The 55,393-nt window shown below is 54.6% G+C and overlaps 1 protein-coding gene across 1 annotated transcript; it reads left to right on the forward strand.

Annotated features, from left to right (window-relative positions):
* Window positions 1–10,752: 10,752 nt before the first annotated feature.
* Window positions 10,753–49,476, forward strand: AGO2 (argonaute RISC catalytic component 2). The gene is made up of 18 exons (XM_068984015.1): window positions 10,753–10,846; window positions 18,494–18,614; window positions 23,554–23,735; window positions 25,309–25,445; window positions 25,941–26,075; window positions 26,684–26,771; window positions 28,877–29,024; window positions 29,703–29,822; window positions 29,966–30,088; window positions 32,587–32,720; window positions 34,383–34,567; window positions 35,628–35,787; window positions 37,889–37,979; window positions 38,495–38,689; window positions 42,926–43,060; window positions 46,289–46,390; window positions 48,115–48,314; window positions 48,584–49,476. Exons 1-18 carry the CDS (start codon window positions 10,770–10,772, stop codon window positions 48,690–48,692), a joined length of 2,442 nt encoding a protein of 813 aa, XP_068840116.1. The 5' UTR covers window positions 10,753–10,769; the 3' UTR covers window positions 48,693–49,476.
* Window positions 49,477–55,393: the final 5,917 nt, after the last annotated feature.

Here is a 55,393-nt window from a genome sequence, read left to right on the forward strand (position 1 = left end):
ATGTCTAAATTTTGTGAGTCTATCCAGTGATTCCCTCATAGCTCAGTCGGTAAAGAATCTGCCTGCAATGCAGGAGACCTGGGTTGGGAAGATCCCCTGGAGAAGGAAATGGCCACCTGCTCTAGTATTCTCGCCCGGAGAATCCCATGGACAGAGGAGCCTGGCAGGCTACAGTCCATGGGATCGCAAGAGTCTGACACGACTTAGCGAATAAACTACCTACCTACCTATCTAGTGATTAGAGAAATCTAAAAAATTTCATGTAGTCAAGCTTGCCTCTTGTGACCTCTGCCTCCCATCCTATAATTATAAAAGGTTATTCAATTTTAATATAGATCTTTGGATGTTTTCGTTTCACTTAAAGATGTCTGTTTACAGTTGGTGCCCATTTGGAACTTACTGTTAATAACGTGTAGAAGCTCGCCTATGTTTTTTAACATCCGGGAAGCTGTTCTTGTCCTCCTGTCCACCTCATGGACGTGCCTCCTCCGCCCGCCCTGACCTGTCCTGGTGGCCTGCTTACAGCCTCTCTGTGCGTCCCCACCTGCCCCCCTTCTGAGGAAGACCACCCGAGAACAGGGCCGTCAGGGTGCTCGGGAGACGCTCGAGAAGGGCCACGAGCACCGTGCATGGCCAGCTCACACGTCCGTCGTGTGGCTCACACACACCTGGGCTCTCGGGGCCCCAGGGCAGCACGTGGTGGCAGCAGCAAGACCCGTGTCTGAGTCCCGGCTTTGCCTTCCGGCACCCTCTGTCGCCTCGTTTCCCGTCTGTGCACCGGGATTCTCTCTCCTCCGCCCATGAACACTGGAAGGGCCCCAGTGTGGCCGTGGCTCCCAAGTAACTTCGGGGGCTCCGTGTGATGACACGCATGTTGCAGAGAAGTCTTGTGTTCCTTTCAGTGCTGAGAGGTGTTCTCAACTAGGACAGAGTAGTCAGTGCGGAAGGGCAGGAAGCCGAGTTTTCTGAGCTTTCCCAGCTGCTTTTGAGGGACAGTTGATTAGGGGATGAGAAGGATTTAGATTCTTCGGAGAGAAAGACTTTCCCGAAGCATGAGAGGGGCCATGTGGACTCCTCCGTGGGGGGCTCAGCGGGACCACTTGGGGTCAGCATGCCGCCTGTGACCTGGAGGCGCCTGGTATCAGAGCAGATGGCTGTGAGGATGACGTGCCGCGCTGCTTGGTCATCCCTGGCCTGTGGAGGTGAGATGGGCAGGCTTCTGGCCGGAAATGGAATGATAATCTTCACCCTCGTGAAGGCCTCGTGCTTTTGCTCCAAAACACTTGACATCGAGTTGTGCATCCATAAAGGCGTCTCTACTAAGAGTTAGTGAGACACTAGTATATTCACCTTTTCATCTGATCATTCGTTTGTTCATTTATTCATTGAACGGTTACACCAAGCCAGACGTAGTCTCTGCCCTGGTGATGCCACCACTGGTGGGAGAGGCAGTTACCAATCAGAGAGTCACGGAGTGAAGGTAAAATCAGAGCTAGTCAGTGCTGCAGAGAAGTGTGTGGGAGAAGGGCACAGATAGGCCAGCGTTCATATTTTCGCGGGTTTTTATGTAAAGAGTCTCTCAGTGTTCTGACAAGTGCTTGAAAGAGCCACTCGTCCACACTAGTGTCATAGCAGTGGTTTGGGGGTGCGTTTCCATGGGAGGTAATTTACATTTCACAGGTGCTTCTTTAACCCTTCCTTGTGTTTATTAGGGTATTTCTAATGTTGCTGAGTAGCGACAGATGGTGAATCAGAGGGGACAGTTTTAACTTAAGAGGGAAAGTTTATTAAAATACTTATTATGAGGGGAAAAACGTTTTCTTCTTACCGATCACAGAGGTGGTTTTGGGGACCATTCGTCAAAGAAGACTGTTTCAGATACTGGTTGGAGTTTCAGGCTAAACCACAGGAGACCACCTAAAACCCACTGCCTCCAGCATTCTCTGAGTCTGCCGCAGACACAGGCGGCGTTCGGCGTGGGCACGAGGCGGCTGGGTGCTCGTCCTGTGGGCGCCCCGAGTGTCCGTCTGGCTCGCGGCCCGCGGGGCCTGCCCTCACCTGGGCGCACCTGCCCGTCACCAGCTCTCTGCTTAGGCCGCCTGCGGGGCCCTTTCTTTGGGCTTCACCAGGAACCAGGCCGAGACAGGCGGGGATTCCCCCTGGCGGAGGAGGAAGTGAAGGGCTTACAGGAACTGTGGCCGTGCGAGGCTGACACGTTTCCAGAGAACTGCCCTGTGCCCACGCTGGCTGCCTTTCTCGGGGGCTGTCCCCAGCCCTCTCTGCTCTGGAGAGGCCGCCCAGGGGGTTGCCAGGCTCTGCCCAGCTGACCTTTCTCTTCATCTGGGCAGATGCTGACCAGACTTGCCCGAGGGCGGGAGGAGGAAGTGGAGGTCCTCTGGGGGTGGCCAGGGTTGGGTGGGGGCAGGACCCGTGGGCCTGGGAGTGTCGGGGGGAGGCCTGATGGTCAGCCTCTCCACCACGTGGTGTCCATGGAGCCTCCCCCACCCCCCAGGCTGCTGCTGGCCATCTTCTCAGAACCCTGGTGGCACCAGACGCTCCTGGTTTCCATGCTGCTGGGGGTGATTCCTCCCTCCAGCGACCGGGGCCAGGTTCTCTGCGCCCTGAGTGTCCCCCTTCCTTCATGCCCCCCAGCCCAGGGGGCACGAGCTGCCTCTGAGTCTGGAGGCGTCTGGGCTGCAGCCTAGATCCCACCCTGCAGGGCGCCCGCTGGGTTTCTGTGCTCCCGGTGGGTGCGGGCGCCTGGGTCTGGGCCTGCAGTCCTGTAGATGGTGCATGTTTGACTTGCCCTCCGGCCGACAGTGTCCTGTCTGTGTTCTCAGAGCTTCGTCCCGAGGCCACTTCCACTCCCTCCACCGAGAAGGCTGGTGCGATGGTGTGACGTGGCTCAGTCAGCTCAGGCGGCCGCAGGAGACCGGCCCGTGTGGGCAGCAGGCGGATTGCCCGGTGGCAGCCCCATGCCCTGGTTTTAGGGGAGAGTGCTGGTCTGACAGCCTCTGCTTTCTGGCCCATGCCCTCGATGAGGCCCGGTGCGGGGGACACACAGACTCCGGCAGTGGTCCTGCCCGGCCACTGCCTGATGAGGGACCCTACATGTCGCTCATCCCATGCGTCCGTGTCCTCTCAGTGATGTCCAGAAGCACAGAGGAGCTGATGCCACCCCAGCTTGGCCCCAGGCACGGCATGGAAGGACTCAGTAGCTCTGAGCTGCTTTTATCACTTTCTCTTGCCCTCATAGTTTCTGGCTGTGATGCCCAATATAATGAGTACAGAATTCTAAAAGGAAGGTAGAGGATACGTGCCTTTGAATACTAATGCTTACTTTGAGATTCTGGAAAGAGCTTTACGATGGCTTCCTGGTGTTTGGGTGGCAGCTCTTTAATCTTAGCCCCACTAAGACACGGGTGCCGGTGGGCTGGGCTCGCGTCCTGGAGGAGGGCCCTGCCTTCCAGCCTCCCCACAAGGCTGTGACCCAAGTGCAGGGAGCACAGAACAGACAATGAGTGCAGCCCGGAACCTCGGTCCCCTTGCCAGTAGCCCAAGCTGCTTAGTTTAAGACCCAGGATGTCCATTTGTTTATTAACTCTGTAATTTAGACCTTTCTTAAGGAACATTTCAGTCACCCAGGAGTGAACAGCCAGGCAGATCTTTTTGCTTTTGAAGGTCAGCTAACTCATAATGAGACGAGGCGGCAGGAATGCCATGTGTGGGGGTGGGGCGGTGCAGGCAGCGCTGAGCCCCTTCTGGGAAGCCCTCGTGCCCACTGCCTGGTTGGTACTTCCTGTTTCCAGCCCTTCCCTAGACCAGCCCCCAGACCCGTCTCAACGTCACGGCCCCAGCACTTGCCCAGAGCCCCTCGCAGTCCATGACTCAGAGCAGGGAGTGGGGAGGGAAGCTACTCTCTGTGACTCTAAGGTGACTCCTGGCTCCAAGTTCTGTGATTTATTTCAAGTCGTCTGTGGTCAGGGATGCTGTTCTCAGCCTGATGGTGTTGGCTGGCCCCTGTTTGTAGCAGCAGACACCCTGTGAAGGCTGGAGTGAGGCTGCTGCGGGCTGTCTTCTCCCCATCAGATTCCAGGTCCAGTGCCTGACCTAATGTAGTTTGCAGTTTTTGGAAAATTCCGTTCCATGGGCTTAAGTACGTGGAAAATGGCAGAAACGAAGAGCTTCTCTGAATGGTTGTGCTCGTCCCCCTGCTCACCAGGATGGCCTGATTCCACGCTTCTCACCAGGACACTTGCCTTGCTGTCGTGGCCCTGGGTGAGCTGCGGGCAGAGCCTCCAGGCCCTGGGGCACTGCTGCCAGGCCTTCTCAGAATGTCTGATTTCCAGTTCCCGACTCTGCCGTATGGTGGGCGGCCTGTGTGATGCGCAGAAGCCTGGAGAGCCTGTTGTCATGGCAGCAGGTACGTCGTGAGCTCACATCACATCAGGGATGGGTGATCACGGGGCAGCCATGGAGACAGCAGCCCCGTTGGCCCGAAGGGCTGTTCCCGGTGGAGGCACGTCAGACCTGCCCACCCTCCACGCTGCCGCAGAAACCGCAGAGGCTTTGTGATGTTAGCAGCCACCAAAACATCCTCTTCTCTGCTTAGAGATGAGGCCACCCTGTCCCCTTGGAGCAGGTGCTTCCCCAGAGTCTGTGGTCATGAGCCCCTCTGTCAGTCTGGTGATACGTGATGAGTCCCTTTCCAGAGTAATGGTTTTTTAAGGCAAGCAATGCACATAGGATGACAAAGGACACTGGTTGTATTGAATGGTTTATCAGAATACCAGAAGGGTGACACCGTAACACGTTACCACGTTTAATAACAAGCCCAGCAGCAGGTCGGTGCACACCCTGGCTTTGAAGTAGCACCTGTGACCGCTGCCATGTGACAGGCGAGCCCCGCATTTCCTGCTCGTCTGGGCACACAGACCTCAGCAGGTGGCTGCTGTGATCATGCTGCAAATGCTGCCCACGGGACCTCGGGCAGGCCAGAACGTGGTGCTCGGCTGCTCTCCCTAAAGGCTTGAGGCGGCGCGGCCTGGGGGCAGAGCGCCCATGCTCTTCTGGCAACAAGGCTGTGTCCGAGTCCCAGCTTGCCTGGGACAGTAGGTGATCGAAGTGTTCTTTGTATTTTTCTACACCTTCTGTAATAAGTGTGTGTCTTGATAATCAGAAGACTACAGTACGGGAAGGATTCACCCAGTCCGCCCACGTCTGCTATCACGGGCAGAGAAACGCGGCGGCTCCTTGAATGGAAACGATGCCGCACAGGGGCGTCCTGTGCTCTCGTCAGGAAAGGACCCCGCCGCCAGTCATCTGAGCGTTTGCAAGGAGGCGGACTTCCTTCTCCCAGGTCGGGGCAGGGGCGGATCTTAGCTGACTGTGAGGTTGCCCGGCTGTGACCCCCGCAGGGTCTCCCTGGGCGGTGGGAAGAGCTCTGCTCCAGCCCGTGCTGGTCCATGAAGTCAGTGGGCTCTGGGCACCTCTGTGGGCCTGTGACCCTGGCCCCCAGCTCTGGGTGGGAGAGGCCAGCAGTGACAGCGTGGCTTGCTGTCCACGTGCCTGCGTCCCTCACTTTGGGTGGGGATTGGGACCAGTGAAGCACTCCTGAGGGCTGGGTCCCTCGCCCTGCTCTTGGACCCTCCTCTAAACTCTGCGACAGCCCAGACCCTGGGGGCGGGTTTCTGTGGGAGGACCAGCGTGGTGACAGGCTCGCTCCCGCGGGATATGGGGAGAGCTCTCTGGTTTCTATGACCCGGTTACTCACACAGGAAGTCGATTACTCATTCACTACACGTTTCCCTTTCACTGATTGAGCTGTGGCTCTAAAAATGGAGACCTGACACACACGCGCTGGACCGTCAGCGGCCTTGCAGCGCACTCCGGGTGCCCGCTTTGTCCCTGATGCTTACCCCTGCCCACCACACCCTGGTCAGGAGCAGACGCTGGGGGCTGAGTCACCCACGTGGCGGGGCTATGTTGGCAGCTTGCCCGCTGTGACAGCTGGTGCTCCTGGACGAGAACAGAGGACTCGCCCTCCTGACCCCAAACGTAGCCTGTGTGGAGGCGAGCAGATCATTGCAGACCAAACTGTCCGACAGGTTGCCGGATGGGAGATGTGCTGTGAGCGTGGCCTGGGGTCGGCGAGGGGCGTGGGCTAGGGTGTCTGCTGGCAGCTTCGCAGGGGGGTCAGACGTGCATTTCTCCGTGAAGAGAGGAGGTGTGAGAGAGGCTGGGAGCCGGGACTTGCGTGCCCGGCTTGTGTGCACGGCAGGGCCTTCTTAGGTGGAGATTTGCAGCGGAGTGCCCTCTTGGGTGGCCGGAGTTCCGGCCACCTGGCCTAACGCCAGGTCGGTGACGTCTCCTCCGGGAAGTCTCCCCAGATGCCTGCTCCTCTTGGGCTGTTCCTTGGGCTTCTGTTTATTTGGCTGTTTGGTGGCGGCTGCTTCTGGAGCCCAGGCAAGGTCGACCAGGGAGCTTCTGCTCCGGGGGGTTGGGGGCCGTGTCCTCTCCTCATCCTTTCTCTCTGGTCGCAGCCCCCGTTCCTGCTGTGGCCGTGGAGGGCAGACGTCCGCAGAGCTCACCTGGGTGAGGCTGCGCTGGCTTCTCGGCTCCCCGGGTCGGACGCTGCCCATGCCCGTGCGTCCCTCCTTCGGGGAGGACAGCTGGCACCCCCTCCACCTCCTGAGCATTGCTAGTGGATCTTCCTGCCTGTTTGGCGGTTTATACGCGGGACTCTCTGCGCCCCAGAAAAATAGACCCGTGGTGTCCTCAAGGGCTGAGGCCGTGGTGCTTTCACATCCCTCGGCGCGAGGGTTTCCTTCCCGAAGGTACAAACACGGGTTCGCACTTGTTTCCTCCGCTCACAGGGCTTTACCCTGGAGTTTATATTCCATATGCCTCCTCACGAACTGTCCGTGTTCTCGTTACTGAAGGCTCGGGGTGGGGAAGAAATGCCTTGTGTATTTTATGTATTTGTTGCCACTGCATTGCCCCGTTGCTTTTATTAATACAGGTTAGCAACGCAAACTGGCAAACAGTTCTCCTTGCTTCACAGCTTCTTGCCTCCAGGTGGTGGGTGCTGGGGCTGTAGGAGCGCTAGCCTCAGCCTGAGAGGGGCCCCAGGCCAGCCCCGCGCCCGTGACTGAGCTGTGGGGTGAGGCGGGGGGCAGCCTGGGCGTGCGTGATGTGGGCACATCGGCTGTGTCACTGTCGGGGCCTCAGATGGCTTCAGGGTTCCGAGGCGACCCCTTTGCCACGTGGCTGAGAGGCAGAGTCAGGAACCGCAGATCTGCAGGGACCTACTGTGGAGCACAGGGGACTGTGCTCAGTGCTATACGGTGACCTGTGGGGAAAGGACTCTGTAAAAGGGTGGGTGTGTGTGTTTATATGGGCTTATGTGGACTTCCCTGATGGCTCAGGTAGTAAAGAATCTGCCCGCAATGCGGGAGACCTGGGCTTGATCCCTGGGTTGGGAAGGTCCCTGCAGGAGGGCATTGCAGCCCATTCCAGTATTCTTTTTTTTTTAAATCATAGGTGTCTGTTTAGTTTTATTTATCTGTGATTGTGCTGGGTCTTTACTGCTGTGTGGGCTTTCTCTAGTTGCAGCCAGTGGGGACTGCTTTCCGCTGCAGTGCTCAGGCTTCTCCTTGTGGTGGCCTCTCTGGTCATGGAGCGCAGGCTCTGGGCGGGCGGGCTCAGTGGCTGCAGCGCGGGCTTCGTTGCTCCGTGGCCTGTGGACTCTTCCCTGGCCAGGGATCAAGCCTGTGTCGTCAGCACTGGCCGGTGGAAACCCATCCACTGCGCCATTAGGGGAGTCCCCACTCCAGGGTTCTTGCCTGGAGAATGCCCATGGACAGAGGAGCCTGGTGGGCTACAGTCCATGGGGTTGCAAAGAGTTGGACAGGACTGAGCGACTAAGTGTATATACGTGTGTGTGTGTGTGTGTGTGTGTGTGTGTGTGTGTGTATAAAGGACTGAATCGCTGCACTGTGTACCTGAAACTTATATGATCTTGTAAATCAACTATACTTCAATTAAAAATTTTTTTTTCTAATTAAAAAAAACTGAGAGCGATTCGTAAGCTGGGACTCCCTCCCTGTGGGTTGTGCTCTGGTTCCTGAAGTGCCCCGGGGCCAGATTTCTATGGCTCTGTGTCTGGACCTTTCCTGGGACACAAAGGTTTAACCTTGACTCCACACTCACAAGGTTCCTCTCATTGGATACAAGTCCACCTGAGAACAGGGGTCTCGCACCCATGGGCACTCAGTGCGGAGGCCAGAGAGTCTGTATCTGTCCCCAGGGAGCAAGTGGGGGCCACTCCTCGGCATGGTGGGGACCCTCAGTGCGAGGGTCCTGGGGCCTGCTGACTGTGGAGAAGTAGGCGCAGTGATTCGCTGGGTGACCCGCATGCAGATCTGCTCCCGGGAGGTGGCATGCAGGCCCTGTTCACCCTGTGCCCTCCATCTCTGGGCCCTGGCATGGGGCAGCATGTGGGGCACACAGGCAGCTTGTTGCAGGGATGGGCTGTTGTGAAAGGCTGTGAGTGTGTCATTTGTGAAGTCACACTAGCCCAGTGCAGAGACCGGAAGGTCTCCAGGTGGTTTGACTCAGAGATTTAATAACCCTTAGAGCATGTTTGTTTTCTCATAGAAAGAAACCCAACTAGAAAACAAGTAATTCAAGGACTCTCTGAGTTTTTTTTTTAATGTCAGAAATACAGTAAGAACCACTTCTGTTATTTTTTGTAGAGTGCTTTTGTTTCCTGTGAATGTCAACTGGGACTGAAGTACATGGAATTTTTTTCCTTTTTTTAATGAGGACTTTTTTGAAGCAAAGATATTTGAGCAAAAATTAAAGGTATTCTGTTATTGGAAAATTTTTTCATTGGTTTTTCCCCCCCCTAAAACCACAGCTTGAATTTTATTAATGGACTTACTGAAAATTTGAGTTGAGATAAAGTTTCTTTTATTTATTTAAATTATTAACTGTCTGTGGCGAGTGGGAGCACTCCTAGTCTAAATTAATGGATTTAAGAGTCATGGAGGAGGGACACCACCGTGAAGATCTTGGCCCCTTTAACGACCCTCTGGCCTGGTCTCCTTTGCTAGTAATTCACATTGCTCCATCTTTAATCTCTCATCTGTAAAGAAAGAACCAAAATATACATAGCAAGTATGGTAACCAGAGAGGTTTATAATGTTGTTTTTTTTTTTTTTAATTTTGGTGTATATGCTGTGTTTTTAAGTCATGAGCTGGCTTACTGTTGAGATGCCCCCTTTGTGGGGAGGTGATTTTGGTCTGTGGTAGAGAAGGGGGTGATGAGCCTTGGCTTCCAGGCTGAGAGACGGCAGGCGTAGTCGTGTGCCGTGTTGACCCAAGCATAGCTGTCGGAAGCCCCTGGGAGAGGGGCTTCGTGGAGGAAGTGGTCTGTGGGACGTGGCATCACGGTGTCTGCATGAGTGTTGGTGTTGGGGAGGCTTGTCTTTGTTGACTCTTGGTGTTGCGAACCCCCTCCTGCGTGACTTTGGTGGTCCATCGCAGAGGACACTGGTGAGCCTTTTCCACCTGAGTTGGGCCTCCCCTGGTGTGAGTGCGGGGGGTGGATCCGGTGTGTCTGGGCTCCTGTGCGTCAGACGCTCTCAGACCAGATCCTCAAGCTGCTCGTGGTCCGACTGGGGAGGCCGAGGGCCCAGGACGTTGACAGCACGCGCAGCAGACTCGTCCTGGAAGTGGAGCTCGGTGAGCTGGACACCCGGGCGCTGTGGCACTGAGTGAACTGCTCAGGGCTCGTGGGCAGAGCCGGTGTGTGCAGGGCTCGGAGGTGTGAGCTGGCTCTTGGGGGCGGGGCGGGGGTCTCTTCGCGGCAGGAGATGAGGCCGAGGCATGAGTGCCTCAGTGCTGGGGCTGCGTGCTGGGGGCCGGAGAAGCGTTTGCACAGGGTGAGGGGGCTGCCTGGATGACATGTCCGCACCAGGATGACACGGGAACCGAAGCTGGGGCAGAGAGAGTGAAGTTGCTCAGTTGTGTCCGACTCTGCAACCCCATGGGCTATAGCCTACCAGGTTCCTCCGCCCATGGAATTCTCCAGGCAAGAATACCGGAGTGGGTTGCCATTTCCTTCTCCAGGAGATCTTCCCAACCCAGGGATTGAACCCGGGTCTCTCCTGCATTGTAGGCAGACACTTTACCGTCTGAGCCGAGGTGGATAGGAAAGGAGGCATTCAAGGGAAAAGCAGATGAGATTGATGAGCACTGTTGAGCAGTCGGCCGTGGAAAGTGTGTGGGGAGGGTCTTGACAGTGGAGCAGGCCGCAGCTCACTCCCTGATGGAGGCACAGGCCTGGGGAGGGTCTGAACTGCGAGGAGCCTGTCATCTTAAGAAGTGAGGAGAGCTGAGCGCGGCCTGCGGGAGGAAGGCGCGGTTCAGTGTCGAGGCCGCCAGGGACAAGGAGCAGCGCGGCTCGGGGGCCTCGAGCCTGGTGCTTGGGGGGCTCTGACCAGGCAGACCCAGGCGAGAGTGGGGAGAGCTCCAGGAGGAGGCGGCGCAGTGGAGAGGGCGGGAGGGCGGGCCCGCGGGCCAGTCCTGGGCGGGAGGCGGTGGGCAGCTGGGCCCTGGGTCACGGGCGTCCTCTTTGTGTTCCAGCGCTCGCGCCTCCTGCTCCGCCACCGCCACCCATCCAAGGATATGCCTTCAAGCCTCCACCCAGACCCGACTTCGGGACCTCCGGGAGAACAATCAAGTTACAGGCCAACTTCTTTGAAATGGACATTCCAAAAATTGACATCTATCACTATGAGTTGGATATCAAGCCAGAGAAATGCCCGAGGAGAGTTAACAGGTATTCTGTTTTGTCTGTCTTTTAAGACGAATCCACCCTTCAGTTCTCAGCAGATCCCTTGGGTCCTCTTTCCCTCAGGGAAGCTTCCATTGTGTTCTTTGCTTTTTAACGTGCTTGTGTTGAGATACAGTGAGTGCACACTGTCGGTGTGCAGCTCAGTGAGGGTTCACGCCAGAAAGCTGCCCCATGCCCCAGCCCTCCCAGCCCCCGGCCTGCGAGAGAGCCACCTTCACCTTGCCTCTCTCACTCGGCGTGCTGTGAGCCTGGCCTGCGGCTCTGTGCGAGTTGAGACCTTCCTGCTCTTGCTGCAGAGGGATGTGTGGTGAAGCGATCATTTCATCATTCACTCACTCGCCCTTCCATTCGGTGCCCTGGCGCTCTGCTGTGATGAATGGAGCTCCTGGGAACATGCTCGTTCAAGTCTTTCTTGTGGACGTGCTTTCGCTTCTCTTGGATGAATACCTGGGGTGGAGTAGGTGGGTCAGAGGGTAGTGCAGCTTTCGCTGCGTGGGACGCGATCGCACCATCTCCCGCTCCCAGCAGCCGTGAGGCTCTGCTGCTCCACCTGCCGCCGTCAGCGCTCAGCTCAGTTAGTCCCTGTGATTGTTGCTATTTCAGTGAGGGTGTAATGGTTTCTTCAGTTCAGTTTGGTTGCTCAGTCGTGTCTGACTCTTTGCGACCCCATGGACTGCAGCACGCCAGGCCTCCTTGTCTATCACCGACTTATTGTGGTTTAACTTCCATTTCTTGATAACCAATGAACTGAGCACCTTTTCATGTGTTACTTTTTAGTAAAATATCTGTTGAGGTCTTACCCCTATTTTATGGGTTGTGTTTGTCTTGTTACTGATTTGTAGGGCTTTTAACTAGTGTATTCTAGGTTTGAGTCTATACTGGAAATATTTTCACCCAGGCTGAGGCTTATTTTCCTTTCCACTTTTCGTTTCAGTTTCTTTTGTTGTTCAGTTGCTAAGTCGTGTCCAACCCTTTGCAATCCCATGAACTGCAGCACATCAGGCTCCCCTGTCCTTCACTGTCTCTTAAGAGTTTGCTCACACTCATGTCCATTGAGTCGGTGATGCCATCCAACCATCTCATCCTCTGCTGCTCCCTTCTCCTCCCGCCCTCAATCTTTCCCGGCATCAGGGTCTTTTCCGATAAATTGGCTCTTCTCATCGGGTGGCCAGAGTATCAGAGCTTCAGCATCGGTCCTTCCAATAAATATTCAGGGTTGATTTTCCTTAAGGGTTCACTGGTTTGGTCTCCTTGCAGTCCAAGGGACTCTCAAGAGTCTTCTACAGAAACAATTTGAGAGCATCAGTTCTTTGGCCCTCAGCCTTCTTTATTGTCCAACTCCCACATTCATCATGACTACTGGAAAAATCATTTCTTTGCCTGTACTAATCATTGTCAGCAAAGTGATGTCTCTGCTTTTTAATATACTGTCTGGGTTTGTTATAGCTTTCCTTCCGAGGAGCAAGCCTCTTAACTTCATGGCTGCTGTCACCATCCGCAGCGATTTTTGAAGCCCAAGAAAATAAAGTCTGTCACTGCTTCCACTTTCTCCCCCATCTTATTTGCCATGAAAGGAGGGGACCAGATGCCATGATCTTAAGTTGAGTTTTAAGCCAGCTTTTTCACTCTCCTCTTTCATCCTCAAGAGGCTCTTTAGTTCCTCTTCACTTTCTGCCATTAGAGTGGTATCATCTGCATATCTAAGGTTGTTGGTATTTCTCTCAGCAGTGTTGATTCCAGCTTGTGATTCATCTTTACCAGCATTTCACGTAATGTACTCTGCATATAAGTTAAGCAGTGGCAGTATACAGTCTTGTCATACCCCTTTCCCAGCTGGTTTCCATTTTGAACCAGCTCCACGTAAGTTCTAATTGTTACTTTTTGACTTGCATACACATCTCTCAGGAAGCAAATAAGGTGGTCTGGTATTCCCATCTCTTTAAACACTTTCCAGTTTGTTGTGATCCACACAGCCAGAGGCGTTAGAGTGCTCAGTGAAGCAGAAGCAGACGTGAGAGATGTGTAGTAAACAGGATTCAAACCTGCCCTGGGAGACCCCCAAGGATTTCCAGCCCGTTTATCCTTGTGCAGACCTGCCAGCGATGAATCCTCCCAGCATTTTTTAAAATCTGAAAATATGGTTACTTTCTGCTCATTTTTGAAAGATTTTTGCTGGATGTAGAAGTTTAAACTGGCAGTTCCCCCCAGTACCTTAAATTACATGTTATTACATTGACTTTGGGGCTTCCCCAGTGGCTCAGATGGTAAAGAATCTGCCTGCAGTGCAGGAAACCTGAGTCTGATCCCTGGGTGGGGAAGATCCCCTGGAGGAGGGCACGGCAACCCACTCCAGTACCCTTGCCTGGAGAAGCCCCATGGACAGAGGAGCCTGGTGGGCTACAGTCCATGGGGTCTCAAAGAGTCGGACACGACTGAGGGACTAAGCATTGTCTTTTAATCTTCATTGTTTCTGATGAAATCTCGGGGATTTGTTTCGTTCTGTTTTTTTTTAATTATAGTTCCCCAGTATGTATCTGCCTTCTTCCTCCAAATACTTTCTATTTAATTTTGCTTTTTAGCAGTTTGACTGTGATGTATGTAGGTGGAGTTTTCTTTGTATTTTTCCTTCTTGGGATCCTTTAGTTGTTTAGATTTGTATGTTTGTGTCTTTCATGTTATTTGGGTGAAATACTGGCCATCATTTCTTTAACTATTTTTCCTGTTCAGTTTCCTCTTCTCCTACCAGGATTGCAATTCTGTATGTGTTAGACCATGTGATACTGTCTTGTGACTGTAATTTAAAAAAAGAGTTCCCCTTCTTTTCTCGGTTTGGGTCGCCTTCGCCGGTCTCTCTTTAACGTCACTTTATTCCTCCCCTCCTCTCTTTTGGTAATATCTAGTCTTCGGTGGTAAACATCCAGTAAACTGTACTTTTTGGTCCTGGGATTCCCACTCGGTTCTTTTTCATAGTTTACATTCTCTGCCGTTTCTCGTCTGTTCATTCTCATTTTTTTTCTTGATGACTTTGAATGTATTTATAGTAATAGCATATTTATTATAGTAGCTCGTGTCTGCTAATTACAACATGTGGGTCATCTCAGGGGTTGTTTCTGTTGGCAGGTTTTCCCTTAGATTACACGTCACCTTTCTTTGCTTCCTCACTCGGATCGTGGGTTCTTTGCTCCCTGAACATCATGTATTTGTGCTTTTCTCTGGTATCCAGCCACACAGATTCCCAGCTCTTTTGTTCCTGTCTCCTCAGGACGAGACTGCTGCTCGCTAATGCTCCTATCTCGTGTTGTGGTTTAGAAATTACTCCCAGCAGAGTGGATGTGTGTTCTCCTTCCCCAGTGATCACAGCCCTAAACCTCCTGATTTCCAGGGCCATAAATGGTTCTCACGTTCTCACTAGTTTTGTAGGATGGGAGGATACATCTTCCTACTTCGTTATGGTCAGAAACAGAATTCTGAGTTGCAGTTTGAGAAGTCAGATCGGCTCCCTGGTTTGTGCTGGTACCCTATAAAGTACTCTTGGCTGTAGATTTTTTCCCAGTGAGTCTTTGTAAGAGGAAGAGTGCTTGGGGCTTGTTTACCCTTATCTGTAAAACTAAGCAGTTGGATGCACTCAGTGTGGCTGGTACACATTGGTTCAGACCTTTTAGAAAGTGACTTGGTGTACATGTTAAAATAAAAATAGTACACACCCTTTGACCCACCAATTCTATTTCTGCATATTTATCCCCAAAAGACATGTCTCCAAAGAAACAATACTTGACAGTTACATGAGGTCCTTTAAATACGTGCTTACTAAAAAATGTGTGTGTAAACCAGAATTTTGGGCACAACTGGTTCAGACAGCTTTGTTTACTAAAGGTCTTCTGGGATCTTTAATGTGCCTTACATGCTTTGAAACGCTCCATGGACGGGCTTGTCTGATTTTGAGTCTCCTTGGGACAGAATCCTGTGAGAATCTGTGATTTGGATATACTCGTAGAACCAAAACGAAGGCGTGGAAAAGCACGTTTCCTGAGCTTTGGATTGGCGTGGCAGCAGTGGGCTCTTATTATGCCATCAACCACAGTGTACAGGAAGCTTTCTTTTATGAAAATAGGCATGACTAAGGTTTTGTCATCTGGCAGCAGAAGAAGGCTGATGGTGATTAAAAGGGGATGTTTTTACCTGACTGTACTCCCACAGGCCTGTTGCCATTATGACTGCAAGGTTCTGGAGTTGCCCCGTGTCTAGAAATCGCCTTAAGTCAAGCAGGAAGTAGCCCAGATGAGTCTTGAGCTGCATTTTGCGGCCAGGCCAGCCCAGGCCCTGCTCGTGTGCTGTGCGGCTCCACTGGGTTTAGAGCCCACCCGAAAGTCGCTGCCTGCTTCCATGTACGTGCCTTCCGCGTTCATTTTGCTGGTAATTCTGATGGACCTTGGCTCAGGTTCAATCTCAAAATTGTAATCAATCCTAAGAGCTTGGAAAAATGTCAGAAGTAAAGTTTCTGTGTTAGAAGAACGCATGATGCGCTAGCACCTTGACATAGTCCCTCTCTCCAGCCATGCTACCTCTGTGGAACCTGCCCTGTGCCAGTGGGCTACGGTGGGCCGAGGGAGATGCGGTTCACGTTCCCAGTGGGCAGGAGGCGGGAGCCTGGAGTGGGAGCGAGTCAGACGCAGGAGGTCCCCCAGACTGACGCCGTTCAGGGAGTCCTCAGAATCCCGTGTGCTTCCACGCTGCAGTCTGTGTTAAAGCACGTGTCAGTTCTGAGTGCCTGAGGCTTCGTGCAGCTCTGGGAGAAAAATGCCGTCTACACACGTTCTGATTCGTCACTGTGAACACCTGCCCAGTGTGCCCTTGTCCCTGGCAGCACAGCCCGTCCCTGTCCTGAGCGGTGCTGTGGAAGGGGTTCAGTATAAGGCAGGGCCCCTCAGGAGGCTTCCAGTGCCACTGTGGCCGCAGCTGGGCACCCGCAACAGCCAGTGCCCAGGGCCGGTCCAGGCCGTGCAGGCCTTTCCGCCAGCACTGGAAACCTTGTCAGGTCAGAATTCGCACTTCCCGTGCTCAGATGCGCAGGATGGGCTGCTTGAAGGAAGAAGGTGTGCTCCTGGTCTCTGACTGTCCTTTCCCTCGTACTCCTCTTGAGCTCGGTCAAGTGGCTCCTGAAGAACACGGAGCAGGAGCTGTCTGTGCCAGGGCAGCGGGGGCGGTGCAGCCTGGCTGTGCGGTTTGCAGCCTGCTGCTCATGGGAGGAAATGTACACCCGTGCAGACTTGTCAGAAGGTGGCTTAGTACACCATATATCCTTGACTCACCAATTCTGCTTCTAAGTGTTTATCCCAAAGAGATGTGTACAAGCACGTCTAATATTGTCATGGCAAAAAGAGAGGGAAAAGAAATCGTTTCAAATCACCCACTGGGGATGGTTAAATAAACACACCGTGGAACACTGAAACCATGGACAGCAGTGAAATGGAGCTTCACAGTGTGAGTACCACACCTGGAAATACAGACAACCATATGGTTTGTCAGTATCACGTTATAGTCCATGGTACAGTGACATTTCTGTCTCTAGACTTGGTGGCACTTTCTATATATAATGACAAGGGAAGGTCTTAAACACAATCCTGGGAAAACAGCAAGCTCCAGAACCATGTGTTTGATGTCATGTGTTTAAAGAAACAATACGTTGTTTGTTTTCTTTTTTTAATGTACCTATGTATCTATAGAAAATGCATAGCTTTGAAGATAAAAAGGTTGCTTCCGGGAAGAGAACTGAAGTAGAGGTGGTCTAGGCAGACTTAGGGCATTATCCGTATTTGAAATTCACAGTGAGAAGGTGTTAATGCAAAAATCTGTGAAATTAGAAATTAACCAAAGAATACATCAAAAATGTCTGGTGACATATGCTCTCGTAACTGGAAGCTTGTGCAGCCCCCCGCCTCCCTCGCCTGCGCCCCTCGTCAGCCCCGGAGTCACAGGTGTGTCTGCTGTCTCTGCTCTCCATCTGTCTCGTTCGGTCGGTTCACCTGCGCTCTGTCCTGTCTCTCCTGCTCCTGCTCTCATAAGTGAAATGTCTGCCTCTGTGTGTCGTTTTCTGGGTCCTCGAGTCTGTCCTGAGTTCAGCTTGTCTGTCCCTCCCTGCCTTTATCCTTCGTTATTTCCAAATACACTTTGCAGTTTATTAAATCTTGTCAGATAAAAATTAACCCCTCTGGGTTCTTATTGGGATTGAGAGAGTGAGTTTGTATGGGAAATTGAATATTCCTGTCCATGAATATGGTTTGTCAGTTGGTGGTTTTGTTTTTTAAACATCTCGCAGTGTTTTCAGCGCCCCAATAAAAGAATCATGTATGCCCCTTGGAACTAGCTGTCCCCTGCCCCTCATCCCTTGCACACTTGACTGTGGTGAAGTCCGCTCTTCGCTGTAATAGACTTCACTGGTCCCTTTAGGGAGGACCACATTGGTTTGGCTGATTACTCCAATCCTGGGAGAGAGAGGCGCCATGAAGGGTGGGGCTTTCTCTTATTTTGTTCTGCATCTGTGTTTATAAGTGAGGTTGTCCCATAATTACCTCATCGTGTTTAAGAGAAAAGTTGGGGCGTGCGCCCTCTTAATTCTGTTCACAATAAACTTGAATTCGGTTGGGTGATTTGTTCTTTGAATGTGGGTGGAATGTCCCAATAGAGCCATCTGGACCTTGAGTTGATGGTGAAGACCCATCAAGACCCCAGTCTTGACCAAGAAGATGGGGTCCTCAAAGCTTGGGGAGCAGTGGTCTGGAGACAGCATGGAGGAAGGGGCCGCCTTGTCGTGGGTGGCCCAGGGTAGTGTGTGGAGCGGCAGTGAGATTGCACCCCGGCTGCTGGTCGGGGCGGCGGGGATGGGGTCAGAGTGGCACCAGCTGTCCTGGAGGCTTCATACCTTCCGGGCCAGGCTCTCTCGGTGGCTGTTAGAGGCTTGGTGCGTTCCTCCTGAGGCCAGCGAAGCAGAGGCTTAGAGCAAAGCTGAGCTCCGGCGCGCCTCCCCATCCTCTGCCCTTGACAGAGTCAGGTGGGCGTGCAGTGCTGCTGTGCCGGGTGTGCGGAGAGGCTGGTGGGTGGACAGGCAGGCAGAGCAGGGCAAGGTGGGCTCACAGCCCGTTCGGTCCTCGAGCCCCACAGCAGAACAGCTGCTTCGTGCCCGCTGGGTTCCTGCTGCCCTAGGAGAGCCCCAGAATCTCTGTCGCTTACCACAGCAAACCTCCATGTCAGGCTCAGGGTCTTTATTCCAGAGCCCAGACTGAAAAGGCAGCAGCACCCAGCGCGTGTTCTGCCACGGGTCACAGAAGTGCGAGGCCAGCCCACACCGGCCACCGGTGTCTGTGGGCCGGGGTGCTCCCTCACGGGGCAGGGCCCTCAGCCTGCACAGTGAGGTCGTGGAAGGGGTTCTCCTGTGTTTGAGCCTTGGGGTGAGTGAGTGTAAACCACCCAAGGGTCTAGTTTGGTTTCTGGTAGAAGGAAGTTGAAAGTCATGTTATTAAAATGAGTCACAGGGCTTATCAAAATTGCTTTAAAACCAGTGTCAAAAGAATGTCATCCTTATATGCCCTTTCCCTGGTTTTATTGATGTTTTGCTCAAATTCTGTCTTGTTTCAGGGAAATAGTGGAACATATGGTTCAGCACTTTAAAACACAGATCTTTGGGGATCGGAAACCAGTGTTTGATGGAAGGAAGAATCTCTACACAGCAATGCCCCTTCCGATCGGGAGGGATAAGGTGAGCTCACGGAGGCGGGTTGGGTGGAGCAGTGTGTGAGAGGTCAAGCCTGCTGTCCCTCTCGTCACAATGCAGAGTCACTTCCCCCACGGTCAGAGAGCCCCCAGCGGTCGTGTGCTTCACGGTAGGGTCCGTGCACACCATCATCTGTGGGCTGTGGTTTGCAGCGGCAGAGGGTGACGTCATCTGAGTCCAGAGAGAGACACTGAGAACGTCCCGAAACCATGAAACTTTTAAATGTGAACCACACACCTACGCGCATGCTCCAGGCCAACCCCAGACAGGAGCCTGCATCATGGGCTGGGTCTGTGAAGACCTAGAGAGAAGTGTGTTCGTGCAGGTGTAGACGGGTGCCACATTGGCAGCAAAAGCAAGCGGTCACTCGGCTGTAACCAGCGATTCGTCCAAAGTGATGCCATAATTCATCAACCTGGGAGTCGTGGTTGGATTAACATGTCATCTCTCCTTATTGTCTTTATCCTTGCTGTGGCTTTATTTAAAAAGCAGTAACCCTTCTGCCTAGCAGCTGCCACTTCTTGGCACATCTTCCAGTCACTGGGCTGCCCTGCTTTGATGATAGGTGTTGTTTGTAAGAGAGGAAGACCAAAGATGGCGTGGAAATCATTTTTACATGTCCTGAGGGGTGGGGGGTGGGGGTGAACAACATCAAAACACAAACAAGTAATTGAACAATTATCCCAATAAGAATGTAAAAGCTGATTCCCTTCAGGAATGACCTACACAGTTAGCCTCTTACCAAAAGAGTCCCTGAGAAGGAAAATAGCTCAGAGCTTAGAGGATCTGAGATCTGAGGCTACTGCCCTGTCACCTGCAAGTTCTCTGCAGACAGGACATTGTGGGTTTTGCTTTTGCATTTTAATGATAATCTTAAAATGACTAAGCTCCTCTACTGGGCTGGATGGCCAGCAGGGGCGGTTGTTTCAGCTCCCAGAAGCACGGCTGGGGATTGCGGTTCTCTGATAGGAGGCCTCTGTTAAGGCCGAGGCTGGGCGGGGCAGTGATGAGGGCCCCTGAGATAACAGCCTGCCTCTCACCAGCCCTGCCTGGCTCTGGGGACCTGATGCCAGCCAGTCAGCTGAGCAGAACCACCTCTTGCAAATGAACATGCTCTCTGCCTTTGAAATGGGGCTTCCCTTGTGCTCAGACGGGAAGGAATCTGCCTACAATGTGAGGGACCCGAATTCGATCCCTGGAGAAGGGAATGGGGTGGACCCACTCCAGTCTTCTTGCCTAGAGAATTCCATGCAATACATTCCATTTCAAGTGTATTAGTTATAAAGTTTTGTGTTTAATTTGCACATTTGTTTTTGTTTAAAGTTGTATAAGAAAGAAAAGCCTAGGGAGTTCACTCACAGTGTTGTCTGTTCATATTTATAATTAGGTATGAGGGGCCCTGAGGAATATTTTCCTTTAGAAGGGATGGGGGAGGATATGTGGTGGTCAGAGCTGAGACACGTCGTTGTTGACGTCGACACGGGCGCCGGGGTGGTAGTGGGTGTGAGCCAAGTGCATTCCTGTCCCTGAGTAGTGGTGGGGCCTCAGGTGAGCTGCCTCTCCTGCCACCCTGTAAAATGGAAGGCGGTGTGGCAGCCGCCTGCCAGGGTCCTTGTGCCGCCCCCAGTGAGTGAATGCACCCTGAGACGGCTTCTCCATTCTTCGTGTTTCCCCCGTACCCCTGGGGCCTCTGTTAAGTGCTGGTTCTGGTTCCGGGGCTGGGGTGTCTCCAGCTTTAAGCAGCTCTCCTGGGTGATGCCCACGCTCCTGGTCTCAAATCATGCCTAGAGGGGCGTCAGGGTCTAAAGTACTTGTTACAGTGCTGGGGGCCTGGCACACACTTGGCAGATGCTAACGGCGACGGTTGCAGGCCGAGAGCTCGCCTCTGCCACCGTAACTGCTGCTCGTGGGGTGCCTGGTGCCACAGCAGCACTTTGGGCGTCTCACCAGGTCTTGGTGGGTGCTTTGCACGTGTGCTCACTCGTGTCCAAGTCTTTGCGACCCTTGGACTGTAGCCCGCCAGGCTCTTCTGTCCATGGGATTCTCCAGGCAAGAAGACTTGCCAATGGAGTGGGTTGCCATTTCCTCCTCCAGGGGGTCTTCCTGACCCAGGGATCGAACCCACATCTCCTGCGTTGGTAGGCAGATTCTTTACCCCTGAGCCACTTGGTGTCTCTTAGCTGGGAGCGCTCCCATCTTCATTCTTTCCTCAAGTGGGCTTAGAGAAGCTGACCACAGCCTCAGGGTCTGGTTTGGGTGGAGTCTCCCGGTTCCAGACCCCTCCTTCCAGTGACCTGTAATGTCTGTCACGTATTTGCAAGGTGCAGAAACTCATGTCTTCTTCTGTTTGGGAGCTCATGTGAGATGCTACCCTTTTCTCTTCCCACCCGTTTACATCTTGTAGCAAAGAGCCATCTTTTTTTTCCTTTTATGTGTGCTCTTTTTTCCATACACTACTTTTTTTGCATCACAGGCAATTGTGTAGTAAGAGGGAATCCTTTAATGTCCCCAGTTGCCCCAGTCTGCTGGCGGCTGCCTGGGGTGTCCACACCGTGCCTGGGTCCCAGACCCCCAGCGGGCAGCTGTTGTCCTCCGCTCCTCGTCTCTCCCGCCAGCCCTCCCTCCTCCCTGCCAACCCCGTGCTGGCTGAAGGGCCCCTGCACACCAGGCCCGCCTTTCCCTTCTCCGTGCAGGAGACCAAGGAGCTGTCTGGGCTGCTCGCCATGCAGGTGTTGCTCCTGGCTCGTCTTCAGTAGGGACACGACGTGAGTTGCAGCCAGGAGCGTGTTCTCTTGTTGCCCATGGTGCTCCCCCTGTGGGTCTGTGGACAGCTGGGTGAGCAGAGCCCATGGCGAGTGGTGCTCCCGGCCCTCCCTGGTGCTCCCTCCAGCCACACGGCGGCTCCAGGTGGGACTCTGCTCTGTCACCCCGGTGACGCTCAGACAGGAAGGACCCAGCGTGTGACTTCAGTCCGACTGCAGAGGTCAGCCCTCAGGGCCATCTCCCATTTTCTAGGCCTGCGGTGGTGCTTCTGCTGACGCTGCCCACGGTGAGAAGGTGGCGGGGGGCATCTTCCTGGTCATGGCTCCGGTACGCTGGCGTCCTCGGGCGCACGGCATCTGTGAGGCCGGGGGCCGCCCGCTGCCCCGCGTTATAGACGGCACCCCGGAGGAGCCGCCTGCCCGGTCAGGCTGCAGAGTGTGGCCTCTTGAGGCGTGTCTGACGGAGAATGTCGCAGAGCCTGGAGCTTCTTCCACTCCCTTTTTGCCGGGGACTGAGAGAAGGCTGGTCTGGACTCTACTTGAAAACAGGAGGACCTCTTCCTGAAGGGAAACACCCCACCAAATCCCCACTTGGTGGGATTATAGAGGCATTTCTGAAGAATGACATTAACAGCCATCTAATTTAGCACTGGTTCCCGAGCACAGTGGGCATGATGTGTGAAGGGAGCGGTTGTGAGTCCCCACCACCTCCTGGCCGCGCTCTGCGGCCACACGCGGGTCTCTGCCGGCCTCACTCACCCCTCCCGGCTGCCCCTACAGTCCCCGTCCTGATGACTCAGGTTAAGCTGGTGCTCTCTTGACTGCTCTCTCTGGCTGTGTGCACACCCTTAACATGTCCTCTGTCTTGAGACGAATCTTACTGTCGCAGCCGTCTGGCTAACTGCTTCTGGTCAGTGTTAGGTGCTTGAGATCCATCCACTGGGAAGAACGGGCTTCCTTCTCACACTCTGCTGCTCCTTGGATGGAGCCCGGGCCATGTCTGGCTTGGGGCCTGCATGAGTCATAGATGTGCGTGGCTCCATGTGGTCTGGTTGCTGCTCTGGGGTGTCTGAGGGCGGGTAGCAGTGTAAGAGGCAGCGCTCCCCGAAGGGCGGGGGGTGAGCGGAGGGATAGTGCAGGCGTTGGGGGTGGGGCGAGTGAGAATGAGCCCCCCCCCACCGCTGTCATCATGTGTGAGTGGGAGGGCCTTTGACACTGGCCCCCGCCTGCGCTTTCATGGTGGTGGTTGAAGCTGCTTTCTCTGCCTTCTTGGCCCTGGTGATGCTGTCCCACGGCACTTCTGTGCACAGGTGGGCACTGACAGCCCTCCAGCAGTGTTGCGGCCTGTTTGCTTGAGGCTGAGCCTGGGGTATGATGTCCCCACTGTCCACATCCTCTACTGGGTGACTGTGGTCTCCCCGTGTCGCACTGGAGACAAGTCTAATCCGACAGAAAGGTTGGAAACATCCGTCCATCTCGATCATTGTTAGTGTCTTGCTCTGTTTTGTCTCGAGTCTGTTCTGAGAAGGCTCATGCTCATGAGTTATTCACTGCAAAACTAGCTTATGGACTCAGAGACCCAGGAAACAGGAACCCCCCACCCCACATCCTCTGCAGTTTTCTCAGTCCCACCCAAGAAAGAATAACTGCCCAGGACCCCCAGAGAGCTGCCCGCACCCCCTTCCTCCATCCCAAGAACAGCCTTGTTTATGCCTGCGTCCCGCTTTCCCTATCCTGGGGTTTCCGCCTCACAGAAGCCGCCCAGCCCCCGGCAGTGCTGACCCCTGGCTCCGGCGCCCCTGTGTATCTGCTCAGGCTTGGGAGGCCGGGACCTCCGGGTTGGAAGGGGCGGCACGCCCATCCCTGTTCCGTTGGTTGGAGGACCGGCTGAGTCTCCCTGACCGCGGGTGCTCTGGAAGCCGGCTGGCCCCGGGAGGGGTGCAGACCCTTCCACATGCAGACCCATCACCCCCAACCGAGGTCTGAGCTCAGCGTCGCCCTCTCCGCCCTGTAGAGGAGCTGAGCGGGGCTGAGTGGGGAAACTTGTGCGGAAACTGTGCTTGGCTGGCTTGGCCACGGGGAGGCGCCTTCCGGGGCTGTGAAAGCTCCCCGCTGGCTTCCTCAGAACGCGTGAGTAGCCGTGTGCTCGGGTCCCCTCCCAGGTGGAGCTGGAGGTCACGCTGCCGGGAGAAGGGAAGGACCGCATCTTCAAGGTGTCCATCAAGTGGGTGTCCTGCGTGAGCTTACAGGCGCTACACGATGCACTTTCGGGGCGGCTGCCCAGCGTCCCCTTCGAGACGATCCAGGCCCTGGACGTGGTCATGAGGCATCTGCCGTCCATGAGGTGAGGACCGCCCCTGGGGTGGGGACCAGAGGAGCAGGAGGGTCTGCCTCCGACGCCACCGTTTCCTGAGAATGTAAATCTGCTCTCCCAGGATGCGCTGGGCCTGGGGTTCTGGGTTGGTGAGACACCCGGGTTTATAGGGCAAGAGCAGCAGCGCCTGCCAGGAAAGTGAGCTGGTGGAGTCTCGGGCACACAGAGGTGGAGAAAGCACTCTCAGGCACACACAGTCCCACCGAAGAAAGAAGATTCGCCCAGGATCCCCCAGCAGCTGCCCTCACCCGCTCCCTGTGTCCCAAGACAGGCACACACTCCCTGACTCTGGGTGCACGGTCGCTCCACCGGGCATGTGAGATGGGTCCCGTTTCTCGGTCGCCTGTGCACCCATGTTCCAGCTCTGTGCTCAGCTGGCCTGTGCCATGTGGAGGAGCCTTTCAGGACCTTGGGGGTTTCCCACTTTGGCTCTATCCTGTGGGGTTTTACCCCCACTAATCACTGCATTTGAACCTGCTGGGACACTTGGATGGCTCGTAATTGACCAGACAGAGGCCCAAGAGTTGAATAGGTCCCCGTGCGGGAGCTTGGGCTTCTCCCGGGATTGCCTCTTCCTTCCGCATGTGTCCCGCACAGTGGGACCTCGGGAACTGTTTGAATGATTAAGTAAAAGAAGGAATACTTGAAACTGAAATGAACCTCCAAACTGCACTTTCCCAACCCTGACCAGACTCTGAGATGTGAGTGTAAGAGCAGGTGCCTTGAAGGGCCGGGTGGGTTTTCACAGGGCGCCCTGCTGTTCTGCAGGTAGGGCAGGCTGTCCGTCAGGGCAGGGAACAACTCCTAAGGGTTGTTGCCAAAATGTCAAATCCATTTTTCAAATGAGCAGCAGGAATTGCTGTGATGGTTCTCTCCCCCCGACAAATCCCTCTGAATTAATCACCAAGTTACCTTTATCATCAGGAGGAAAGTCTTTGGGAAAAGTGGAGAAAGAGGCAGGATGAGCACGTCTGAGGGGAGGTAGAGAGCAGGCCGCGTGTCTGGTTGGCGGCTGCGTCTGCAGGCAGCAGGGTCTTCCCTTGGGGACCCTCAGCGATGCCACAGCCGCTGACCACTGCCCTGAGAGTGTGGGGGCCTCTAGCTCTGAGCCCCGACGGGAACTGGCCCCGGGAGGGGTGTGGATCCTTCCACACGCAGACCCACCATCCCCAAGCGAGATCTGAGTTTAGCGTCTCCCTCTCCGCCTTGTGGAGGAGCTGAGCGGAGCGGGCATGGCCCGGGGGCTTGGTCTACGAGAGGTCCTTGGCCTTCAGCGCCAGGTGCCCTGAGGCCCAGGAAGGGCCTGTCTAGCTGGCTGACCGCGGTCACCTGCACTTACACCCCTGCCCACCCTGCCCGAGAAAGGTGTGAAGTGCTGGCTGCAGGCGAGGCATCGAGGTGGGAGCTCCTGCGGGAAACGGGAGGCAGGACCAGGCCACGTGCCCTCAGCTCTCGGGGGGACGTTCTCCCGCATGTCCCCTGCACATTGGCCATCCTCAGGGTGTGTGCCTGCCGGCCCCCCTAGACGAAGCTCCTGTTCCAGGTACACCCCCGTGGGCCGCTCCTTCTTCACGGCATCTGAGGGCTGCTCCAACCCGCTGGGCGGGGGCCGAGAGGTGTGGTTTGGCTTCCATCAGTCCGTCCGGCCTTCTCTCTGGAAGATGATGCTGAATATCGATGGTAAGCAGAGCCCCGGTCCCAGGGTGGGGCTCAGGGGGAGGGCCCCTGAGGCCAGCTCCGCACGCACCTGCTCGTGAGCGAGGGCAGCAGCACTGAGGCTCAACCATCAGAGCCTCTGTGGGGCCCCCTCCCCAGACGCTGGCTCAGGGTGCTGCGGGGGGCTCCCAGCTGCCCTTGTGTTGGATAAACTTCAGCGAGATGGAGGCCAGGAGGTGGTCAGACACTGCCAGAAAACCCACGGCTTGTGGCTGTAGAGCCCAGCTTTACTTCACTCAGAGGTGACCGAAGCCTCCTCCGGCCCCTAGCGCCACCCTGGCCGGGATGGGCAGTGGCAGTCCCCGCCCCAGCACAAGTCCCCCTGCCACACCCCTGCTCCGAGTCCGCTCCACGGGCGGGGGGCGCGGAAGCCAGGTGCCCTCCCGCCTGGCCGGGGGCTCTGCCGTGCAAGGGGCTATGCCAGGCAGACCCCGTCACGTCTTCTCTTCCCGCCCACAGTCTCAGCGACAGCGTTCTATAAGGCACAGCCAGTCATTGAGTTTGTTTGTGAAGTCTTGGATTTTAAAAGTATTGAAGAACAACAGAAACCTCTGACAGATTCCCAAAGGGTCAAGTTTACCAAAGAAATCAAAGGTAAGCAGCTGCCTGCCTTAGACCTGAGGGGCACACGGCCAAGGGGGCCCACATTTCCCCTTAGAGGCGGGGGCAGTCGATGTCAGACTCATCAACACGGGGACAGGGTGGCCCGTGACGTCTGAGCACGGCAGAGAGCAGCCCAGGGTGGCCTCAGGACTTAACCAGCGTCTCAGATGTTCCGGAACATTGGCTTCTCACCACTTGGGGTGTCTGTAATCATCAAGCTTGGTCTCCACTCACGGAAGTGCAGTCCAGGGCACCGTGGTCGGGCTGGGTCCTCCTGCTTGCTGGAACACCCCGGAGCCCAGCCCTCAGCACCTGTCCTTCCCGGGGGTATACAGAGGCCAGCAGCAGGGTTTTCTGCTAAAAATATCCCCACAGGAAGCACAGAAGGCCATGGGCATGGACACCACGCTCTCAGCAGAGCCCACGTCATCCATTGTCTCTGAGCACAGGCCTCAGGCACCCCTGCGGGTGAGACGGCCCAGGCCCTCAGCGTGGGTCTGCAGGTGACGGTCCCCTGAAATCCAGTGGTCTGTCGGTGGGGTGTCGCGACAGGCCAGGCCGAGTCTTGATGCTGAAGCCCAGCCACTCTGTGTCCTTAGGTCTAAAGGTGGAGATAACGCACTGTGGGCAGATGAAGAGGAAGTACCGCGTGTGCAACGTGACCCGGAGGCCGGCCAGCCACCAGACGTGAGTCTCCCAGACTGCCCCCAGCCACCGCACGCGAGTCCCCCCAGGCTCCCCCCAGGCTCCCCCCAGCCACCGCACGCGAGTCCCCCCAGGCTCCCCCCAGCCACCGCACGCGAGTCCCCCCAGGCTCCCCCCAGCCACCGCACGCGAGTCCCCCCAGGCTCCCCCCAGGCTCCCTCCAGCCACCTCACGCGAGTCCCCCCAGGCTCCCCCCAGGCTCCCTCCAGCCACCTCACGCGAGTCCCCTCAGGCCCCCCCCCAGCCACCGCACGCAAGTCCCCCCAGGCTCCCCCTAGTCACCGCACGTGAGTCCCCCCGGCTCCCCCCAGCCACCGCACGCGAGTCCCCCCAGGCTCCCTCCAGGCTCCCTCCAGCCACCGCACGCGAGTCCCCCCAGGCTCCCCCCAGCCACCGCACGCGAGTCCCCCCAGGCTCCCCCCCCCAGGCTCCCCCCAGCCACCGCACGCGAGTCCCCCCAGGCTCCCCCCAGCCACCGCACGCGAGTCCCCCCAGGCTCCCCCCCCCCAGGCTCCCCCCAGCCACCGCACGTGAGTCCCCCCGGCTCCCCCCAGCCACCGTACGTGAGTCCCCCCAGGCTCCCCCCAGGCTCCCTCCAGCCACCTCACGCGAGTCCCCTCAGGCCCCCCCCCAGCCACCGCACGCAAGTCCCCCCAGGCTCCCCCTAGTCACCGCACGTGAGTCCCCCCGGCTCCCCCCAGCCACCGCACGCGAGTCCCCCCAGGCTCCCCCCAGCCACCTCACGCGAGTCCCCCCAGGCTCCCCCCCAGCCACCGCACGCAAGTCCCCCCAGGCTCCCCCCAGCCACCGCACGTGAGTCCCCCAGGCTCCCCCCAGCCACCGCACGTGAGTCCCCCAGGCTCCCCCCAGCCACCACACGCGAGTCCCCCCAGGCTCCCCCCAGCCACTGCACGTGAGTCCCCTCAGGCTCCCTCCAGCCACCGCACTCGACTCCCTCCAGGCTCCCCCCAGCCACCAAACATAAATCCCTTCAGACTCCCCCCAGCCACCAGACGTAAGTCACTGTCCCTTCAGACTCCCCCCAGCCCCTCTGGGGCCTTCTCTGTCACTCACAAGTCCAGACTCTGCATGGTGAGTTCTGGAAGTGCCCCTTTGGCTTAGTCGATCCATACTTCACATCGTGGGATGAAATTATGAAATCTGTCCTATTGGAGGCAGGAGTGGGGATGAGATTGGATGTGGTGGGTTGGGTGGGAACTCCCGGGGACTCCCCAGCAGTTCTCCTTGAATGTCACCAGCGCGACAAGGGCCGTGTGGGCTCACTGTCCAGTCCTCTGCACTGAGCAGGGGCCAGGCGGGGTGGTGGGTGCGAGTGGACACGCCTGGACTCGGCCTCTGCAGGTGCCCCATCACAGCACAGGCAGGTGGGGCCCCCGTCGAGGTAGTAGGTGTCCTGGATGCACGGGTGCCCTGCTGTCTAAGCGTGTGGCCCCCTGCACCCCACCTGGAGGCCTCCTGGGTCTAGTGAGGACTTGAGTTTATTTTGTGGTCATTCCAGGAGAAGCACCGGTGTGTCTCTGGGCACCGCTTATAGCAGGGCGCCCAGGGCCTCGTGCAGCAGGCGGCCAGGGTGAGCCTGTGTCCTGGTCCCCGTGCCCGGCACCCTTGGCCCCAGCCCAGCCTGTGTTACTGCAGAGGCCCAAGCAGACGCGGCTTATCCCTTTTGCCGTCCTGTCTGGAAGGTCTCAGATTGTCTGGGGCGGGCTCTTGGAGCACGCAGCCTGTGAACAACTTTCAGAGTCAGTGAGAGGCGGCCTGGAATGCGCACAGGCCGTTCTTCCTGGCTTTGCCTTTGTCCGGATCCTTTCCATGTCCCCTAGATGTAGGTGTCTCTTGTAATTACTGCAGATCGTGAGCGTGGGGATATTTTTCTCTTTCTGACTCTGGAGATAAAAGTTTGAGACTTGGGGATGTTCCCGATGACCCAGAGGGCATGGTGTGGTTTTGACTGCTTTGGGTGGCCCTCCGCCTCTTCCATCCCTGAGAAAGCAGACCCAGGAAGGCTGCCTGAGCAGGTGCGTGGGGCCCCGGGTGGACTCCAGGCCTGAGCTGTCTCTCTCCCGTAGGTTCCCGCTGCAGCAGGAGAGCGGGCAGACGGTGGAGTGCACGGTGGCCCAGTACTTCAAGGACAGGCACAAGCTGGTTCTGCGCTACCCCCACCTCCCGTGTTTACAAGTCGGACAGGAGCAGAAACACACCTACCTTCCCCTGGAGGCAAGCCCCCGCCCTCTGTCTCTGTGGGCTGGGCCAGACTTTGTGACTCCCGCCACTGTGGGACCTCGGGCAGGTTCACAGACGTGGTCCAGCCTCAGTTTTCACATTAATAAAATGGATTTGGTAACTCACAGGATTTGTGTGAAGGTCAGGATCATGTGTATGTGTGCCCAGCAGACCCCTGGCATAGGAAGTGTAAAATCCACTACTGGTTTGAAAAATAATTGCCTGGGAAAAGATCAAATGCTGAAATGGAGGCCCGAGTTCTAACTGTTTTCTGTTAGCATTTTAAATGCTCAGTGCTTGTCTGGTTGCTCAAACATCTGGGCCATGGTTGGGTTTTTCCCGTCTGTGCCCAAAAGGTAGACAGCTTCCCTTCCCAGGAAGCTCTGCTTACACTCCTGTCTGAGGACTGGGTCCACACAGCCGTGCTGAAGCCCCAGGCCCGCCCGCCCTGCGGCCGTGTTGGTCCCCTGCGCTGTCCCTAGGCTGTGTCTGTGTTACACCGGGTTTCCCTGGGGGGTTCTGCTGTGGACCGGAGGGCCTCCTCAGGGCTGCCGTTCCTAGTGGATCTCAGGAACAGATCCCCGCCCCCGCCCCACCAGTGTCTGTGCTCAGCCCCAGACCCGCCCGCTCCCCCAGCCCACTGCTGACCCCAGCTCTCATGTTTCCTCGCAGGTCTGTAACATAGTGGCGGGACAGAGATGTATAAAAAAGCTGACCGACAATCAGACCTCAACCATGATCAGAGCGACTGCCAGGTCAGCCCCCGATCGGCAGGAAGAGATTAGCAAGCTGGTGAGCGTCCCATCGTTGGTGCAGGCCTCGGGTGGGGACAGGGTCCCTGGGCATGGCACCCTGGCGCTCTGGACAGTCGCAGCTTCTGGAAGGAAGCAAACATTGCCCCCCAACTCTGAGCCTCTTCTCTCTTCCCTTTCAAGATGAGAAGTGCCAGTTTCAATACAGATCCTTACGTTCGTGAATTTGGAATCATGGTAAAAGATGAGATGACAGACGTGACCGGACGGGTCCTCCAGCCGCCCTCCATCCTCTACGGGGGCAGGGTAGGTGGTAGGCTGGGCGGGGCTGTTCTGTGGGTGTTGGGAGTGTGTGTCCGAATGCTGACCGTGAAGCAAGAGCGTCCAACCCACTTCCTCACCCCTAGAGGTGTAGACCATGGTCAAGGTAGAGTCCTTCCTGCTCCTGTGTGAACCTGTAACAGCTGTTGGGCTTCACAGAGGACTGGTCTCCTTGACCCTTTAAAGTTGCCTGAGACCCCCTTTTGCTTATCTAAAGGTAAACTTTATTACCCCACCAGACTTTTAAGGCCATCGTTCTTTGTGTGCGGGGGACACGGTCAGTGATAAATTGTCCACAAGTTCCTTGCTGCCTCTGCTTTCTAACTGTTGTTTGGGTGGTATTTGGGAACAAGTACCTCAGTTTAGTTAATGCAAATGTTTGGCCTCTGGCTCTGGTCAGTTTGAACCTGACCCTTGAGCCCCTTAGGGCTCATGAGAAATTCTTCTTTTCTGCTGGGGTTTTCTCCAGCAAGGTGGTGGGCAGGCGGGGTCGTGGGGGGTGGGGTAGAGCGCAGCTTCAAAGGTCACAACTTCGGGAATTCCCTGGCGGTCCAGTGGTTAGCACTGGGTACTTTCACTGCCGGGACCTGGGTTTAATCCCTGGTCCGGGAACTAAGATCCTAAAGGAGGAAAGAAGCAAAAGTCATGGTGTTTGTCCATTAGGGAGCACCCGTGGGAACCTGTGTTCCGCTTGACTTGACCCTGTCCCAGCTGGTGGAGTGGGGCCTGTTGCAGGCTTTCATTTTGTTTTGTTTGCAGGTTTTTCCCTTTCTTATTTTAAAACGCAAGTTGTATTTATAAAAATGTTTAAAAGTTCAAAAAATGCAAAGAATTATAGGGGAAAATATCTCTTTTTTCCTCACGTCCCAGCGGATCTCCCAGGAGGCAGTTCTCTTTGTAAAATCACCCTGGGGATTATCCATGTGTTTTTTTCACTCCTTGTGGGCATAGTAACGTATTAAATACCCTTCTATACCTTGTCCTTCTTTAACTTACTGTTTTCTCTTAGATCACAAGGAGGTCTTGGAGTGCATGTGACACGTGGCTCCCTCATTGTTTTAGAGTGTTGCTAGGTAGTCCCCTGTGGGGGGTACGCCCCCCCACCCCCCCCCGCCGGGCCGTGGGTGTTTGGGGCTGCTCCCTGCTCTCTCCAGGAGGCCCCCTGGCTCCTTCTCAGCCCCCTTGTGTGCCTGGGAGCCCAGACACTGCCCCCAGGGCACCTTCCTACCTTCCTGCAGCCCAGCAGGGAGGCGGGTTCCCCTTTGCATGCCAGAAGGAGTGAGGCCTGGTAAAGCCAGGACTGCAGATCCTGCGTCTTTAGTGAAGGCAGGAGGTGTCTAGAGAATAAAACAGCTCTTTAACCTTGCAGGAATGTTAGAATCCTAAGGATTCGAAGTTTTTCATGCTTCTAAATGAACAAATTTTTCCAAATCTCTTAAACATAATAGGGGGAGCAAACACGTCTCATCACCGGCCCTACCCATTGTCCTGTCAGACAAAACATTAAATGTCCTCCGGCAACATTTGCTGATGTCTAGGCTCTGACAACAGCCCACACGTGGTGGTGGCTCGCTCTCTTACAGAAGGAGGCTGGCCAGAACAGGGTACTAGTTTAGAAAAAAATATGAAACATTCATTTCTGTAATGTTTGACTTTTACCGTATACTTGTATTACTTTAGTAAGAAAAATTAAAAAGTGTTTTCCATTAGAAAAATGGAGTAAGTGACCGCAACTGAGACACACTGAGCCCCGCAGGGCCTTAGGCCCACGGCTCTGCTCCTTCCAGCGGCCCTTCCTCCTGGTCCCTCGAACTCCAGCGTCACCTGGAGGCAGTTAACAGATTCCTTAGGTGACAGTCAGTGTTGAGCCCTGGTCCTTTCTGGTGGAGAGATGACAGAATCAAGCAGATGCGTTTCTGTTGTTTCTGTTCTCAAATGGGAGTAGCTTGAGCAGCGGCGGGCAGTGGGGAGCGGGACACGGGGGTGTGGCTCAGTCCCCACTGGCCTGGCCGCCCCCAGGCATGGGGCTGGGAGAAGCGCCCTGCTTCCGTGCCCTTCCCTGGCTGCCGTGGCTGGTCTTGGCGGAGGGAAAATCCTTGTTTCTGACACAGGAGGCCATCCTGTTCCTGCAGGCTACATGTGAGGGTGGGTGGGGCTCTGGGCCCTCCCTGCTCCTGCTCCCGCTCCCGCCCCTCCATCCCTCTGCTTGTCCTCCAGCCACCCTCCGCCCAGCTCACCTCCCCCACCCCCTCTCTCTGTCCCTCCGTCCTTGGTCTGTGCATCCGTCCAGCCCTCCTGTGAGCACTGGTGCCCCCGTAGGCCCCCACAGCGTGGGGCTACGCAGCACTGGAGGCTGCACACAGGCCCGGTCCTCGGCCGCAGGAGGCTCCCTCTGCTTGGGGACCAGCCACAGTGGGGACAGTGACAAAATCCAGGGTCAGAGGGCTGTTTTCTTCTCATTCTGAGCGTCTTGCCATTTGCAGAATAAGGCGATTGCCACCCCAGTCCAGGGCGTGTGGGACATGAGGAACAAGCAGTTCCACACGGGCATTGAGATCAAGGTGTGGGCCATCGCCTGCTTCGCCCCCCAGCGCCAGTGCACGGAGGTGCACCTCAAGTAAGGCTGCCAGCCGGGCACGCGGTCCCGGGGTGGGTGTGGGGAGGCCTGCTCCGAGTGGAGCAGGTGGCAGCCTCCGAGGGGAGGGCGGGGCTTGGCAGAGGGCGTTGCTCAGGGTGGGCCAGTCAGGAAGGGGGAGCTTTGCTTCTCAGACTTGCTGTGGGAGTGATTGTGCAGAGGTGCAGCAGGTTATGAGAGAAAACAGTAAGTGAGCAAGTGTACGGTGAAAGTGAAAGCTGCTCACTCGGGTTCGACTCTGCGATCCTGTGGCCTGTAGAGTCCATGGAATTCTCCAGGCCAGAATACTAGAGTGGGTAGCCATTCCCTTCTCCAGGGGATCTTCCTGACCCAGAAATAGAACTGGGGTCTCCCACATTGCAGGCGGGTTCTTTACCAGCTGAGCCGCCAGGGAAGCCCAAATATACTGGAGTGGGTAGCCTGTCCCTTCTCCAGGGGATCTTCCCGACCCAGGAGTCGAACCTGGGTCTCCCACATTGCAGGCGGGCTCTTTAGCAGCCAAGCCCAATAAGTGTACCAACCAGAGGCAAAGGAGAAAGTTGAGTTCACTGAACTAGCACTGTTTTTAAAAGCACTTTAGATTCATGTTTCTATATCAGACCAACCTGACCCGGTGTCAGACACTTTGAAAGCAGCACTATAAATGTAGTTTGGTTGCCCATGCTTCTCCAAGCAGCCAAAACCTAACAGGGAATGGAAGGCGTGTGCCTCCCACCTCCCTTGGGAGGGAGCAGGAGGGGCCCTCGGAGCAGGGAGTCGCCGGTGGGCGTCTGAGCGGGCCTTGGTCCCAGGGAGCTGCAGCTCTAGGCGTTCTGGAGAGCTGGCATAAGGGCCGGAGCCCTTTCTCCCACACCGCCGGCAGAGAGAGCAGGGAGGGGTGGGGTGTACAGTCTGACCTCAGGCTGCCTCCCCCGCTTCTGTCTGGGGCCCTTGTGTCATTTCTCCTGGCGCCAGATGGCCCCAGGGCAGGTGCACCGTGGGCGTAGACGCAGATTCACGCTTGTGCGTTTCTTCACCTGCACTAACGTACTGGAGGCTGGGCGCTAACTGGCTGGGGTGGGGCGGCGTATCCTCGCTTTATCATAAAAGGCTGGGATGTTTCTGTCCCTGCGCTAAAATGGAAGCTGTGGCGCGTCTCCCCCACCCCGCCTGTGACGGCCGCAGCTGCTGGTGCTGCTCTTAGCTGCGGGCTGTCTTGTTTTCTCCCGTGGCCATGTCATCTGAGTCCAAGCTGTGTGCATGGGATAAACCGGGGGAGTCCAAAGGGATAGTCAGTTCATGGCTCTCATTGCCCTGACAGTGCTCGGCGTCTGCGGGCAAGTGGGCAGCAGCTGTTTGTGCCCGACTGTAAAAGAACAGCCCTGTCGCTGCCTGGGAGGGTCACAGCTGGTGGGGGCGGCGAGGCCACGATACGGCATCTCCTGTTACATCCTGACTTTTCAGGGACCTGTGTGCTGAGCACGCGGGCAGCCTCTGTACATTGTGTTGTTGAAACAACCTCATCTCGGGCTTCAGCAGGGACTCAGCTCAATGAGAACGGCCTGGGGTCTGGATCGGTTAACACTGCCTTTTCTCGGGGCCTCTGGTGGGTCTGGATCGTCGGCACTCTGGGTTCTTCTTCATGTAACAACCCTGCTCCTCCAGGTCCTTCACGGAGCAGCTCAGAAAGATCTCGAGAGATGCGGGCATGCCCATCCAGGGCCAGCCGTGCTTCTGTAAATATGCCCAGGGGGCGGACAGCGTGGAGCCCATGTTCCGGCACTTGAAGAACACGTACGCTGGCCTGCAGCTGGTGGTGGTCATCCTGCCGGGGAAGACCCCCGTTTATGGTAGGTCTTGGTGCCGCCCCGGCCCTGGCCCTACGGGTGTGCGGTGCGGCCTCTGCCACACCCAGGAGGGGCCTGTGTCTGAGTGAGACCAGGTGGTGTCTGATTGTGGCATGCACGTGCCCAGGGCCACCTTGGCAGTGTCGTCTGAGGCCCCGGTTCCCCGAGATGGGTGTCCCGAGGGGGTGTGGGATGCGGCAGGCGTGCAGTTACCTTGTCCGCTGCGGACACAGACTTCGGCTGAATGAAGAATGGTCACGCGATATGCACGCAGTAATCCCCTCGGAGGGGCGGGGGCAGTCCTCAGCTCCTATTTGGGACTTGGCCCTCCTCTTGTGAGCCGTGCCATCTTAGAATCCTCTGGGATTTGATCAGAGTCCTTTCTGCCAGAAGGCCGGTTGCACTTCCACCTGGCTCAGAGTTTCCAAGCCCTGGGATGGAGTCCCAGGCCATGGTGGGGGAAGCTCCCGGGTGTAGGCAAGCGATGGGGAGGTGGGTGCGTGTGGGTCTGCTGGAAGCCCGGTGGGAACCGGAGGCCCCGTGCAGGAGGTGTGTGGGCACCATGGGGAAGAGGGAAGAGAGGCACGATTGGCTCACTGACTGGCTTCCCCGTCTCCTATGGGCTCTGCATCCAGGAGCAGGAGGAAGCCCAGGTGACTCTTCTCCCAGGGTCTCCCGTCTCTGCTGGCCTGTCCAGAGAGCAGTTGCCCACTCGCTTCACAAGAGAACCCAGAATGGAGGGGGGTGTAGGCCTGGAGAGCACTTTGGCATCGGGTTTGTATTGGCCAGGGAGCAAGGATTCAGGGGTTTATATTTTTGACTACTCAAGCACTTGCTTGCTGACCCGAGTGCCTGGTTTCCAGCCTGGCCCTGTGCACACTGCCCTGTGCCCTGGAGAAGTTGCAGGAATGCCCCTGACTGCGAGCGGGCCTCCCTGAGCCAGTGGGGGACGCCCCGCAACTGGCACGGAACTGGGTCCGGGCTTGGCCGTGTGTGTGTCAGGCGCACGGGGTGGGCAGAGGAGCGCCGGGAAGCCATGCTGAGCACCCCGTTCTCTCGGCAGCTGAGGTCAAGCGTGTGGGAGACACGGTGCTGGGCATGGCCACGCAGTGTGTGCAGATGAAGAACGTGCAAAGGACCACGCCACAGACCCTGTCCAACCTCTGTCTGAAAATCAACGTCAAACTGGGCGGCGTGAACAACATTCTGCTGCCGCAGGGGAGGTGAGGCTGGCCCTCTGCCATGCATGGGGCTGCTGTGGTGACGCCCTGGGCAGGGCGATGCTGGGGTGGCTCTGCTCAGCTATGCCGAGTGCTGTCCCGGGCTTGGCAGGCGCAAGAAGTGAGTAGGACGAGGGTCTTGGCTGCTCCTGGTCTCGGTGTCCAAGGCCCCTGAGGACTGGTGCCGGCCCAAGGAGAAGGGCTTTCTGACCCCATCCGGAGATGGGTCCCGCATGTGAGATGTGGCAGCTGTATGGCCAGTGCCGTGTAGACAGGAGGGCTGCACCAGCACCCCAAGTGCCCTATGGTCAGTGCTAGATCAGGGGGCTTCCAGAGCAGGAGGCGGTGCTGTCGGCCCCAGGCCAGGGCCAGGCTCTGGGGGCTGAGCAGCAGTGATACAGCGGAAGGGAGCCCAGAAGGGTGAGGGCCTCATGGAGGAGGTGGCATGGTGCAGACTGGGCACTGGGGGCAGGGCTGTGTGGACACCAGGAGCAGCCTGCTCCAGAGGGTGCAGGCCGCGCAAGGGCCTTGGGGCAGCCTGCCTGCTGGGAGCGTGGCGGTCATTCTGCTCAGAGACCGAGGGGCGAGCCTGGGGGCCTGGCACTCGCTCCAGGGGAACGCAGCCGCTGGGGAGGTTCACAGGAGCAGCCCCGCTGACCTTGTTCTGAAAGGCGACCCCAGCTCTGGACAGACAGGAGGGCCAGGCCCGCCGGCGTCGTCCCAGGAGAGCCGCTGGTGGGAGCTAGGCCGGGGGCGGCCAGAGCAGTGGGTGTTTTGGCGATGGAGCTGCCTGGCTCGCTGAGAGGATGGGTTTGGTCTGTGCGTGGAAGAGGAGAGTCTAGATTGCCCCACCCTGGGCTCTGGGAGCGATGAGGCGCGCCAGCTGAAGCAGGGGGGCAGGGGCGGGCTGGCGGGAGCCTGTGCTGGAGAGGCTTGTTCAGGGCTCACGTGCGGGTGGTCGTTAGAGCTTGTGGGCTGGAGAGCACCCCGGGGTGCAGTGTAGACAGGAAGGACCGCCAAGCCTGGGCCCTGGGGGGTGCAGGGTTGGAAGGTCGTGGAGGCGAGGCGACAGCTCTGGAGCCCAGGAGGGGGTGGCGGGGAGCCCGTGCGTGGCCGCCACACGGCACCGACCAGCCAGGTGTGGCGAGGTGTGAGGCTCTCGGCCGCAGGGCTGGGGGACGTGAGCAGGGTGCAGGTGACCCTGCAGAGAGCAGTCCTGTTGCCATGGCAACGTGAGGCCTGGTCTGGAGGCAGGAGACGGGCTCAGCTAATCCCAGAGCTCTGCTGCCAGGCGTGCCGGGGAGCCGGGGGGCGGAGTGGACTGTCCAGTGGCTGCTGTGGTTGTGCCGGTTCAAAGTGTGAGTCAGAACTGCGTGTGTGGGTGCACCCGGGACCCATCAGAGGAAGGGGAGGGCAAGAGGAAAAGCTGTGGGGCCTGGGGGGCTCGGTGCAGGGCACTTGGGCAGCACGTGAGTCCGGGAGGAGAGAAGGATGAGGCATCAAGAAGGCTTCCGGTCGCACAGCCAGTGAGGCTGGGGCCCACCAGCTGTTGGAGAACCGGGCCCCCAACACTGCCTCTTTGGGGGGGTGACTGCTGGAGTGTGGCCAGCATTTAGAAGACCCTGGGAGAACAGCCTAGCTCCATGCTTCCCCACTGGGACACATTCACCCCCCCCCGAGAATATGTGGCTGTGTCTGGAGACACTGGGGTGCTGGGTAGAGAGCGATGCGGCTGCCAGGCGCCCTGCAGTGTGGCCGCAGGTCCAGGGTTGGCTGCAGACCTTGGACTCTGTGGACGCAACTATCTCGGAAACGTTCGATCACCTCCCCGGGGAGAGCCCTCCCGTCCCTGGGCGCAGCCTCAGCAGCTGTCCGCACCTGACCTCCCTCGTGCAGTGTGCGCCACCTGCAGCCTCTCCCGCTCTGGGTCACTCTGCAGCAGGTCTCACCCCGAGCCTCTTTGTCCCCATCAGATGTTCTCTGTCTGTGTCAGAGAGATAAGGAGTCTTTAAAGCAGAGCCCCAGAGTAGGGCTGGTGCCCATGTCCTGAGAGGTCCGGGCGGTGTCCCCAAGCCGTGGCCCCTGACACTTGCTTCCCCCGCAGGCCTCCAGTGTTCCAGCAGCCCGTCATCTTTCTGGGGGCAGATGTCACTCACCCCCCCGCCGGGGATGGGAAGAAGCCGTCCATTGCCGCCGTGAGTATCACTTCCCACAGTCCCTCTGTCCATGTGCGTTCCTACCCGTCCAGCATCTCTGTGATTGTCTGATTAGCGATGAAAGCACAGTGGTTTGGCCCAGTGCGGTCCTGTGCCCAGCCTGCTGACTTGTTCCCACTGGTTGGCACCTGCAGGCAACTGCTTTCAGGCCAGCTTTCCTGGGGGACACTCCTCACTGCTGGGGGTGGGAGTCTTGGGGTGTTGCGTGTGGCTGTGCACCTGGCTTGGGGAAAACAATGTGCTTAGTAGAGTTTTGCACACTGTCAGGCTCTCCAGGGGCCACCTCTGGGCTGATGTAATTCAGCCTCATCTGATTATAAGTGGAAGAGGGGTTCTGAACAGTCGTTGAGTTTTTTATTAGGTCCCTTGGGCAAACTTACATTCTTGGGGACGCATTCATATACACCAGGGCCGCACACCCAGAAGATGCGTAAAGGTGGTGGGTTTGCCCGTGACTGGCCCTCGGGGCGCCTGCTGACCCCGCTGCCCCGCAGGTCGTGGGCAGCATGGACGCCCACCCAAACCGCTACTGTGCCACCGTACGCGTGCAGCAGCACCGGCAGGAGATCATCCAGGACCTGGCGGCCATGGTGCGCGAGCTGCTCATCCAGTTCTACAAGTCTACGCGCTTCAAGCCCACCCGCATCATCTTCTACCGCGACGGCGTCTCCGAGGGGCAGTTCCAGCAGGTGGGCACCGCCTCGCTGCCTCCGCCCTCCTCTCTGTGTCTGCACTTCCCCGTCCCTCTGCAGGAGGACGTCTCGGGTTTCTGTTCTGCCTCCAGGTTTATCTGGTCACTGTGTGGTACGGGTGGGGCGTGCAGGGTGGTCAGGACCCTGCAGCAGGATGGGAGGAGAGGCGGGGGCAGGGGCCGGGGTTGGGCGAGGCCAGTCCAGCAGGTTCAGTCCAGCACACACCAGACAGGGCCTGTTCCGGCTCCACACTTTGCCTTCTAGGCTGTGGGGAGTCTGGACTAGGGGACACATTCTGGAGGCCACCTCTACAGGGGAAGGGAGAGGAGAGACAGGGGCCAGTATCCTTGTACCCCAACCCCTGGTGCTACTCAGATAATGGTGGGCGTCACAGCAGGTTTCAAGGTGGGAATGCTTCTATTTTCAGTTCAGTCCAGTCGATGAGTCATCTCTGACTCTCTGCGACCCATGGACTGCAGCACACCAGGCTTCCCTGTCCGTCACCAACTCCCTGAGCTTGCTCAAACTGGTGTCCATCAAGTCGGTGATGCCATCCAACCATCTTACCCTTTGTCGTCCCCTTCTCCTGACTTCAGTCTTTCCCAGCATTAGGGTCTTTTCCGATGACTCAGTTCTTTGCATCAGGTGGCCAAAGTTTTGGACCTTCAGCATCAATCCTTCCAATGGATATTCAGGACTGATTTTCTTTAGGATTGACTGGTTGGTTCTCCTTGCACTCCAAGGGGCTCTCAAGAGTCTTCTCCAGCACCATAGTTCAAAAGCATCAATTCTTCGGCATTCAGCTTTCTTTATGGTCCAATTCTCACATCCATACATGACTACCGGAAAAACCATAGCTTTGACTAGACAGTTCTTTGTCGGCAAAGAATAGCTCTGCTTTTTAATATGCTGCCTAAGTTGGTCATACCTTTTCTTCTAAGGAGCAAGCATCTTTTAATATCATGGCTGCAGTCACCATCTGCAGTGATTTTGGAGCCCCCAAAAATAAAGTCTCTCACTGTTTCCATTGTTTCCCCATCTATTTGCCATGAAGTGATGGGACCAGATGCCATGATCTTAGTTTTCTGAATGTTGAGTTTTCAGCCAGCTTTTTTCACTCTCCTCTTTCACTTTCATCAAGAGGCTCTTCAGTTCCTCTTTGGTTTCTGCCATAAGGGTGGTATTATCTGCATATCTGAGGTTATTGATATTTCTCCCAGCAATCTTGATCTCAGCTTGTGCTTCTTCTAGCCCAGTGTTTCTCATGATGTACTCTGCATGTAAGTTAAATAAGCAGGGTGACAATATACAGCCTTGACATACTCCTTTTCCTATTTGGAACCAGTCTGTTGTTCCATGTCCGGTTCTAACTGTTGCTTCCTGACCTGCATAGAGATTTCTCAGGAGGTAGGTTAGGTGGTCTGGTATTCCCATCTCTCTAAGAATTTTCCACAGTTTGTTGTGATCCACACAGTCAAAGATTTTGGGATAGTCAATAAATCAGAAATAGATGTTTTTCTGGAACTCTTTTGCTTTCTCAATGATCCAACGGATGTTGGTAATTTGATCTCTGGTTCATCTGCCTTTTCTAAATCCAGCTTGAGCGTCTGGAAGTTCTCAGTTCATGTACTGTTGAAGCCTGGCTTGGAGAAGTTTGAGCGTTACTTTGCTAGCGTGTGAGATGAGTGCAATTGTGTGGTAGTTTGAGCATTCTTTGTCATTGCTTTTCTTTGGGATTGGAATGAAAACTGACCTTTTCCAGTCCTGTGGCCACTGCTGCGTTTTCCAAATTTGCTGGCATATTGAGTGCAACACTTTCACAGCATCATCTTTTAGGATTTGAAATAGCTCAACTGGAATTCCATCACCTCCACTAGCTTTGTTCATAGTGATGCTTCCTAAGGCCCACTTGACTTCGCATTCCAGGATGTCTGGCTCTAGGTCAGTGATCACACCATTGTGGTTATCTGGGTCATGAAGATCTTTTTTGTACAGTTCTTCTGTGTATTCTTGCCACCTCTTCTTAATATCTTCTGCTTCTGTCAGGTCCATACCATTTCTGTCCTTTATCGAGCCCATCTTTGCATGAAATGTTCCCTTGGGATCTCTAATTTTCTTGAAGAGATCTCTAGTCTTTCCCTTTCTATTGTTTTCTTCTATTTCTTTGCATTGATCGCTGAGAAGGGCTTTCTTATCTCTCCTTTCTGTTCTTTGGAACTCTACATTCAGATGAGTACATCTTTGCTTTTCTCCTTTGCCTTTAACTTCTCTTCTACTCTCAGCTATGTATAACGCCTCCTCAGACAACGGTTTTGCCTTTTTGCATTTCCTTTTCTTGGGGATGGCCTTGATCACTGCCTCCTATAAAATGTCACAAACTTCCATCCATAGTTCTTCAGGCACTCTATCAGATCTAATTCCTTGAATCTATTTGTCCCTTCCACTGTATAATCGTAAGGGATCTGATTTAGGTCATACCTGAATGGTCTGGTGGTTTTCCCTACTTTCTTCAATTTAAGTCTGAATTTGGCAATAAGGAGTTCATGATCTGAGCCACAGTCAGCTCCTGGTCTTGTTTTTGCTGACTGTATAGAGCTTCTCCATCTTTGGCTGCAACAAATATAATCAGTCTGATTTCGGTGTTGACCATCTGGTGATGTCCATGCGTAGAGTTGTCTCTTATGTTGTTGGAAGAGGGTGTTTGCTATGACTAGGGCATTCTCTTGGCAAAACTCTGTTAGCCTTTGCCCTGCTTCATTTTGTACTCCAAGGCAAAACTTGCCTATCACTCTAGGTATATCTTGACTTCCTATTTTTGTATTCCAGTCCCTTATGATGCAAAGGACATCTTTTTTGGTGTTATTTCTCAAAGATTTTGTAGGTCATCACATAACTGTTCAACTTCAGCTTCTTCAACATTCATGATTGGGGCATAGACTTGGATTACTGTGACGCTGAATGATTTGCCTTGGAAACGAACAGAAATCATTGTGTCATTTTTGAGAGTACATCCAAGTACTGCATTTTGGACTCTTTTGTTGACTATGAGGGCTACTCCATTTCTTCTAAGGGGTTCTTGCCCACAGTAGTAGATATAACGGTCATCTGAATTAAATTCACCCATTCCGGTCCACTTTAGTTTGCTGATTCCTAGAATGTTGACGTTCACTCTTGCCATCTCCTGTTTGATCGCTTCCAATTTGCCTTAATTCATGGACCTAACATTCCAGGTTCCTATGCAATATTGTTCTTTACAGCATCGGACCTTGTTTCTATCACCTGTCACATTCACGGTGTTGTTTTGCTTTGGCTCTGTCTCTTCATTCTTTCTGGAGTTATTTCTCCACTGATCTCCAGTAGCATACTGGGCACCTACCAACCTGGGGAGGTAATCTTTCAGTGTCATATCTTTTTACCTTTTCATACTATTCATGGTCTTCTCAAAGCAAGAATACTGAAGTGGTTTGCCATTCCCTTCTGCAGTGGACCACATTTTGTCAGAACTCTCCATCATGACCTGTCCATCTTGGGTGGCCCTACACAGCATGGCTCATAGTTTCATTGAGTTAGACAAGGCTGTGGTCCATGTGATCAGTTCAGTTAGTTTTTCGTGATTGTGGTTTTCATTCTGTCTGCCCTCTGATGAAGAAGGATAAAAGGCTTATGGAAGCTTCCTGATGCGAGAGACTGACTTTGGGAAAAACTCCCATTTAAAAAAAAAAAGAAAGAAAAATTCCCATTTTAAATCTTAGGAAACTGGGGATCAGACAGGTTTTGTGGCTTTGATAGCCACAGGCTTGCTTAGTGGTGGAGCTGGGTTTTAGACTAGGCTCAGCACCTGAGCTAGTGGAGTTTGTTTGCTTGTGTGTCTCTAAGTAGATTCTCTCCAATCCAGAAATAAGTTGTCGGATTGATTTGTGTGTGTGTTTCCCATCATGCCTTCATGTCCACTGTGGATGGTAGCACTTAGAACATTCCAGACACCATGCTCTGCTTGTTTATGCATTATCTAACCTAAGCCATTTAACCACGAAACCTGGGAGCCATTTGCTCCATGATAGAAATGAAGAAACAGGCTCAAAGAGACGGAATCACAACAGCTAGCAGCAAGCTAGCAGAGCTATAAGACTTAAATATGTATCAAACGTACATGTGATAAAGGGAGTCGTTTTAAGGTAACGCGAGGCCCCAAAACTTAGCAGTCCTCAAGCATGTCCTGCTTCCTATCTGCAGGTTCTGCACCATGAGTTACTGGCCATCCGTGAGGCGTGCATTAAGCTAGAGAAGGACTACCAGCCAGGCATCACGTTCATCGTGGTCCAGAAGAGACACCACACGCGGCTCTTCTGCACTGACAAGAACGAGCGGGTGAGTGTCCCTGGGCCCCCCACCCACCCTGCCACACTGAGGACCTGGTGACACGGGGATCCCAGGCTCGTGGGGACCGGCCACAGGCATTAGAGCAGGGCTCGCCTCAGCTTGGGGAGCAGTTGGAACCTGTAAACCCCACTGGTTGGGATGCGTCTGGGGGGGTGTCTTTTATCCCATGTGGAAATGACCAAAGGTGAGGCTTCAGAGTCGGTGAGCAGCTGTGGTCCTAGACAGCGTGGTGTGAAGGATGAGGTAGAATGAGGGGAAGTGGGAGCCCTCAGGGCAGCTGGGGTGCTCCTGGAAGGGGGCCTGGCAGCTCTCCAGGGGTCCAGTCTGGAGGAGCGTCCAGGCTCCGTTACACCACCTGGCTGCTCCAGGGTAAGAACCGTGTGCGAGCAGGAGGCTCGAGACTTAAAGATGTGACTGCTGAGAACTGTCCACAAATGGGGAGAGATGGGATTCCTTAGATTAAAAGACTGTTCTGTTCCTAACAGGATAATAAAAGTAAATCCACACCTAGACACATTGTCCTAAAACTGCACGGCGTCAAAGTAGCTGCATAAGATAAAAGACCTCCCGGAAGGAAAGGACATTAGGTCAGACTGCCCACCAGCAGGACTGGACACTGGGGGTTAGTGTCCATGGGGAGCAGTCCCCAAGAAGTTGACAAACACACCACTAGAGAGGTCTGTTTTAACAGACCACTGTCAGAAAGTGAAAGAGGTACCAAGACTGAAAATGGGAAGAGTGCAGGAAACAAGCTGGGGCGGACAGAGCCCTGCTGTGGCGGCCGAGCTCACGCCCAGGGCACAAGCACGAGCTGGCCTCATCCCAGGGCACAGAGGCGGCCTCAGAAGAGCGCCAGACCTCACCCTTCTACAAACCGCATTTTCCGTTACCCAGTTTTAAATCCGTGGTAGAAAAAAGCATAAGAAAACTTAAATTTTTCAATTTGATTGTAAGGAACGCATGCACTAAAAAGGTAAAGAGTAATCAATTGTGAAATGATCAGAAATGAATGAAAAGGAGAATTTCATACCAAACCCTGTGCAGTGCAGCCAACGCAGCACTTACGGAGGAGGTAGAGACACAGCTGCTGTGTTGTAAAACTAGAAAGAGGGCCATCAGTTAAGTCTGAAGCCGTAGGAAGGATGTCATCCCCAGGGGTCGAGGGATAGCTGAGGAGCTGGTGTGTGCAGCCCCCCTGCCGCCTCAGCCTGCAGACCTCTCTTCCCAGGAGTCAGGGGGATCAAAGTCAGCTTTTTCCTGCACTCCACTTTCTCTATAGAAATAGAAAATAGTGAACTAGAGAATGAATCGCCCACAGCACAGATTAACAGAAGTGAGGCATACTTCTCTGAAGATTATATAAATCTATCAGGACTGAACAAAAGAGAGAATACTCGTGATGATGTTGGGAGCAAAAGGTGATAATGGCCGGCTGCAGAGGGGGTGTTATTTGAATCATACTGGATAACAGCGTCATGACAGCACGTTGGAGAGCAGGAGAAACAGATGCAAATAGTCAGTTGTAGAATGACTTCAGTTGCCAGGACCAGCGGAGGGGGACAGTCCCAGTTGTCGTCCCAAAGGCCTCGGGCCCAGAGAGCTTTACAGGCAAATTGTACCAAGGTGTCACGAGGTGACCATGTGAATGTGTGGCACAGGCTGGGGAAAAAAAAAACGAGAAACTACTTAGCTTATTTGATGAAGTTAGTCCAGAGGTTTTTATAGGCAAGCTTTAATAAACCTTCAGAGAACAATCTTGTAGAAAGAATCTCAGAGGACAGGAAAAGTCTGGGGGGCTCACATTATGAGGGTAGCCTGATAAAACCACCAAACGCTGTCCAGGATGTGGGCGCTGTGGTGAGGGGCACAGGGTCTGGAGTCCGAGGCCCTGGCTCCAGTCCGTCCCTGCAGCTTCCGGCGGCTTGCCCACAAGCTGTCAGCCCCTCTGCCCTGGACTGCCCTGTGAGAGTGCTGGGAGAGTGGCTGAGCTGACGCGCAGCACTCAGCGCAAGGTCAGTGCATCATTAGGCCGAGGATTCTCCGGCCCTTTGGACAGGAGTGGAGGCGGATAGCCAACTTGGAGCACAGTTCAGCAGTTCTAGAGATCTACCCTGGGGAAACCCACATGCTTGTATTCAGGGGGACAAACAGTAAAAAATCTCCCTGCTAACAGGAGAAGAGTTTGTGGTGTGTTTATATATTGGCATTTACATAGCAATGAAAAGTAATTCAAAAAAGTAATAAACACTATCTACCAAATGACTGTCAAAATTGCAATGTGGAACAAACACAGCAAGTAGCAAAATACACCGGATACATGTGTACAGGTTTTAAACGTGCAAAGTAACACAGTATAACGCTAATGGAGGCTTAAATATGTAACAAAAATTGTGAGTTTGTGTGGGAGTAAGGAAGTCTAGATTTGAGACTGCAGCATGGAAGGGGGTGCAAAGGTAGGCACCCTTCTCAGGTATTTCGTTTCTTTCTCACATGTCTCTGAGGCAGCTTGCACCCGTTCAGCAAGCGCTTGCAGAAGGTGCATAGGGGTTATATGGGAGATTTTCTCTTCTGTATGTGTGTTTGAAATTGCACAACTTCACAAAAAAAATCGAGTGACTTCGTGATTGATTGGGACTTTGCCGTTCCAGGAGCTGGGTGTTGGGTGGATTTTCAGTGGTCAAGTGTAAACTGAGGTTGAGTGGTTTGGTAGGACTTGTAGTCCCACCCACACCCAGCTCCTGGGCTGGTCTCTGGTGGGGCGGCTCGCCCTCCCCAGTGGACTGGAGAAGCCCTAGGCATCTGTCTGGGTTTTCTAGCTCTTCTGCCTTGAGTATTGGCGGGGGCGTTGGGGGTAGGAATGGCTGTCAGGTATCCATCGTCTGGTCTTAGATTTGTATGTTGATGACAGTTTCCATCTTGGCCTCAACAGTTAAAAAAAAAAAAAAAAACACCCTTCAAGTGGTCCACACAGATGCTTGAGTGAAAGTCCTCAGGGGCCTTTATGAGATGGCAAAAAATAACTCCAGCCCAAACAAAACAGGAGCTAGTTTGATGTCAGTTGTTAGTGCGTGTTTAATTTAATGCTGCAGTCCTGAGCAAATGCATAGGCCAACCTAAGGTCTTAAGAAGAGACGACAGTGTGGCTGAGTCTCATTTGCTTGCTTGCATCACTTTGCCACCCCCAGCCGCGTCTAATGGGCTCTTGTGTTGCTCAAGGTTGGGAAAAGCGGAAACATTCCAGCAGGCACAACCGTGGACACGAAAATCACCCACCCGACTGAGTTTGACTTCTACCTGTGTAGTCATGCTGGCATCCAGGTGAGGACACAGGGTGGACAGGCTCGGTGTCAGAGCGCAGGCCATGTGCCAGGCACTCAGGTGGGCACCTGGGATGTGGTGGTCAGCAGTGAGCCTGGGGCTCTGGCAGTCCTGAGGGGAGGCTGATGGGTGACCACTGGACAGCGGGGGCTCAGCACCATCCGGCGCTGTCAGGGGCGTGGGGGAGATGATGTCTGGTGGCAAGGGCAAAGGCCTGGCAGGCTGGAGGGGACCAGGGGGGTCCCTGTGTGCCAGGGCTCGGCGAGCACTTGGGGGTCAGGGGGGTAACCGAGGGGCAGGGTTGGCCTCACATGCTCACCTCACAGGTGAGCGGGCAGGGTCACGCGGGCATGCCTTGTCCCTCTGGTTAGGAGCCCCACGTCCTGCCAGGAGCCATCCTGGGGGAGTGGTGCCCCGTGCAGCTGTGCCCGCTGTCAGCACTACACCACCCCGATGTGAGGCTGTGCCCTGCAGGAGAGGGGCTCCTGGAGGAAGGGCTGAAGTCCCCTCCTGAGGGATCTGATCTAAACTTGGAGGATCACTGTGGACTCCGTACTTCGGACGTCCCGTGGGAACCACACACTGCCGAGGCCCTGGAACAGGGTGTGGCCAACTGGCCGTGGGCACGTCCAGCCTGCAGCCTGTGGGCACAGCCGAGGGCTGAGTGGGTTGTACATCTTTAAAGCGTTGTTGAAAAGGAGGAAGAGGAGCGTGGCTTAGAGAACGCGGAGGCTCCCGTGGTGTTCCCTGTGGTGGCTTCCGTGTCTGGCGGGCGCCTCGCCTGTACTGGCCCCCCAGCATCCATCACCGTCTCTTTCCTGGCCTCCCGCCTCCGGGTGGTGCTCTGGCCCTCCATGGCCTCCAGTTCGGCTGCTGGACCAGCCTTTCCCTGCTTTCCTGCGCAGGCCCTCTCTACTGAGGGAGTCTCGCTTTTGAGACAAGTGCTGTGACAGGACGAGCCTCTGGGGCCTGGCCCTGCTGTGTCCTCAGCAGACCCTCTGACGCTCATGCCCCGCTGCCCGTGGGCCCCGTGACCACCTGGGGTTAAATCCCCAAAGTGGGTGCAGACCGTGGCTCCTCAGAGGACACGCAGGCCTGCCGCCCACCAACTCTGGGAGCCTGAGCACAGACAAGACGGTGGAAGCAGCCAGCACCCAAGCGGGGGCATCAGGAAGGACCAGCCAGCTGGGTCAGGTGGCAGCCAGAAAAAGCCCTTCCCCCGGCTGACCGGCCATGGGTGCCCTGCCAGGCAGGGCAGTGGCCCTCGGGCACCCCCACTTTGTGGGGGAGAAAGGGGAGCAGGTGACCAGTCCATTTCCTTCAGTTTCAAAAGTTTCCAGACTACACACACTGCACAAAATAAATACATGTTCAAACTCCTATTTAAAAGGTGTTAATGTATAACTTATTAGAGATTTCTTCTTGTCTTTATAAATAAAACGTCGTAGAGAGCCTAACGCATACAGATACTGTCCTCAGAACAGCTACTTCTGTACAGTTGTCTTTCCTATGATTTCCTACGCACAAGTGAATGTGTGTGTGGTCTGCATTTTACCAGTCGGCGGTCATTTGATGATACATTGTAAGTAATAGAAACTTCTCGTCACTGAGCGTCCTCTGTGGCGCTTCCGCTGCGGGCGGAGGCACGGCTTCTCAGCACAGCCGGGCAGGTGAGTCCTGGAGCCCTCTCCGTGTCTGCCTCTCACCCTCTGACCTGCTTTCAGGGAACAAGCAGGCCCTCGCACTACCACGTGCTTTGGGATGACAATCGCTTCTCTTCCGATGAGCTGCAGATCCTCACCTACCAGCTGTGTCACACCTACGTGCGCTGCACACGCTCCGTGTCCATCCCGGCGCCAGCGTACTATGCTCACCTGGTGGCCTTCCGGGCCAGGTACCACCTGGTGGACAAAGAACACGACAGGTGAGTGGCACGCCTCTTCTGCCAGGGCCGTTTCCGCAACAGGCTTTGGCAGCTGCTTTTCCAGAGTGGGACACGGCGGGGTCCCCAGTAGCTGGAGCCGATTGTGACGCAGACGCCCGAAAGCCGGCATCTTCGCCGCCACTCGCTAGCTGTTGGCCGTCTTGCTAGAGGGCTGGTGTGTGGTCCTCACTTAGCTATCAGTGTGCTGCCTCGTGATGCATTAAAGGCTGCACTCTCTCTCTCTCTCCCCCTTCCCCCCACCCCTGCAGTGCTGAAGGAAGCCATACCTCCGGGCAGAGTAACGGACGAGACCATCAGGCGTTGGCAAAGGCCGTGCAGGTCCACCAGGACACGCTGCGCACCATGTACTTTGCTTGACATGTTTCAGTGTTTACGACTGTGTACCGAGTGGGATTCACACGAGACCAGCTACACTCAGACCAACAAATGCCCAGCCCTTCCGTGACAGCCAGCATCGAACATGACACGTCATCCATTTTAGTAGATTCTCCATGTTCCAGAATGCCTTCCGTCCCAGATTTCAAACTTGGATTTTGAACTGCAGACCTGTATGAGACCCCCATTGTCGTAGGAAATATGGTTTGCCAAAATCTTATAAGCTGCTTATTGAAATAGAGTCCCGTGTTTCCTAAAAATCTCCTAAAACCAGTCTATGAACTCAGGGCTTTAAAACATTTTTAATTTATTTGGTCATTCAATTTACTTATTTTTAACACATGATTCTCTATGAAATTGATGGGCTCAAACTAGCTGTGACCATTCTATGAGAGTGAAAGCAACACAGAACACGTTGTGGTTTTAAAGCCTTGAACATTCTGACGTTGTCACTAAAGTTTATTTCAGAGTGATGCCGGCGTGCTCCTGACCTGGCTCCCACCAGCTGTCCGGGACCCAAGGGCAGGGGCCAGGCGAGACGCCCGGGGTCTCTCGTTCTGCCACCGGCCGCCTTCCACTCAGCTCGAAGGAGGGCGCGGTGGCAGAAGATGGGCCGTGTGTGTTTATAACATTTACAGGTCCAGAGAGATTGGCAGACAAGTGCCATTTTAATAAAAAATTATTTAAGAAAAGGAAAAAGACAATATGCCGACAGGCTAATCATAAGATTTGTCCTATAGGACTGTGACATTTATTTTCCAAAGTTTCTAAAGAATACGGGTCTGTGGTGATAAATACAGTACAATCCTTTTTCACTGTTATGTCTTTAACGTAAGAGAAAAAATATATATATCTGGTTTGCAGTATTAATGTGGTAGATAGATGCTGTTTTTCATTTTATTGACTACGGGGTGCTTCTTGTGATCTGTTCAGCATATCAAGAGAGTTCTGGAGCCTGGACCACCCCTTGTGGTTCTCAGTGCCGAAGTGCAGGAGTATGCGGTTGACTCCATGTGGCTGCGGCCCGCCCCCGCGTGCTGAGTGCACAGCCTGGACCCTCCGGGGGCTTGGGTGTGCTCCCAGCAGTCTCTCCCCCTTCCCCGCCCCCTCACCCTCATGTGTCGCTCAGCCGATTAAGCACAAATGGAATGTATGTGTCCTTCCACTCCCAGGAACGAGTCCGTGTAGCAGCGTGCACATCTCTGCGTGTGGTTTGTTAGCCAAGCGTTATAGGATCTATGCACTGAAACTAGGGAAGGCTGTTGGTGGTGGGCCTCTGCCAGATGCGAGGCCAGTGGTCTGCGAAGGAGCACTGCCCTCGGCGGGTGGCTGGTGGCGGGGTGGCGGGAGAGGCAGCCCCTTTGCTAGAATCTGCATCCTGGCCCCGGACGTGGGTTCGCCAGCCAAGAAACCGTCGCACTGACAGTGGTGCTGTGGACGGCTTGACGAGCTCCGCTGTGCTAAGTGGGCTTTCTGTCCTTGTAGGCAGTTGTTACAGAAACCAAGTCAACGCTCAGTACAGAGAGTCCAGGAAGGAGACGAGCCTTCCCCTAGCGCTGCGTCACGCCTGTAGGTTTCCTTGGGCCCTGCCGATGGCCCTGCCCATCCAGGCCCAACACTGACCTCTTGCGCTGGGGTGTCTCCTGCTGGGGTGAGCGCCTGCCTCCGTCTTGTGCGGGGACTCTGAGGGGCCAGGAGGGGTGGGGACACGCTGTAGGGGACGCTTGGCCTGGATTTTGGGGGCAGCAACAAAGGGATGACTATTATTTGTGTCAGTATATACTCAGAGTGGTGTGTGTGTGCGTGCACGCACACGTGTGTGCACATGTGGGTGTCTTGTTAATGGCATTAGTCTCTTCTTGCTGTATCTTTTTTTTTTCTTTTTAAATGACAGAAGCCTCTGCTTAAAGAATTGTTGCAATTCCCTGTCATTTTATTATCAAGTGGCACTTTCTCCTATTCCGAGGGACACCAGTAAAGGTACACTCTTGGCTTAAATTACTGGGAGCATTCAAGCAAAGGAGGGAATCTTTTCACTAAAATACTTTTAAAGTCTTCAATGAGGTTAGTTTTCAGCCATGTTCAGTATCATGTAGAACTGTGTGTCTCCAAGGTATGCTTTTACCACTTACAACAGGATCTTGGGGGGTCAGGGCGGCAGTGGTAAAAGCAACTCGGTCTCCCGCGCTCACTGCCTAGTCAGAGCCTCCCGGGCAGGTGGCTGGGCATTGAGTTTGTCACCATCAGCTGGGGGCTTGGGCTACCTGGAGTCTGAGAACTGATCTAGAACCTTCTGGAGAGGAAGCTCCCCCAGGAACCCCTTCTGGCAGTGCAGGAAGACGTCTTCTGAGCTAATGCGCTGGGGAAGACTACAGGCTGGCAGAAAATGAGACCTAAATTCTTTAAAAAAAAAAATCATTTTGAAGAAAAGTTTTCTTTCTAGAGGGCCAGAGTACTTTGAGAAGGGTACTTTTTACAGCCCTAGGCTTGTTTTATAAAACTATTACTACTTAAGAGCATTCATAAACCAGACATCTCCAGCTGGGGTAGCTACACACCTTTGTGCATGTCTGATGTTCAGAATTCTAATGGCTGTAGTTACAATTTCTCAGGTAAAGAACTGTTTTCCCAAATTCCTACCAATCCCCCCATTATTAGGATAAGTTCTGAGACAGCATGAAACCTCAGATTTCAGTAGAGTGAGTTCAAGCCCTGCTCACGTGGAAGCCAAGAGGGGCCCCTGCCTGTCTGAGCAGGTCACGCCCAGCCCACCCAGAGTGACCTCGAGGCCGGCCCAAGAGGGGCTCTGGGCACCTCCGGACTCCGCCCATGTTTGAAGGGTTTCCTGAGGTCCACGCAGGTCGCAGATGTGTCCGCTCGCTGGCTTTGCCCCACCCCACTGTTAAGGAAGGTGTGCCTTGCTTTAAGCAGACTGAATGTGAAAATTGTGATGTAGAAATCTGGATTCATTTGAAAGGAAAACTGGGATTTATCTCATCTCTTTAGAAGAGGTGTCTGAATTAGATTCTTATCCTGGAACTCTTCCTAATGTATTTGGTAACATTCACCCGAAGAAAAGTTGATGTAGTCCCCTCCCTTCACCACTTCCTAGTCTGCTCAACGGGCTCTCGCCCTGCTTGCTAAGCGATGAAAGAAACCCAGGGAGCGGTGTCGGTCGCCATGAGGAGACCCCTCTGGCCCTGCTGAGATGCCAGCCTGCTGTTGGTGTACTTACTTTGATAAGCTCAGATGTCCCCGGTTCAGATACATTGTGTAAAACTGGGCATACCTGTACCTGTAGAAAGGGATTGTTTGGGTTTTGGTTTTCTGTTTCAAAAAGTCTTCACAGGTACACTTGATACTACATTTTAGGGTCTGCCTCTTCTTTTCAAGATTGTGTTGCTTTTCGGTAGCATTTTCACACTCCGTGCATGGGTGTTTGCACCCTGGAACCACAAGACACCCCTGGCCACTTTGTGGCCTTCCCCGGGAGGGCCTGGTCAGAGGTGGAGTGATCTCTGTGTGCTGTGTGAAGTTGGCCGCAGTCAGTGCTGTGACTGATGTTTACCCCAGTGTGTGCTCCTTAAAAGAGACAGTTCAAGTTCAATTACTACAGCAGGGTTGTGGGGGGTGGGTATTGATATATATTGTACGTTACTGTTAATGTTGTTAAATGCAAATGTTGCTATTTATTTTTTTTCCTTTCCGCTCTGGTTTGATTTGCCTGATAATGGATATTCCCGTGCATGTGGTACCTGGTGAATATGACAGAAATTATCTCCCCTAACTTTTATAAATTACCTGATGTTTACCTTCGAGTTTGCTGGATGATTTATTTTTGAAAGCCACAAATGTAATTTTTCTGGATGAATTGTTTTTCTTATATATGCAGCAGTGTGATTTTGCATTGATCTGCAGGGTGATTTAAATTTTATTTTTACAAGGCAGTTTTTCAGGCAGATTATATATTTGATACAATACGTTAAGGGTAGGCCAGCCAAGCGTCCTGCAGCGGGGAGACCAGACTGCCTCGAGGAGGCCTCTGGAGGCCGGGGCGGCTTCTCTCGGCCGCTCGGCGCCAGGCAAGCGCTTGGCTTGCTTCACGGAGCCGTCCCTCGGGATCTGACGGAATCCTTGAGTGGGACTTTGATCTGTTGGACAGTTCAAAGGATTTTTTCATGGGCATTTTCCTACACCTAAAGTAGTTCAATTAGGAGGAGCTTTAGAAGCTAACATAATCCAGACAGTGGACAATCCCAGTGGCCCGGACAAGCCATAGAATTTCCCTGTGACCTCTCTCTAACTCATCTCTCACGCTCATGAGAAAAGGAATGTACAAATAAACAGAAACTTCCTCAGTGTTCATACACCTCGCTTTCAGAGTGCAGATACCTTATTTATATGTAAAGCCCTCCCCCAAAGCAACCAAGAATATTCTCTCTGGCTGCCGTGCCAGCAGTTGCGGCTGCAGTGACGTTTCTCAGTGTAGACACAGTGCACGTGTGACTGTGTAATAGGGCTGTCCGTGTTACACACACATGCTGACTTTTTGTAAGGAAAATTTTCAACTCGAAATAATTGCACTGATTTTTTGACAGCTTCCTTTTTATTACGTCCACCTTTGCATCTGCTGTACTTGTTTGAAATGATTGTAAATAGATTTAGGATAAGAAATGGTGTGAGACAACGCGTTGCTTTGTTTCAGTGACTCTGCCACGTTTTTCAGTATTATGTGTTAGAGCTGTGTGGGCTGCCCGCTGCCCTTCCCCCTCTGCAGCCGTGTCTTTGTGTGCGTCTGTGTGTGTGTGTGTGTGTGTGTGTGTGTGTGTGTGTATACGCGTGCGTGTGCGCGCACGTGCATGGTGACCATTCATGAAGGACAAATTAGCCTCTTCGCCGTCTTTTTCTGGAAGGAAGTTTGTGGTCTGTCGAAAGAGTGTGCTCCCTCCTTGCGGTCTGAAGATTTAATTCTAAGAGGATTAGTTGCAAATCCCTTGAATACTTCTGGTCTGTTTAATTCCTTGTCATTTGCCATGACTCCCTAAAGCATTTGCTTCTACCTCCGTCGAGCATTTGACAGCTTGGAGAGGAAGTGTCTGAACGGCCAATGTTACTAGCGAGTCGGGGTCCCCTTGCTTCTCTTCAGTCAGCCGTCACTTGAAAGCCGTGAGGTCGCTGTTGTGTCAGAACGGTCATCTGTGGCTTAATCCGTGGATGCCAGGCAGACCTGAGCCCCAGTGCTGTCCGTCCCTCCGGGCCTCGTGTGCTGGCCAGATGAGAAGTGTGGGCTCCAGCCCAGCGAGTGATTCCACTTGTGGGCAGGCTCCCCAGTAGCAGACACACAAAGGAGCTTTCACACCCACGCCAGCCAGTCACCTGAGGTGTGTTCCCGTCACGTTGACGCCGTCTTGGCGCCTTCACTTAACGCTTTTTTTTGGATGTTTTGCCATTTTGTTGTCTAAAGTGAATGTATTGGCTTAGCCATATCACTACAGAAGGTGGTTTCTCATAAGTACCTTTTAGTTTAAGAATAAATAAATTAACACAGATAAAGGCTACCTCTGAATTCTCAATAGATTCATGTTTGCTTTTAAGCGTAGCTGTCCACACTGAAAATACCCAAAATGTTGCCTGAATAAACAGAATCGTGAACACCTCTCTGTTCAGTTCTGGCTTGAATATTGCGTGCCATACTGTGACCCCCGGGCAGTCCCCTCCCCGCACCCGGCTGTCTGGGTGGACTAGGGACTCCTCAGGGCTGCCCGGCTCCGAGTGCTGGGACTCTCAGTGGCCGGAAGGAAGGAAGCACGAGGGCCCTTCTGTGCTGCCCTCGGGTGCAGGGCCTTGGGCGGCGGGACCTGGAAGGGGCCTGCTGTCCTGGCATTTCCCTGTCCTATCTGATATAAGGAAGCACTTTTTCTTTCCTGCTTTACTTATGAATGGGTTGAAAGTGGCTCCTTCTCTCTTCTCCCTTTTTGTACACTCTGTAAAATCACAAAGGTGCTTAAACACCAACTCTCGTGCAAATAGTTCTTAGTAGCTGCATGGTTTCAAAATGCAGTGCGGGTGTCATTGACCTCTGACTTGGGAACCCTTGAGTGCTGTCACTCCATACTTTAAAACGAGCCAAGGTTCAAAAGCAAAATGTTCTGTTCAAATCCAAGGCCATTTGCTTGAGAGGAGCACAGGGGTCAGGGCAGCAGCACCCTGAACGGGCGGCGGTTCCCGCTGCCGGTGCTCCGGACTGGACGCCCCCCTGCAGGGCGGCTGGCCTGGGAGAGCTTGGCATCCCATGTGATTTACCACTCTGCCGTTAGAAATGTGCTGTGCCCACATGCTGCTGTGGGCCTATCAGGCTCACGCTCTGCTCCTTTACATCTTCTCTTTAGGTTACTCGTGTTCTCATCTTCCAAAGGTGAGCATTTGCTCCGAAGTCTGGAGGGACAGGCATCTAGGTGGGAGGGGGTAGCCCCAAGCTCCTCTGGACGCACCTCAACCTTGACTTTGGCCCAGAGAGGTTCCAGGGGCACCATTAGGAAGCCCTTGCCTTTAACGCCACATGCTGTGCTAAATTCCCAGAGCGCCAAGTGCCCTTTGCAGTCTTAAGAATGTGCAGTTCTGCGGTCGCGCTGTCCTATAGACAGACCACCCCAAGGGGTGTGGGCATGGGGGCTGCCTGCGGG

Source organism: Capricornis sumatraensis, chromosome 11, assembly GCF_032405125.1.
Source record: "Capricornis sumatraensis isolate serow.1 chromosome 11, serow.2, whole genome shotgun sequence".
Lineage (NCBI taxonomy): Eukaryota > Metazoa > Chordata > Mammalia > Artiodactyla > Bovidae > Capricornis > Capricornis sumatraensis.

What these genes read in the sequence shown, in the direction of transcription:
- AGO2 (XM_068984015.1), top strand. Translation starts at nt 10,770, where the DNA reads ATGGACATTCCAAAAATTGACATCTATCACTATGAGTTGGATATCAAG. An exon ending in AGGCATCTGCCGTCCATGAG is followed by an intron (nt 23,736 to 25,308) that starts GTGAGGACCGCC and finishes CTCCTGTTCCAG; the next exon opens with GTACACCCCCGTGGGCCGCT. An exon ending in GTTTACCAAAGAAATCAAAG is followed by an intron (nt 26,076 to 26,683) that starts GTAAGCAGCTGC and finishes CTGTGTCCTTAG; the next exon opens with GTCTAAAGGTGGAGATAACG.